At 38.1% G+C, this 62319-nt stretch overlaps 5 protein-coding genes across 15 annotated transcripts; 2 read left to right on the top strand and 3 right to left on the bottom strand.

Moving 5' to 3' along the window:
• Window positions 1-2024: 2024 nt before the first annotated feature.
• Window positions 2025-9363, bottom strand: riok2 (RIO kinase 2 (yeast)). Its single transcript, XM_058774810.1, has 10 exons — window positions 9154-9363; window positions 8719-8857; window positions 8522-8638; window positions 8201-8376; window positions 5731-5819; window positions 5314-5505; window positions 5129-5221; window positions 4604-5044; window positions 2509-2599; window positions 2025-2291 (listed from the first exon to the last, which is right to left on the bottom strand). The coding sequence occupies exons 1-10, from the start codon at window positions 9217-9219 to the stop codon at window positions 2130-2132; spliced, it is 1566 nt and encodes a 521-aa protein (XP_058630793.1). The 5' UTR covers window positions 9220-9363; the 3' UTR covers window positions 2025-2129.
• A 169-nt stretch (window positions 9364-9532) lies between these two features.
• atxn2 (ataxin 2) lies at window positions 9533-32864 on the bottom strand. 9 transcript variants are annotated; one of them, XM_058774804.1, is made up of 25 exons: window positions 32337-32864; window positions 30390-30423; window positions 30081-30140; window positions 29872-29943; window positions 29581-29731; window positions 25907-25921; window positions 23859-23983; window positions 23616-23707; window positions 23317-23505; window positions 22561-22727; window positions 21474-21689; window positions 20107-20289; window positions 19845-20024; window positions 19617-19724; window positions 18902-18972; window positions 18476-18825; window positions 18155-18221; window positions 16716-16856; window positions 15933-15950; window positions 15221-15293; window positions 14777-14970; window positions 13293-13395; window positions 12447-12835; window positions 11547-11721; window positions 9533-10254 (listed from the first exon to the last, which is right to left on the bottom strand). In XM_058774804.1, exons 1-25 carry the CDS (start codon window positions 32453-32455, stop codon window positions 10226-10228), a joined length of 3321 nt encoding a protein of 1106 aa, XP_058630787.1. In that variant the 5' UTR covers window positions 32456-32864; the 3' UTR covers window positions 9533-10225. The 9 variants fall into 9 exon arrangements, with proteins under 9 accessions (XP_058630787.1, XP_058630781.1, XP_058630783.1 ...); XM_058774798.1 differs by having other exon boundaries at window positions 13269-13395; window positions 32337-32863; XM_058774800.1 differs by having other exon boundaries at window positions 13269-13395; window positions 15227-15293; window positions 32337-32863.
• cfap251 (cilia and flagella associated protein 251) lies at window positions 31286-46066 on the top strand. Of its 2 annotated transcripts, none has more exons than XM_058774809.1 (21): window positions 31286-32273; window positions 34348-34593; window positions 34932-35072; window positions 35189-35298; window positions 35874-35982; window positions 36208-36288; window positions 36440-36517; window positions 36598-36642; window positions 36744-36946; window positions 37091-37279; window positions 37977-38227; window positions 40059-40210; window positions 40500-40673; window positions 40774-40958; window positions 42367-42481; window positions 43732-43895; window positions 44124-44214; window positions 44370-44513; window positions 44623-44851; window positions 44973-45053; window positions 45769-46066. In XM_058774809.1, exons 2-21 carry the CDS (start codon window positions 34360-34362, stop codon window positions 45885-45887), a joined length of 2895 nt encoding a protein of 964 aa, XP_058630792.1. In that variant the 5' UTR covers window positions 31286-32273; window positions 34348-34359; the 3' UTR covers window positions 45888-46066. The 2 variants fall into 2 exon arrangements, with proteins under 2 accessions (XP_058630792.1, XP_058630791.1); XM_058774808.1 differs by lacking the exon at window positions 31286-32273 and adding an exon at window positions 34117-34153.
• A 145-nt stretch (window positions 46067-46211) lies between these two features.
• Window positions 46212-50284, top strand: bcl7a (BAF chromatin remodeling complex subunit BCL7A). The gene is made up of 6 exons (XM_058774821.1): window positions 46212-46452; window positions 47375-47456; window positions 47884-47980; window positions 48407-48580; window positions 48682-48779; window positions 48885-50284. Exons 1-6 carry the CDS (start codon window positions 46361-46363, stop codon window positions 48948-48950), a joined length of 609 nt encoding a protein of 202 aa, XP_058630804.1. The 5' UTR covers window positions 46212-46360; the 3' UTR covers window positions 48951-50284.
• On the bottom strand, window positions 48980-54848 carry alkbh2 (alkB homolog 2, alpha-ketoglutarate dependent dioxygenase). Of its 2 annotated transcripts, none has more exons than XM_058774819.1 (10): window positions 54701-54848; window positions 54167-54389; window positions 53856-53994; window positions 53712-53741; window positions 53533-53565; window positions 53374-53415; window positions 52419-53271; window positions 51852-52103; window positions 51074-51272; window positions 48980-50959 (listed from the first exon to the last, which is right to left on the bottom strand). In XM_058774819.1, the coding sequence occupies exons 8-10, from the start codon at window positions 52090-52092 to the stop codon at window positions 50641-50643; spliced, it is 759 nt and encodes a 252-aa protein (XP_058630802.1). In that variant the 5' UTR covers window positions 52093-52103; window positions 52419-53271; window positions 53374-53415; window positions 53533-53565; window positions 53712-53741; window positions 53856-53994; window positions 54167-54389; window positions 54701-54848; the 3' UTR covers window positions 48980-50640. The 2 variants fall into 2 exon arrangements, with proteins under 2 accessions (XP_058630802.1, XP_058630803.1); XM_058774820.1 differs by having other exon boundaries at window positions 53019-53271.
• Window positions 54849-62319: the final 7471 nt, after the last annotated feature.

Below are 62319 nucleotides of genomic sequence, written 5' to 3'. Positions count from 1 at the left end.
TGGGAGATGGTGGTGCCCAGGAACCTGAATGACTCCACTGTCGTTTCAGTGCAGTTCATGATGGTGAGTGGGGGGAGAGCAGGGGGGTTTCTTCTGAAGTCCACTATCATCTCCACTGTTTGAGCTCCAGGTTGTTAAGACTGCACCAGACAGCCAGCTCCTTAACCTCCTGTCTGTAAACAGACTCGTCACCGTCCTGAATGAGGCCAATGAGTGTGGTGTCGTCTGCAAACTTCAGGAGCTTGACAGAGGGGTCTTTAGATGTGCAGTCGTTGGTGTACAGGGAGAAGAGCAGTGGGGAGAGGACGCAACCCTGGGGGGCACCAGTGCTGATCGTACAGGTGTTGGATGTGTATTTTCCCAGCCTCACTAGCTGCTGCCTGTCTGTCAGGAAGCTGGTGATCCACTGACAGACGGAGGTGGGTACAGAGAGCTGAGTTAGTTTGGACAGGAGGAGGTTTGGAATGATAGTGTTAAAAGCTGAGCTGAAGTCCACAAACAGGATCCTCACGTAAGTCCTTGGTCTGTCTAGATGTTGCAGAACATAATACAGTCCCAAGTTGACTGCAACGTCCACAGACCTGTTTGCTTTGTAGTCAAACTGAAGAGGATCCAGTAAGGCTCCAGTAATGTCCTTCAGGTGGGCCAGCACCAGTTTTTCAATAGACTTCATGACCACAGACGTTAGAGCCACAGGCCTGTAGTCATTTAGTCCTGTAATTTTGGATTTCTTTGGGATGGGGATGATGGTGGAGCGTTTGAAGCATGAAGGAACTTCGCACAGCTCCAGTGATCTGTTGAAGATCTGTGTGAAGATGGGGGCCAGCTGGTCAGCACAGGATTTCAGACAGACTGATGTAACAGAATCTGGTCCTGGTGCTTTTTTCCTTTTCTGCTTCCGGAAGACCTGGTGCACCTCGTCTTCGCTGATCTGAATTGCTGGAGGTGTTAATGGTTGTGTGGAGGTGTTCAGAGCGGGTGTGGGGTGTTTTTTCAGACCTGCAGTAGAACTCATTCAGATTGTCTGCCAGTTGTTGATTCTCCACAGTGCTGGGGGATGGTGTCTTGTAGTTGGAGTCACTGGAAGAGAATTGAATCCTTATTTTTTCAGTATAATTCCTCTTTGCCACTCTGATCTCCTTTTCCAGTGTATATTTGGCCTGTTTATACAAAACTTTGTCCCCCTTCCTGTAAGCATCTTCTTTGGCCTGATGGAGTTTTGCAGTGAACCTCGGTTTGTCATTGTTGTAGGTTAAATGAGTCCTGGTAGGAATGCGCACATCCTCACAGAAACTGATATAAGATGTTACAGTCTCTGTGAGCTCGTCCAGATCAGTGGCAGCAGCTTCAAAAACAGTCCAATCAGTGAGGTGGAAACAGGCTTGTAATAAAATGTTACATTAGTAATACCATGCTCGCTTGCAAGGGTCAAATAAATTGATGCGTGTATATATATTTGATTTTATTTATTATTAATCAAATATAACACCAAAAGTTCACTTGATTTAGTTCATTGATAAATAAAATCTATTTATTACATTATTTTTTGATAGCATACACATTTTTACACAAGTGCCTAAAACTTTTAACAGTACTGTAACTTTGCAGGTAGTTTTCTTGAAGCATTTTGGAGATGTTGTCACAGTTCTTCTGGATTGTCTGTCTTGGTTTGTTCTGTTTCTTCATGTCATTCCAGACAGACTGATGATGATGAGATCAGATCTCTGTGTGGAGCACTGGCTGTTGTCAGACTTCTTGTGCAAACAAAAATTTCACTGGATTATTACAATTAATGGCAAAGAAATGTATGGAAATGTAAAGTGATATTTCCTACTGGCACACTACAGCAAAAGATAGAAATAACTGGCTTGAAGCCATTTTGTTTTTGGTGAAAATACTGATGGCTTGAGACTTTTTTTCACAGCAGTGTACATGCAATGCATAACATGTAACTGACTACAATTCTTTATTATTTGAAATAAACCAGGTCAAACCATAAATAAAGCTAAAGACAACTCATCCCGCAGGATTAAGGATTTTTTTTATTATTAATTCAATAGATACAGAAACAACTCTGAAAAATGTTAGAAGTCCTGAAGTCACATCATCAAAAGATTTCAGGGCCATCGTCAGCCCCAGAAGTAAGCTGACTCCAAACTGCTCTTGATGTTGTTCTGATTTTCTCTCCTCTCTTTGGTCACCAAGTTGGCTTCACCCTTCTGTAGACGTCTTCTCTGAGCGGCCTTCTGCTGTTTTGTGAGCTGTCTCTTCACTTTCTGCCTGATGACCTCCTGCATTGGGGGATATCCATCACTTTATTTTAATGCAACAACATAAATCTTTTTTATTTAGTTTCGCCATTTTAATTTGATAGGACAGTGTAGAGAGGACAGGAAACCAAGTGGAAGAACGAGAGGGGGACAGGATCGCTGCCCACGAGGCTATCGGCGCCAACAGCAGGAGTAAACTTTTAAACCTAGAATTAATATATTGAAGGGTTGTACTCACTGGTGCTATAGTAGAACAACTGCCAACACTTCCAATGCTCATCTCACTGGTTGTTCTCCTCCTGTGCTCATTCTCGAGGCTCACTTGGTCTCTGTGGGATCACATGCATCGCATCATTAAATGTAAGAGAAAGGGTTTATATGAAGGAACATTTCATGCAAAAATTTAAATTCATCATTAAGATCACGGCGAACACAGGCTGTCATGCATCGAAAAAAGGACAGAATTTGAGTTCATAATTCCTGGACAATCTTTGTTTCCAGTGCAGCTCTCAAACCAAATATGCCATAATATAACTGGCTGTCAGCATGAAGAATACTTAAAATTAGGCTTTTCTGTTTATTCTGTCATCATTTACTCATCATATTGTTACAAACACTTAATTTTGTTCATTATCAGAACACGATATTTAAATATTTTTTACAAATTTATTTTAAATATTCTCATTCTCTCACAAACTAAATGTTCAAGCTTCAAAAAGTGCATAAAGACAGTGGAATTTTAATACACATGAATCAAGCAGTTTAATCTTTCGAAGAATACAGTCATTTTAAATGATGAACAGCTTTAGCCATTTATTCACATTTAAACATTGATGAACACAATGATCATAGCACATCAAATATGGTAAACAAAAGCTCAACTGTACTTGCTTGATGTGCAAGAACAAACCTCATTGGATCGAGTAAATGAGAACAATTTTCATTTTTAGGTGGACTATTCCTCTTAGGATTTATGAACTGTAGCTTTATAGCATTATGAAGGTTGGGTTTGTGCAAGCAAGTTACAATATTAGACATGAGTCACATCTAGAGATCGACCGATATATCTTATTTTTAAGCATTTTTCCATAATCGGATATCGGTTTTGTAATATCGGATTCACCTATAAACAGTGCCATCTGTGGGAGTTTTGAGAATTGCACGCATGATAGCCTTTGCAGCGCGTCTGAGGGGAGACTAGACAACAGCGTGCACAGGTACTTGATTTGCTGTAGTTAGTAAACTTTATTTAACATTACAGCCATGAATGCACAAATTACATGTTCTACATGAATGCCTGATATGTAGGCCTAGTTTATGCAGCTTGTCTCTAAGAAATAGAGACGAACTCACAGAATCACATAAGATCACATAACTTCAGTCTGTCCCAATAAACACATAACTTCGCCTGAATTAAATAATATGCAGCCATGAAAGAGTGCATGTTGGAAATAAAAGCGCAGAATTTAATTGTCTCTCTGTTGTATATGCTCATCATTAGTCTCGTGAATCCGCTTTCATATTGCTGTGCACTCAGCTGGTTGATACTCAGGAAATGCTCCAGCACGGCCACCGCATGTAACTTTTAAGAAGATTCACTTGTTTAAAAAACACCCTAAATTATATTAACATTTCCTATATAACCATTATTTTGCTAATAAAAATCGAAATAAATACAACTATGGAAATTAATTATTTAATATCTCTGCGATCGATCGTTTGAGTAGCCTAGTTCCGTGTAAATGCATAAACCGTGCTGTCAGCAGGCATTTCATAATCTAGATTCTAGAACGACAAAAACATTATTAATAATTCTGATATAACATGCCAGTTGAGAAATGCAATAAAATACAATGTTTCGTTATATTCCAATATTCCAGAGAATATTATTCAGTGAATTAACATTATCCAGTGAATTACTCTTCACTCTTTAGCCTATTAAACAGCTTATAAACCTACTAAAACTATAGTTTAAAATGAAGTTGATTTGACTCCTGTCCTTTATTTTCTCCATTTGAAAACATTAGACATTCTACATTTATTTAGCTTATTGTTAATATTAGTGTTGCTGCTGATGCTTTTTATTGTTGTAATATGAAGATAAAATTCTCAAAACATTTTTTTATTTTTTTAAGATGACTGAAAGGAGGAAAAACCAGAGTGAAGTATGGACTTACTTCACTCAGTCTTTAATTTACTTTATAACAGTAAATAAATATCGGTTCTGCGGTACAAAAACATGCAAATAATTGGTATCGATTATAAAAAAAAAAAATCTATATCGGTTGATCACTAATCACATCATACCAAATGACATACAAAGAATTCCTTACCTGAAAGGCCTAAACTCTTTGTTGGATGCAGACAGGTCAACCAAATCAGGACACACATCTTCTACCTCATTCTCCTCTTCCCTCTCCAAGTCTTTGGTAATGTCAGAAACAGTTTCTTTCTGAATGTCCTCTGAGGGGATCTCCTCTTCACATTGAGCTCCCTCATGTTCCTCTGTGTCGTTCTCTACTGTTGGAGTATCCTTACTAATATTTAGCCCTTCCAGCTCAAGCATGGCTTGTTTATACTCCTCTATGCTGATAACGTCCTCCAAGGCAGCCTGATGTGTATCGTCAGCAGACTCTGAGATGTCATCGTCATCATCTTCATCTCCACTGAGTCCTTCACCCTCTGGACCTTCAGGATGGAGCAAACGGTCATCCTGCTGCAGCTCCTTGGTGTAGCCACTAGCTGAGATCTCCACATCGAGCGAACAGGCTCTTCTGTATAGAGGAATATGTCACTAAGTTAAGTCTCTAGAGTATCTAAAGTCTGACTATAACAAAGCAAGCTATTAGAAAAATTACCTGATGTCTTTGAATGTTGGATAGAGTTCGCTTTCATAGTTATATCTTTTTAAGAAAAAATCTCGAACACACTTGACATCTCGATCAAAGTACCTTTTGCAGAACAATTAAAAACTTAATTTTAGTGCCAAGGCTTATTATTGAATAATTCTCATTATCAGTTTGACATCAGGTTGGATAGTCACCATTCTGCATTTAAATGTGAGGTGGAGACCATCTGAGGGAAGTCAATCATTGTGACACGGTCGTTGTCATCAAGCATGAGGTTAAACTCATTGAAGTCACCATGGATCAGCCCATGATTGGCAAGATTGACTATTAGCTCCATGATTTCACTGTACAATGCAGCAGGGTCTTGAATTTCTCGAACCTGACACCTATGTGAAAAATACAGCAATGTAAATAAAAAAATCATCTAAAACCTTAAGTGGTATTTCTATGCCCTTTCTATTAAAGAGCTGTACAAGACCGATTAATACAGCACACCACTGCACAGTTTGGCAGCTGTCAATGACCTTTCTATACAAGTAAATATTTAATGCAAGAAAATAAAGCAGTGTGTGAAAGTCTGTTCATCTGAAGCAAAGTGCAGGTAAACTCACAGTGGGTAACCATTAATGAGCTCCATAACCACTGCATGTCTGTTGTAGTCTACTGGCTTTGGAACAGGAAACCCTCGATCATATAATGCCTGTAGAAAAACAAGGACTCTTAAAATACATCCAGATAAACATTAACTTGTGTAAGAACTAGCTTGAATTTTACTTTATAATATCAATATACAATAATTTATGTTCAAAACGATTTCAGAGGAGAAGATTTGTATCTAGCACAATGTAGTAGATCTGTTGCAAGGGTCAACAGGGAAGTATATAGTTGTTGGGAATGACACATAAATAGACTCCATACCTCAGAATACTTAGAATCAAGATTTTGTGGTTATTAGTTATGGAGTAATTATACAATAAGGAACTTTAAACAGCAGTAGTTATTTATTTTTATTGCCATGTCAGCATCTAAGGCTATCTTCATGGCAAAAACTGAGTTGTGGAACTTGAAATAAATGAAAGCATCTGCTATATCAGTTATTTTTAAACAAAGGTCCGGGGCCCATAGCAAAATTCTAGGGGGCTCCAATAAGTCTATTTTTCATATATATATATATATATATATATATAGCTGTCAAATGATTAATTGCGATTAAACATTCAAAATAAAAGTTTGTGTTTACATAATGTGTGTGTGTGTACTGTGTATATTTATTATGTATATACAAACACACATGCATGTATATATTTAAGAGAAATATATGTTATGTTAATATATTAAATATATTTATGAATTTAAATTATATGAATATACATATGTAAATATTTTCAAAATATATAAACATGCATGTATATGCATAATAAATATACACAGTATGTACACATGTAAAACTTATTTTGGATGAGATTAATTGTTTGACAGCACTTATATACACACGTCAAAAAGTACATCAAACTGAAATTATATTTATGAGTTTATCTATTTGTATTACAGCAGACGTACCAGATGTACACATAAGCTTAGACAGAAAGGGGTCAAAAGGAGGCCTTGGCGTCCAAAAGATTAATACCCACTGTGCTACATGAATAAATGTAATGGATTGCAACAAATTTTTGCTTCTATTTTTAGAAGCATGGATTCAACAATAAATGTAATTATTAGGGCTGCCCCCTAATAGTCGACCAAAATTTTATTAGTCGCAGAAAAAAAAACGCAAAAAAAAAAAAAAAAAAATCCACAGGCGAAGTCACGCAGTCCGTGACTAACAGATCGTTAATGGCTAGTCTATGGTAAAACAGTACATTGGGCAGGACATCCAAACGCTCACCCATCATTCGACCTGAAATATGGCTTATCATCTGAAATATTTAAGTGTTAACAACTTTACATGGCCGCTCAATCTAATGTTAACCTAGAAAAATGTAAGCTATTCAAGTGTCTATGCGGAGAGTGAAGCTTAACAGTAGCATGGAGGAGCCAGTGCGGTCATTTGCTCTTAAAATACTCCGTCATTTTTGGTCATACAGATAAGAGTAAGAGTAATCCATCTTTCGAATCTGTAAAGACTCTACGTTTATTTGTGTGCACTCGCAACAACAAAACACAGCGCTTTTGTAAAATAATGAAAGCAAACATGATGCGCTTTCTGTCGTCTCGGTCTGTGAACTTGAGCGCGAAACTCTGTGTATATCCTTGCCTTACAGACATTAAAGATACATATATAGAGAGTGAAATGCTTACTTTCAAATGAACCAAATCAAACGGAAAACAAATTCTCCGATTATGTAATCCTTGAAACATGCACATCCACTACTGCAGAGATGACAAGTCAGTGTTGCCCGACTTCATCTCTTCAACCGAAAACAAGGAAAGCACTAGCGCATCAATACATTATTAAAATATTAATGCAGTCTCCTTACTGTTTTTCCCTGACACATTCATAATCATTCATTACTTACACCGGTGCGTTGCTGCAAGCTTTATGCGCGTGCTTGAACGCTTATTAAGCTATGTAGGCAATTAAAGGCTCATCATAATGATTTAAACGGTTTATTAATAAACGTGCAATTAGTCGACTGATGCCTCCTTTATAATGGGTTTTATTATTTTTTTGTCTCGTCACGCCGGAACCTGGCATCACAATACGGTAAGGAGTGTAACATTTCTGTCTCACGCTTGAGGTATTCGGCCAATCACTACGCACTAGATAGCTGGCCAATCAGAGCACGCCTCGCTTCTCAGAACGATGAGCTTTGTAAAAATCGGCGCAGAAAGGCGGGACATAGAGGAGCAACAATAATGTACAGTATGTGTAAAATAATGTGTTTTTTGAACCTTAAACCGCATAAACATTGCATTACACCAAATAATCTTCTTTTTAGCAATGTCACAAGTCCCCTTTAATACTTGAAAGAGATAAAACTCAAAATTTGCACTTTGACAATGGCTTGTCCCAAAAACAACATGAGTGTGTCTCTGTTCAGAGAATACAGAAAATATCCTCTTGGAATATTTGGATATTACCTTCATGTATGCAAACTCTTTCATGGCAGAGAGCCGGGACAGGTACAGCCATGACATCTTGTTCCTGTGTTTGTGGTAATCTCTCTTGTTCTTCAAGTTCCTGAAGGATGTCCGACCCAGTCTGTGAAGTTTCAGAGCAAACTGCTCCCCCTCAGCATTTGCAACAATGTAAATATCTGAAATATGAAAAAGGTTTATAGATCTTGAAAATTTTCCTTTAAGATAAGTGAAAATATTTGAGAGATTGAGAGGGAAAAGATTCATTAAAAATGTGTCAGACTTATTGAGAACAAATAAATTCTAATAAAAAATGACCCAGACCTGACTCTTTGCCGACTCCCATTTGGTTTCCAACTGACAAAATAACATCCCTGGAAGAAAGCGTCTTCAGTGCCAGGTAATCATAGCCACCGTAATTCAGCCGATACCCCTGAACAGCTACAGAAAGAAAACGCGGTCAAAGGCTGCACTCATTCTCAAAAACATTACGGAATGAAACTGAAGACTGACGCATTTACTTTTGCTGCGTTCATAGGCCAGTAGCTTGTGTTTGTCCAGCTCCCGCAAAACCTTGTTACATCCTCCATGTTTGAGACTGGCAATGGACGCAATCAGACTTACTGGGACGATCTCGTGGTTCTTCATGCCCATTTCCACCTGTGTATCCCGGAGAGACAATTATAAAAACAAAACACGACTACTGAATCATAACTGGAACTTTTAAATTGGACTGACATCTAATGGCGACATCTTCATAAACGGAACGTGAACTAACGTTACATTACGCCATGATACAATGACACACACTCAACAGTTTAATATGCATTCAGCTAAAGGTTGAATCTTTATTTTGATTCAGACACTTACGCCTGTAACTTGCCATATAGTTGTTAAAAATAAAGCTGGAAGAAAAGTTGATGTAAACAGATATGACCTCTTATAATGATACATACCGCTGTGAGAACTCTAAAATCGTCCCTGGACAGATACCTCAAGATTACGACGTTTAATTTGCCCATGGTGGCAAACCCGTTGCTTCCTAATTTTCAGAAGATTTCTAATTTTTTTGCAAATGTTTTTGTAATGCGTGATTTGTTCAACCGGCCATTCCACATGTTCAAACCGGAAGAGCGCAGTATTCTGGCGTTACATCCCTGGCCTGAAGTTGACGGGTTCAGTGCTTCTCCTGGCGGCGTGGAGTGGAAGTGTCTTCTGATGTTCTTACAACATAACCACAGAAATGAGCAAATCAACATTTAAAGGGTCTTCATTGTCGTCAAGTGAAGTAACAAAATGACAGTAAAAAAATAAATAACACAGTCAAGACGTGTAAAGTTTTTAAAACTTTTTTTAATGTTTTTAATTTTTTTTAAATTCATTTATATTATCTACAAAGTAAAAGTTATTTTAACTTAACAGTTTTATAACGGTCAAGTCTAATGGGGTTTTGCCATCAGATTAAATTAATAAATAATTTATCTGCTTTTTTTTTTTGCCGAACATCTTCATTAAATGGAAGTTTCTTGTGTTAAGTTTGGTTAGAACCATTTCACTTTGTTGGTGTTGATTTACCCCAAGGTCTTGAGCACAGCTATAGCAGCAGCATTTAACAGTAATGTTAATACTGTCAATATACGGAAGAATTATCTTTAACTTAGAAGGTGCAGACGAAATGTTCCAGTTATTTATGCACAGTTTTCTCACTCATCTGGGCTTTGTTATTGTTAAGACCCACTGCAAGAGTTCTAGTGTCACTGAAACGTGAAAAATGATTCCTCGTTAAAACTCTCGTCTTTCTTTTGTATTTTTAAAAGAGCCAGAGTTCACCACATCTTTGCTTGTACGTGTTTCTTAATCACTGGTGGTGGATAGCAGTAGAGCAGCATGATTGAGGTTCTCGTGGCCATTTAGGGGAGTTTAGAGACAGGTAAAGTTTTGTTGGCCAGTAAGTGGTAGGTGGGGCCAGATGGCTCTGCGAAGATCAGGAGCCACTCAAATCGACTGCTGTTCTCCGATCTTCATCCTCTACAGCTGCTGCTGATGGTGACCTTGCACTGAACAAAAACACAAAGATTTATATTATAACCCCATAGCAAAATGAAGAGAGAAACTTGGTGGGGAAAAAACAAAAACACATTTACAATGAACAACCCTAAGTCAGTAAGCAACAAACATTACAGGCAAAACAGAACTGGCCAATCACTATATTTTCATAAAAAATAAGACAATAAAAGTTGGTTGTGGAAGTACACAAGTCTCTAGGAATCACTTGTTAAAACACATTAAACTCAAGTGGGAAGAGTCGCCTTATTCCCAAACAGAAGAATGTGTGAGATACAGGCAACAACTCAAACCCAGAAGAACTGTGGCAACGTCTCCAAGATGCTTTAAGAAACCTACCTGAAAAACTACGCGCAAGTGCACCTAGGGCAAAAGCTGCTTTAAAAGCAAAGGACCACAACAAATGTTGATTTAATATAGTTAATTGAAAAAGAAAATCTATTTATGACATTATTTTTGACAGCATCCTCATTTTACAGCATTTTTACACAAGTGCCTAAAACTTTTAACAGTACTGTAACTTTGCAGGTAGGTTTCTTGAAGCATCTTGGAGACATTGCCACAGTTTTTCTGGATTGAGTCTGTCTCGGTTTGTTCGGTTTCTTCATGTCATTCCAGACAGACTGGATGATGATGAGGAGATCAGATCTCTGTGTGGAGCACTGGCTGTTGTCAAGACTTCTTGTGCAAACAAAAATCTCACTGGATTATTACAATTATGTTTGGAAATGTAAACTGATATTTCCTACTGACACACTACAGCAAAAGATATAAATAACTGACAAAGGGATAGTTCACCCAAAAATGAATATTCTGTCATCATTTACTCACCCTCAAGTAGTTCCAAACCTGTATGAATTTATTTGTTCTGCTGAACACAAAGGAAGATATTTTGAAGAAAGTTTATAACCAGGCTGTTTTGGGGCACCATTGACTTCCATAGTAGGAAAATAAATAAATAAATACTTTGGAACTATTTGAGGGTGAGTAAATGACAGAATTTTCATTTTTGGGTGAACTATCCCTTTAAAACCATTTTTAGCTGGTGAAAATACTAGTGTTCTAATAATTTTGGCCACCACAGTATATTTGCATATTATATTGACATATGTATCTTATCTTTATTTTTACTATCTGTGTATTGCTGTTGCCTTTGTTCATCGGAAGCTCTTCTGTCACAGAAATTCACACAAATTCCTTGTGTGTGTGTGTGTGTAAGCATACTTGGTAATAAATCTCTTTCTGATTTTGATATGTGTTGAGTTGATCTGAGACAGGCCCTTACCAGGGGTGAGAGTGTAGGAGTAGTGTGTGGCTGAGGACACGGGGATGGGGTTGAGAGTACCCTGGGGCAGCGCAGGCTGGGGGCCAGCAGGAGCCTGTGTGGCCATCAACATCATAGTGGGGGGGTGGGAAGGATTGCCATGATGTTGTGGCACCATCCCTGACTGCATGTGGGCCTTTAGAGACAAAGTGAATGAATATTTTTAAGTATTTCTTAGCATTTCTATAATCCTGGGGCCGGTTGCACCAGCTAGACGTAAAAAAGCTGGGTGTAAGCCCTACGCTGGGCTTTGCAACGTCCAGCTTTACGATAAATATTTACACCTGTTGCACCAACTAAAACTACGATCAGGCACAGCTAAGCCCGGCGTAGACGATGCGAGTCCACGCTGACACATTCTGGAATTAAAGACGTGAAATATTTCCAAGCATACTGTCCTTCCAAGCAAGATGTGGAATGGTAGGCTACATTTCTTTTAATAATCCCAGATCATATGTAATATTTTACTGTATAATTACAAGATGTACATTTTTTTTTTTTTTTTATTAGTTCAATTACTGTCGACAGAGTGTTATAGTCAACACCGAGCTCTGCGACTGATATCGCTTATCCTGCCTGAAAAGACCATAAACATTGCAGTTCACGTCTGCAGTAATAATTAACTAACAGACATGAATCCTAAAAGCTAATAATGTCCGAGCAAATCATGAGTTTTCACTTTACACCTACCTCTGACTAGGCGTAAGATTTAGTGTCAGATGTAGCACTACGCCGAGATGGTGCAACGGGTATAAATTCTACGCATGACTTAAAGCGCATTTTACGTCCAGCCTAGCCTTATGACCGGGTGTACGTCCAGCTGGTGCAACCGGCCCTGGTGTCTAACTTGCGAACACTAACCTGCTGCACATGAGCCATATGGTTAGGGTTATACCCATGCGGCACCTGCTGGGGGTGGATGTAGACAGTCTGCTGAGCGGAGGGGAAACTGGCTTGAGGAGACTGAGGGTTGGGACCGGGGGTCATGGAAGGTGGGGTGGGTGCCAGGGCTGAGTACATCTGCTGCTGTGGTGGGTTTCCCAGATGGATGGCCTGGGCTGCAGCGGCCGCCGCTTGGTGCTGAGGATGCTGAGGATGCTGAACAGGGCTGGGGGCCGTGTGGCTGCCTCCATGCTGACTACCCTGCTGCGGCTGTCCTGTCGGGGTGGCAGAGGGCTGAGGGTGCTGCGGATGAGGGTGAAGGGTAGAGCTTGGGTGGGGAAACTGCTGAGGAATAGGGGTAGGTGACACTGAAACACAGAAACAGACAAATACAAGCAGTTATAGTATATGGTATCACTGCATTTATGCAAAATAAATCCAATGAATATGACTGTTACCAAACAAAAGTAAACAAATGACATACTCAGAAAGGTCTATTTTTTAATGAGTTTTGTAACTGACATTTAAATTGTTAGATATAAAATAAAAAATAATTATAAATATAACTACAATTACAAATGTAATAAAAAGAAAACAGAAACATCAACTGAAAAATTAGGTGCTATTTTGCTGAGTCATTAATGTGTGACTCATTACAAAGACCATCATTAATTGCTGTAACATTGAGCTACTCAGAAGCTATAAAAAGTGATTGTAAAATTAGCATAGATGCACTGTATGATAGTAAAGAGGTTAAATGGGCTGGCAAGGTTTAGGCTTTGTGCTGGCGGGAGTTCTTACCATACATAGTATGCATCTGCTCACCATACTGAGTGGTGGAGGAAGAAACCAGACTGGGCTGAGCATGGCCAGGGGGGGTGATCATCCTCGCACTGCCCTGAATCACTGGACTGAACATATGCTGGGCCTGAAACACAGGAACCCACACTGCATGATTTTAGCAATCCTATAAGACAGGCATCCTCAAATCTGGCCCACTCCTGCAGAGTTTAGCTCTAACCCTAATCAAACACACCTGAGCATGCTAATCAGAGTCTTCAAGATCATTAGAAAATCGCATGTAGGTGAGTTTAATCAGGGTTGGAGCTAAACTCTGCAGCAGATTGGCCCTCCAGGGAAAGATTTGAGGAACCCCGCTATAAGATCATTGCATTTCACACTGTGCGACATGGTTCTAATGAACTTGGCTATGACGTGTGTAGACTGTACAATTATGACACCTATTGACTCATGAGCTACAACACACGTTACTATAGAAGAAAAAAAACTTTATCAGCATGTGCTAGTGGTAAACAAAAAGAGCATGATAAATCATTTTAGCAGCTGTAGTTTTTATGTGTGCTGAAAAAAAAGTGGAAGCAGCGAAAGAGGAAGGCATAAGAGCTTGAGGTAAGCCGTTTTATGTTTTAGTGCCATGTCACGGTGATTTCATGTCACATTTTTATTGGTTGGTCAGTAAACGTGGATCATAGCAATGTGCGATGGATCATGCTGTATTTTGAGCCCGATCTCACAGCAATTCATCATATTTTACGAGGTGGCTAATTCGTATTTCTGACACTGTCACGTTACATTGTACATAGCTAACTGCTATTTAAAAAAAAAATTCAAAACATTTGGAAAATTAATGGATTAATGGGATACATAATTATTCAATTATACAATTCTATTCATAGTATAATATGAATATAATTGTAATGATATAATTCTAAGGTTTTTATATTACTGTAAAAAATGCTTGTTTGTTGTATCTGTCGTTTGTTGATACTGGTATCTTTTCAGCATTTCGGTAGTTCTAAGAATGGGAATTTAATGTTCACAAATACTAGATAAAGATTGTCAGGCACCACATTTATAAATGTTCAAGTTTTGTCCAAAAGTCGTTTACTGTCTGAGTAGGTACTGCTTGACTACATGACTGAAAAAAGTACATTGTACTTTTTTTTTTTTTTTAATCCAGGCATACTTCATCTGCCATGTCGGCTTTGTCATGTGATCTATGGCATCAGCTCTGTCGCTTCACTGGCATTCACAACTACTCTCCTGTGTATAGTAAAATGTCCACTGAATGTACACTTCAGATTCTTAACACAAGTATTAAGTCATTCAGAAACTACTCGCCTACTGTTTTATACTATGTATTTAGACATACCAATATCGCATACTGTTTTTTTTTGTTTGTTTTTTGTGTGTCCACTTTAAAGTAGGGAGGTAAGTATATTTGGATGCAGGGGAATTTTTTAATTGGTAATTCTTCATTAGAAATGAGACCTCTAAAGTCACTGTACCTGTGACTGGTAGTGGGGCATCTGTTGTACCAGAGGTTGGCTAGCAAACTGCTGGGGGCTACAAGTGAAGTATTGGGTGGTGTAGGCTGGGCTCTGTGCCACAATGGGCGGCCCAGCAGCTGTAGCTGGATGCATCATTGTAGACGTGCCAGGTGGGTGATGCTGGTCTGGTCTTTGTTGTGGCATGTTTGGTACTGCAATCAGATACAGCAAAAGAAGAGAGAATAAAATGGGCATGATGTTGTTTGAGAGAAAAAAGAAGAAAAATTTGCACAGATCTTATTTCCTAACACCACAGCCCTGCAAATATTACACAAAATCAATACACAAAAACATAGCATAACTCCCCCACACCGAAAAAGCTCATGACAAGAAAAAAGACAAAACAGCCTTAAGCAGCTGTATAAAAAAACATCATGCACTCTGAGAGTGAAGCATTCTCACCTTTACCTGGTCTGTAGGACTTGGCCTGGTTCATGGTCATATGAGGAACCTGAACATGGTACATGGCTGGAGGCTAAAGGATGAGGAGCACAATTTGAGATGCAGAACTACATCTATGTTGAGTTTTTCACAGTCTTGAAGAACAGTTGCTGAATGCATCTTAAAACTATTGTGTATTATATTCTGTTGATTACCACTGTAATTGACTTGTAGCGCTTTCTCTTTTAGCCTACAGTGCTCATGGGAAAAAGCTATTTGTAAACATTTTCAATGTTTGTGGATTAATATGTTCAACCCCATGTTCTGTTTCTTAAAGACATGACTTTTAAGATGTGCCAACAAACTTCTGTCCTCTACTGCAAGAATACACACATTAATGCTTCTGACTGACATAAAGCCACAATGTTCTGGCTTTCTCCTTTTCTGGTCAAGTGTTCATGCAAACAAAGCTTCAATACTCGTAACCAAAAAAAAAAAGGAAAAATGTTAAGAGAAAAAAAAAAAAAAAAAAAAGACTAATTTTACAGAAAAAAAAAGTACTGATAAATTTTAGTTGACAAGGTTTATTGACAACAGCATTAAAATATAATAATAATAAAACTGATCAGCTGCAGTAAGAAATGGACAAACCAACAGCTGTTGGTCAGTTATGCAGATAAAAATCTCATACATGTTTTCAGTAGAAAAAAAAGAAGCTTAGAATTGCACAAACCTTCCAGATAATGCTTTTCTAATGGAGAGAGAGGAAAGAGGGAAAAGAAACAAAAAGAACGAGTCTTTAGTGTGATAATCATTTGCTTTTTTCAGTATAAGATGCATTTTCTAGAAAATGTGTGAGTGATTAAAGATGAAACAAAAGCTTTTTAAATGATGCTGTAGAGGAAAATAAAAGACTAATTGTCGCTTTTGAGTTTTGCAATTGTTGAAATGCATCTTTCCACTCTACACCACAATATATAACAGTAAAGCTTTTATTTTGCTCAGTGCAACAAAATAAATTAGCAAATACAATATCAAACATCAGTGAGGCGTAACTTCTCAGGCTGATGACGAACCATGAGCTCCTTCCAAAGGTTTATAGCATGCTACCAATCAAATAATTTTTACATGATCATGTTCTTGACCTTAAGGTCTGTTCACACCAAGTCTATAAAATAAACTAGTGCACACCTATGAATTTTTGACCTAAGAATTTTTTTTTTAACACCGAATTCAGAATTTGTGCCATTTTATTTAAACCAGACTTAGCCTGAACAGGCCTCTACTGGCCCTTCTCACTGAACGAAAGCAATCATGTGCTGTATATACATGCCGATGAAATGCAGCTGACAAATGAAAACGTAAGAGGGATGGCTGAAGTATGAATGCAATCAGGACATCAAGGATCTTGGCACATGAATAAAAATAAGAACAAATGTTTTGGGATAGATGTGGGCTTCCATGCACAGAACGAATGAGATTACACTAACAGAACGGTTCATCTAATGGAGCTCACCTGAACACCAGGACTGACAGGCGTCAGAGGGTACATCTGGAACATGGTCTGGCCATAGACGGCAGGGGGCTGCTGCACTACTATGGAAGGGCTGGGCTGACCCTGGGGCCGGGTTTGAGTGGGGGTTGTTGCTGGTTTAGGCTGAGGAAAGAGTTCATATAAAATAAACGTTAGATAAAAATATAAACGTACATTTCAAATACTATATTTGTTTGCCATCTTCCAGAAAATGTAATGGAAAAACAAAACAACTTGAGACAGAAACCTTAAAGGGACAGTTCACTAAAAAGATTTAAAGGAGACATATTATGCCCCTTTTTACAAAATGTAATACAAGTCTCAGGTGTCCCCAGAATGCATCTCTGAAGTTTCAGCTCAAAATACACCATAGATTTTTAATTATATCATTTTGAAAATGCCTTTAAGTGGAAGCAGACACACGCTGTATTAGAGCATGTCTCTTTAAATGCAAATGAGCTGCTGCTCCCCGCCCCCTTTTCCAGAATAGAGCTGCACCATTACAGATCATACCTGCTAAAAAACATGTTTTGGTCGGTGCCAATAGCCTTGTGGGCAGCACGCCGACATACAGCGCCATTGCGCTTTGGGTGTCCCGTGTTCGAATCCCGACTTGATGTACTAAACTAAGTTCTCATTCTCACACAAGTTTATGTTAAAAACACACAAGTTACAAAAACAGTCAGTTATGTCTGTGAAAGTAAACAGCTGGGAAATAAATCGCATGTTTATTTTAGATCTGTGTGGCAGCAGCAATATACAGTAAATAAATCGATAAATCCACTGCTCTGTTGTCTCCTCTGAGGCTGGGACTCTAAATTGTGTTCTGTGCAGCCAAAGGCAGAACAGTTAGCATGTTTTGCTCAAACTTTCGTCATGGCATTAGAACTGGTACACCGTTATCGCTTGCGAAATCAAAATGACGGCGCCATGGGTGGAAATTTACAGATTAAGGGGCAGTAATATTATAATGAGATCCCTTTGCAACGTCACTAGGGGAGTGAAATCAGACGCGTTCTTTTTTTCAGACACTTGCAGAAAAAGGCTTACCAAAACAAAGTTACTGGGTTAATCTTTTTCATGTTTTCTTGTTTGGTAGATACACCAGGGACCTGATTATAGCACTTAAAACCTGGAAGTGTCAGATTTTCATTATATGTCACCTTTAAATTCCGCCATAATTTCCTCACCCTCAAGTTGTTCTATACCTGAAGGAGTTTTTTTCTTCTGTTGAACATGATATTCTGAAGAATGTAACCAAATAGTTGCTGGTCCCCATTATTCAAAATATCTTCTATGCTCAACAGAAGAGAGAAATTCATACAGGTTTGGAAAAACTTGAGGGTGAGAAAATTACAATTTTCACTTTTGGGTAAACTATCCCTTTAAGGTACAACACATTTTCCTTAATTTTCACTTACAGGGGAGCAAAATACCCTTGGGTTGAACTCCTTGGCATTGGGATTGAGAGTAGATTTTCTAACACTCCTAAAACGTGCATAAACAATAAATCAATGTTGTTTTATTCACAATACGACAAGAATATTCCTCAGGGCAATGAACACATTCCTGACAATGCAATCTGGTTTTGAATCACATATCTGACAAGGATCATTTTACTGAGAAAGACTCTTTTAGGCAACTTTATCTTATTAAGAAAATGAATTTATCATTTTGACAAATTCTGTAAGTGATTCACACTGATAAAGCTAGGGCTTTTCCATTTTCTTCTGCTGACTCACTCTGCTACAGGATCGTTCTTCTCCTCCTTCTCATCCTTGTTTTTTGCAGCAGCACTGGCCAGAGGCGAAGTGGTTTGAACGCCCTGAGACGTCACATCAGGCCCTCGTTTCTGCTCAGGTACAGCAGCGGAAGGAGAAAGCGAAGGGGTACCAGATTTACTTCCTGTTGGGGCGACGCTCACAGCAGTGGAGGTTTCTTCACTAATGGCGGACTCCATGGGGACTTTGGGTCCTGTAGAATCTACTGTGCTCTTCTCAGCTGCTTGATCCTTTGGCTTTTCTACGAGGTCCCGTGGAGTCTTGGTCACCATGGGCTCAAAAACTGAATCTGTATTTGAGCTAGACTGCAACTACAAATGATGCAGGGCTTCAATAAGTGAAAATACAGTTGTAAAACATGCATAATTGGAGAGAAATAACACTTACCCTAAAATCTACACTGAATTTCTTTAAATTATCTATTTGTTTCCTCTGGTCTGGAGCCATGCTGGGAGGTCCTAGGAAGATCAAAAAAGCACATTTATTAAAAACAAATTACAGAATTTCATTTGATTTTTCAGTTTTGATGCAGTAGTGTCGCAATATACCATAGTGGAGATAAACGTGGTATTTAAAAAATGAGACACTGCAGTGTTAGACACTGCAGTAAGTTACCATCAACAGCAAGTTCTTTTTTGTATGCTTATGTACAGTTGTGGTTACAAACTCTCTCTTCACCTCCCTAAACTTTTATTTTGAGTGGAAAAACAAGAAAAAAAGTTTATTTCAAACTTCTATAGATAAAAGAAAAATTATTGGGAATTCAAAGAATGAAAATCAGATTTTGGATCAGCCCTACTTTGATGCATATGCTGTACCTACAATTGTACGGCAGTTTGTGTATGATTTATAAGATGAACCGAAAAAGTAATTTCCAGCTCTATCTATATTTACAGTGTCAGCAATTCTGCACAAGAAAATGAATTCTTAGAAGCCAAATCCCTAATTCATACTGACAACTGGCAATTTCTGCTTTCTTGCTTTTTGTCAACACAGCAAAAATCGCATGCCACAAAAACAGCTTAAGCAAAAGCTCTAAATTTCAGATTAAAAACGGCTCGTTATACATGATAAACAGCATGACATCTTCACAGGTACACACCCTTTCCGATGGATCGAGCGATGCTTGCAGAAGCTTCAATAGGTTTCACGTTCTCCTTGTTGGCATTGGGAGAATTCTGTCTCGTCTCTAGTACTCTTGATTCTTTGGCTATTTAAAAACAAATTAACAAAAACAGGTCTGTTGCGGGATCTGATACAGAGGAAATTCATAGCACATATTATTAAACAGGCCTTAAAACGGCATATATTGTGTAAGGGACGTCCTTACCCTCTTCAATTGGAGATGCTTCCAGGTTGGTGGCCGGATTGGCTGCTGTGGGTGACGTCGCTGTTGTGGAAGCTGTCGCAGAATCTACTGGCACTGTACCAGCCTGAGGGGAAGACAAGCAGGAGGGACTTGGAGCACCTCCACCAATGCTATTTTGTCGAGGTGATCGAGGTCTGTGTGCTAAAGAGGAAGTGGGAAAAATGTGTCAGCAAGTCATTCTGAATGAAACTGAAATCTAGGTACTGATTTGTAATCTACTTACCACCGCTGACAACAGATGACCAGGTTCCCCCAGAAGGACTGTTGCGAGTAGGAGGGGGAGCGGAAACCTCCACCGATGCACCTTGGGACATATAATCAGGCGGAGGAGGCCCACCACCCCGACAAGAGGTCACTCTATGAGGTCTAGGAGTACGCTGTGACTTAGGAGACATTCTTGGAGGACCTGCATTCACAAACACAGGGATGAGTGTGCTTTAAAGGAAGAAACACACACACCCTTTAGGGCATTTCTCACCAATGTGTAGTGTGTAGCTCACTCCAAGCAGTTGCTGTGTATGTGACATTCAAAATACCAAATATGAAGCAAACACTGAGGTAAAAAAAGACTAGAAAAAACAAACAAACACACTCATAACTATGTATAACAGCAGTTTGTGGTTTAAATGCGTCTTGGACACACTATGACACATACCAGAAAACGTAACCAAATTTGAGCAAGTCGTTCATTTCAGCAACTGTCATGTACAGAGTACCAAACATCACATGCAGACGAAAAGAATGCTGTGACCATAAAGTAAGAATTTATTCTCACATTTTATTAACTGTCGGCTTTCTACTAATTCATTCCTTTGTTTAGTTTAAATTGTGGTCAAATTGCAATAATTTGTTGCCTTGTTTTAAACTAAAGCAGGGGGGAAAAAAACAGCAAATTGTTGCCATGATTGAACTAACACAAGGAAACAAATTAATACAGTTTAGTCACGATTTAACTACAACAAAGAAACTAATTAGCAAAATGTGGCCATGCTTTAACTAAATCAACACGAGAGAATGAATTAGTACAACGTGGCCACGTTAACTAAAATGAAGCAAAAATTAGTACACTGTAGCCACAAATTAATAAGTTGTGGAAACAAATTCTTAGTTTGTTGTTGCCACATTTTTTCCTCCGCATGTCATGTGCCTTTCTCCGTATTCATGAAATATTGATGGATAAGAATGTTAATTCTAATCAATCTACCTGAAATTCATTTGAACTGAAGAGGCTGTGACAGTTTCTCATTTGATGTGTGAGAACACAATGAATGTCAAGCCAATATCAGACATGGAAAGAAACACTTGGGCATTGCCAGTGGTGTCCCCATGGCCAAAACACAACGCCAACACTTACACACACACCGCAGAAAATGAGTGAGTGAAACGTGCCCCAAATTCACTTCAATCATGCATAAAAACAGGGATAGCAATAGAAAATGTAACAAGAAGAGGAGTGAGTCATTTTATTAAACACCAGGAAAGTCCCACAGCTGTTAGTGGCAGCCTTAATTCAGGCATTTGGATTGCAAAACTTGAACCTGAGCAGTGGTGCCACAACAAAATGGCTGCTCGGTCTGGAATTTCTGATACCTTCTGAGGACAGGCGTTTGGGCATGGTGGACAGGGGCCCTGTAGAGCCATAAGCAGAGGGGTGAGACTGGGGCCGAGAGGGCCTGGATGGGGTTCTGGAAGGAGGCCGGGTGGGCGTGGCCGCCCGGGGCGGGAGAGAGTTGGTGGGGCCTGACTGGTAACGGGATGGAGGGCGAGAGGAGGGAGATGGGCAGCGCGAGGGCCAAGGGTGTGCACCTGATAGAAATGAAATGAGTCGAAATGAGAGGAAAGAAAAACTACATTTGAGCAAGAGAGTGAAGGAGGGGAAACAAATGAGCAAGTGAATTGAATAGGAAAACAGAAAAGTTTGAAGGCCTTATAGAATGAGCAGTTTAGACACGAACACTAACACTAGCGAGGAGAAAAGGTCCGGAGAGATGAAATGGAAGAGTATTGGGAAGAAATGAGTTGAGAAGGAATGAGAAGACACCAAAGAACAAAGACGAAATGCAACAAATCACATGTTGAGATTTCTTTGGTTAATTCTAAGGCAGTGAAACATAAAACACCGGGAAACAGGACTTCAAAGAAAGAACATTTGGAAAGATCAATCAGATTCTCTTGGAACAGCAGCAGTCTTGGCCTGCAGTACTCCCTTGCCCAAATCCTTTTATCATGAAAGGACTGAAAGCCAGAGAGATGATTTGGTAGATCGATTGTTAGTGAAGGAGAGAACAATAGATTAATAGATAACACAAGCCAAAGGAATAGAATCTTTTTTTTTTTTTTTAAACTAAACCAATTCCTAGTATTTTAAGTGAAAATTTTGAGTTCTGTTTCAGGAACTGATAAGAAATGATTCCAATAAAAGTGACACCAGGGAAAACTTTGAGACATCTATCAAAAAATATCAGCACATTGCTTGTCTAGCTGTGCTGGTAACCACCGCCGATAATATTTCAAGGCTTCAGAACTGCATAACCAAACATACAGTTTGTTTGCATACATTAGTAAATTTGATTGTGTAATAAAGGTACCACAACACTAGTCACTAGTTGTTTTGTATACCCAACATGACCCAAAATAAGTCAAGGTACAAACAAAGAGTTCAAAAATCATCTTATACCTCCATTGACCACACGCTGATCCATTGCGTTGTAGTCATGAGGTCCAGATCTGGGTGCGGGTGGCCCAGGGCTGCACTGCACCAGTCTAGGTGAGTTTTGACGACCAGCTCCCCATGACATCCCTGGTTCTCTGTTCCTCTGACTAGGGGGAATGTATTTGTTCTCCCTGTTGAAGTAAACAGAAGTAAGAGGACAACTCGGCATTGAAATTAAACTAATTGAGCAATACATTCTAGCACCAACTAATAACAACTAAAACTGTTGTGAAGGTGCGGTCATATTAGCAAAGGTCATTTTTCCATTGTCAAAAGTGGATGAAGCACAGCTCACACAGACATCACTTTCACACTAAGCAGCCTTCTGTTGGTCAACATGGGGAACAACAATAAATTTGCAAACATTTGTTGCCATTGCCTGCATTGATCCAGACAAAGGAAGGAAATATAACTGTTGCGCAAAATTTGGGCAGATGAAATAACATGCAACAAGTTGCCATTTAAAACCAGCAATAGTTTTTGTATTCTTCAGGCATATGTAAATATATTTCAATCTGAGCATAGCCTTTGAAGTTAATCAAAGTGATTACATGAATCAAAGTATACATGGCAGACATATTTGCAATGCCTCCAAGCAGCTATTTTAGGCATGCAGGCCAACTCCTATCTACTTGCATGGGGACATACAGACAACTCAAAAACTGCTTACCAAACTCACATATAAGTAACATTGTAAATCAGCAATAAAATCGCCTTCACCTGTTGAGGCTGTGAAGCTCCCTCTCTCCACGAACCACAGCAGTGTATTTCTCTTCCTCAGAGCGGTCGTCATTTTCCAGAGCCACGCGGGCCTTGTAGGTGGCACTGGCTTCGATTTCCTCCGCCAGCTGTGATGCACGAGCCTCCCGCTTGAGGAACTCCTCAGAGTTGTCTCGCTCCAAAGGAACCCTGGAAACAAGTTAAGAAAAAAGACAAATTAGGAGACAACACATACCTAGTATTTATACAAATGTACATACTCATCAGAGGTGATTTATAGCACAAATGACAGGACTTACGTGTACGAGGACAAGCTGCTGTCATAGGTGGACTTCACACCGTATGTCTCCTCATTGTATTTAAACATCTCATCAGGATCCCAACCATTTGACTGAAGGAGAGACAGTTTCAAAAATGTGATTACCGTTTCACCTCATACCTCTTGGAACAGCTTTAAATATCTCAACACTGTTACTGCTTATGATACTTCTAAAATAATCCAACATTATATGTCAAGCCTGATTTGTTGATTGTTGTCTCACCAGATCAGTGTCAAGAGATTCCATGCTGCCTGAGATGTGCTGCTCCCCTCCATCCCAAGGTTCCAGATCCTTCTCTTTGTGCTCTCCATTCAGACGGGCACTTACCGCACTGTCTGTGAAGTTGTCTTCACCGCACACCAACACACAAGACAAACAACAGGATTCATATCACTTGCATCATGGTGATGCAAAAGTACACAAATGCTTATGGAAGGAACATAAAACAGAAATTAAAACAAATTTAAGATATGGGGAACATAATGATATGGAAAACGGGTGATGATTTCTAAACGAACACAAATGGTGGTGCAGGGGTAAGGATCTCACATTTAGACAAGACAACGATCTTGATTCTGAGCTCACTGCATTACAAACACATTTCAAAGGCCATGTTTTCAGAAAAAAGGCAGAGCTGTATTTTTTTTTCTGACATCCTGTTCATTTTCTCGTTGAGGAATTAAGCTGTTGTACAATAACCAGAAAACAAATAAGTGATTCCTCTCTCAAAGCAAGATAGGAAGCATTGCTCCCTTTAGAGTAAAGTCATTGCTAATAGTTAATTAAATCTTGATGCTTAAACCAAAGGTGCGGTCACATTTTCTGAATTTTCACAGGCAAAACCCATTAATTTCAATAGGAATCCACACAATTCAGAATTTTGCATGGAGGGCAAAAGACTTTCCCGTGGGTTCCCCATGGATTTGCCACACTGACCTGCTTGGAAGCTGCTTGGGTTGAAAGTAACTTCTGTGTTCACTGTGCTTCATACATTGCTACATTACTAACAATAGGCCTTTTTGCCTGCAAAATTTCAGTGAATTTTACTAATGCTAATGCACCTTAACACTACAAAATAAACTTGATTATTGAACAGAAACACTAATTGGAAAGTGAGATTCCTGAGAACATGACCTTCAACGGAGTATATCAGAGGTTAAGGGTCACAAAAAACTCAAGAGGAAACACAGTATTATAAGAATTAGGAAAGAATCAATACATGTGGGTTTGTTAAACTGGCATGACGCCATGCATTTCAATCAGTAGTTTCGACAAATTGATAAATAAAAAGAACTCATTTCATTTCACTGATTTCAAATGCTGTTGTATGAAAAACAATGCCAATTAGAGTTTATGGCAGCATGATTTGCATTACTGATATTAAACTGTTCTTGCACTGAATTTAACAGTTCATGTTGTTTTCATTAAATTAGATTTTATAAAAGAAAAGGAGAAAGAAAAAAAACCCCAGGCAAACAAATCAAAATGAAATCACAACCTGAAGAATTATGATCTCCCACCAGGATTTATTTAGATTAAGCAATATTGAGACACTCATGAAATGAAACGGGCCTCATATAATATTATCAAGATAATTATGTAATGACAACCAAAATATTACAATAGCTACTTGCAGCCAGCTTTGAGTGGGTTTGGCACTTGTGTGTTAATTGTTTGGCTTTTGGTATGATGATGGCAAATGCCATTTCATCTTTATACAACTAGCTGATCATTCTTGTATCTGTGCCATTTCTGTAAACACCCAGCATTCTCAGGTGCAAAAAGTTGCAATCTAGTTGCTAAAGTCTTAACATTGCACAATTCCTGAGGTGAAGTACTGTACAACACAAACCTTCTCTAAAAGCTACCTCTAATTGAACTCTGAAATGTGTTTTTTTTTTTTTTTTTGTAGGTACTTAAAAAGAGGCGATTAGGAGAATCGTTTAGAAACACTTAATCTACCTTAAAAAAAAAAGAGCTTTCTTAAAGAAATAGCATTAATGTAGTCATATCAAACATTCATATAGCTGGCTAATCTATGTAGAACAAAAAGAACACTTTAGAAGCCGATACAGTGTGCTTCTTTTGTAAGGATAATGCAAAAACAACATCCTCTGACTTCAGGGCTGCATACAATAACAAAAGCATCTCTGTGTCAAAATGCCTGCAAGTCATGCACTATTCACCTACTCAAAGAATGCCGCAAGCAACTGAAGAGATTTTGCATAAAAAAAAATACGCTGGTAAAAGAAGAGGATGATTTGCATTACCTGCATCTGATGAGACTATTTAAGAGGAAAGAAACAGAATAAAAAAATGGGTCAGTTTGATAAAATCATTGACCAGATTCAACTAATGCATTTTTTGCACCTACAGTGATAGAGACAGGCAGACAGGGTTGCATTGTAGATTGTATGGAAGGAGCAGTGGAGATAATAATAATAATAATATTATATATATATATACACACATACATACATACTTCAAATTTAATGCAAGTTGCAAATGTCATTTAAAAAAAAAGCAGCTTTTAACAAATACATTTTTCAACAAAAGGATAAAAAGCTACCACACAGGAGTATGTCTGGAATAATAATTTAATTCAAAAGTGTGTTTTGCATTTCTAATGTATGTAGTAGCATTATAAATATTTTATAACGAGTGATTTGCAATGTCTTTGATCCATTCAAATGTCATCCCCTCTCCTAACATCACACTTTGAACTTTTATCAAATAAACATCTTACTCAGCAGTAATGAAAACATAATTGCAGGACAACAGCAGGCACTGTCCATAATGATGTTTTCATGGTCTGCACTGACACTGCAAAGCTCACAGATCTGATTGCATAACACTGACCACATTTACATGCACATCACAGATTAAGTTTATGGTTTTGGTTAAGCTTTTATTCCATGTATCAAAAAACTTGTACAGGGCTCTAAACATTTTTAAGTCAAAGTTAGGGCTTTTTTTTTTTTTTTTTTAAAGATCTAAATAAATAAAAAGGAATACCATACGCTAAGGGCGTACTATAGAAAGAAAAAAGTATTTTCAGAGATTTTGCTGACAACGATAATTAGACAATATTTTGCTGAGTGTTTTTTGCATGCATTTACACTGGATGCATTTTTAATCATAGTACTGGAGGTACACATAGGTGGTGACAAGTTACTGTCTTAATGAGTGAGTTGAGTGAGTCATTCACTCACTCAGCATTTGTTTGGCTAATTTATTTAACATGATTAAGGAAGTGACTGTTTTTATGAATGGGTAATCAAATTAAACTGATTCGATCAAATTTATTTACAATAACATGCCTAAAACTAACAATTTTAACTTGGTGTTTATTGAACTGTTATATAAAATCAGTATCACATTTGCAATCCTGCTGATATTTGGGAAAAGCACTCTTGCTTATGTAATACTACACACACATCATATGATAAAAATTTAAGACAAAAACTTACGGGGCTAAAAATGGCCATGTATAACTTAAATTTGTATGTCACTCTGCCCAAAAAAACAAACCAACAAAAACATGGCTTGAGAGTAAAAATGTATACTCTCAAGCCATGTTTTTGTTGGTTTGTTTTTTTTGGCAGAGTGACATACAAAGCAATAATTCTGATATAATTGTAGACCATACATATTGCACACCCCTACACATATAAAGAACAAGTTCACACAATCTCAACATATCATATTTCACAGAAATTTTTAATCAAACACACCATACTGCTCACTCACCTCTGATGAAGCATGCAAAATGTCACATGTAAACAAACGTAACAACCTTACGTTGCACTAAACTGTCATTTTTTTAGTAAAATTTTACAATTCTCCTCAAAGTGTAATGCTTAGCAGAAAAAAACACATACTTAAGCCATTTTAATGGCACTAAAATCAGGAGTGTTTAAAGACATGGGGAAACCCTGTATGAGGCAGCAAGATGTTATGATGAATTCAACTATTTGTGTACTGACTTGTGTACGTATCATTCATTTCACACATATTGTAAACATATTGAACAAAATCTGATCTGCAGCTGACACCACAAAAAAAATAAAAATAAATTTAAAAAAAAAACACTGTGATCGATTGACAGTGTAAATACAGACATGGTTGTTTCATATTTACTGTAAATGGTTGCATTGGATATAAGAACCATTTGGCTCATGCTTACAAACAAACAGCAAAATACCACACCTTCTCATTAGTGACAGTCTTTAACTCTACTCTAACAACTAACTTAACCTGAAGTGAGTTCAAAAAAAAAAAGAGACAATGTGTCTGAATAATTATAAAGCCCATCATGGATTAAAAAATAATAGGCGTTAAACTAAAACAAATATGCAGAACTGAACAATACCACTGAACTGGTACTGAACTGTTGTCAACCATGAGAAAATTCTTTGAAAAACTTTAGCAATCATAGAACATAACTAGTGGGTTGTACATTACAGGGTTATTTAATCCAAATTACCGTATAATAGTCAGGAGCTCATAGAGAAAGAATTGCACAAGCACATTTGTTCTATTCTTTGTACTTATCCACTGGCTAATACAATACACGGTGCAAGTAAAATGTTTGCTTTTTAATTGCCAACCTTAGTGTAATCATATCGGTCTTCTATAAAATGCATATTTATACTGCAGTCCTCTAAATACACATCACCCCATCTGCAGTAAAATATAACGGATGGCTCTAGTTTCAGCAATAAAAACCTCTTGATATTACATCTTGAAAAATCTGTTCTGATGGTTGATGCCAACTCAAAGCATCATTTTAAGTCGCACTTTGCAATGTGTAGAATTATGTACAAGACCTTACAGAAATTTGTTGTGATGTCAGTAAATGGATCAGTTTTCCTGCTATTTGTGTTCATAGATTAATTGCTTTGGCAGTTCATACCTACACAGCATCTATACTAGGGCTGCACGATATTGGAAAAAACTCACATTGCGATATTTTGTATTTCTGCGATATATATTGCGATATGAAAAAAATAACAAAAAAACCTCCAGATGACTTGAAAAGCTCTATTTGGAAAAAAAATATTGTAGATGAGTAAATCAGCATAGAAAAATGAACAAATTACAAACATAGATAAATATAATAGAACAAAGATATAAAATAAATAAACAGTGCTTTATATTTTTTCCAGTAAGTCTAACAGTATTCAGGTATACTGGTTGAATAATCAAATGTAAAATAACACTGTATAAATTAAATCTAATAAATCTGTTAAAGCTACAAAAGTGATTTTTCTCTGTGTTTTGCTGTTTGATTAACATTCATGACACTGAAAGCCTTAGGAACATTAAACTGCTGTGAGCATACTATCCATTTTCTTTATCAATTTTTTACCTTCACCTAAGCCATAAGCAACTGTGTTTACAAGGATACTTGTAGACATGCATTTTGACAGTTTCGCGCGTATGTGTCATTTCAGGCACAAATAGACACGAAACTGAATGGAATTCAGTGTTCACATATATCTGAGTGGCTCTCACCGTGTCTACAAAGGGCGCTGACAAAATACAATAGAACCCATTATAATCAGTGATGCCGTCTACACTGGATGCGGCGCGACACGGCAAATCCTTGCGAGTGAATCCCTCATTCTTTTTATGACGTACTGACACAAAGTTCAAAGGATTTGCAACGGTCGCTTTTTCGCGTCCAGTGAAGACAGTGCGTCGCGGGGTGGCGTGATGCGATAGCTGTCGCGAAAACGATCAGTATAAATATAACGGTCAGTATACTAAAAATCGCACATCCTGCGATGTGACTATCGCGGATGTGCATATCGCGATATCGATGCTGAAACGATATATCGTGCAGCCCTAATCTATACTACATCTTATCAGAGCTTATACTTTAGCTGTACACAAACCACTAAAGCAGCAAGGACAAACATTTCTTTGACAAAGATCTCACCTTTCTTGGCATAGTTGAGGTCCACATCTTTGAAATGAACTACCACTACATCTGAGGACTTGAAGATGATGCTCTCAACAATATCCTCACGGCGAGGGCCCACATTAGGTTCTACACTCTTCCTGTGCGCAGCATCCAGGACAATATCACACTGCAGATGCACAGAACAAAACCATATAGGGAAAAAATGGCATATGTGCATAGATGTAGAATAAAAGTGAATATATATTTTTTTTGCTGCCCAGTGATTTAAATGTTTGAGATTAGAGCCACAGAAATTCCTCTCCTCACCTCTGGGCCATAGGTCTTAAAAACTCCTTCATAGATCAGCCCATTTTTAACCTTAAGTTCACATTTGGTACCCTGTTGAGTGGTGAAGCACAAAACCAAATTGTGTTGGTTTTATTTTGGTAAAGACAATGATTAAATAAAAACAAAAAATATAATAGCTGCAATATGAACAAACAAACATTATTTCAGTCTTGTGCATATGGACCTACCACAACTGAGGTCAAAACATGAACCATCCTCATGTTTGCATAAACTCCACTGAAGGCCACCTTAAAAATAATTGAAAAAAGAAAAAACATTATTTTGGGCTGTGGTAAAGCATTATTTAAAAATATATATATTTAAACGGTATTCAGTTTAATTGGTTGAGCGGTTTTCAATGTGCTGATATATAGTTCAACAGGGGACTTTTTCTCATTTTCTCACTCAGCTTGAAATGGAGAAATTTTCAAATGCGAGTCAATTTAGAAAATCAATATTATGAATAAATAAGAGAAACTGAAAGAAAAGATACTCACTGCAGTGGAGGGTCCTTTGGCATTGTTGCGTCCTCTGGGAAGAGAGGAAACAGAACGATTGATAAGCCTGATAAGAGAATTTATAATCAAATGGATACATGGAAATGTTTGAAAATGCTGTATACACAGTTTGCAGAGCCAAAAACCCTTTTTACCAGGAACAATAATTTGTGATACCGATGGAACTGTCGATCGCACATGCACTGGCATACTACCAGAGATGCAATGACAAGGGACTGACAGATAATCATATGCTTCATGCATTTCATTGTGCAAAGAAGCGCTTGTGAAGTTCCCAAACAACAGGCTTAGGAAAAATCAGCATTTTGCTGAAAGGACGTAATTCATAGCCAATGACAACATTATACCTCAAACATGCAAGAATGAGAGCTCCTAAATTATAAAGTGTTCATCTACACATGTTGGATGAAATACCAATGAGGTCTCTGATGTGTAACAAGAATGAGTTCAATGCACATGATCTGGGTACAAACTATCAAGTGCATCAAGTCCATTAAAATAAATTGGAGAATAAAAGCTGTGAATGACGGCCCCTTTTCAGCAGCCAAAGTACAAATCAAATGCTGCATTACAGGCGGTGTAAGGCTTCACTGCACCACTCACGATTCCCACAGTTTCTACAAGTCATAATACTCTTGTTGTTCCGTGTAAACAAGAATGACATTTTTTCACTATGCAGTGTGACTATGTGATGCCAATAAAGGCCTCTCTGCTTCTCAAGCTGTAGGAATAGACATTTCCATGTACGTTTATAGCTCACTAAAAATCCTATTAATATTATTAGTGTATCACAACGTGCTCTGAAGGAACACACTTACACAAATGTCATCTAGCAAGGACGGACTTAATACACGCAACCTCTTGGAAACGTCAAGGTTGACACGGTGGTCTGACTTTGTGAGCGCGCACCGCCTCTCATCGGAAACGCACGCGACTGACAAATAGTTCCAGCCGTGAAACGTTCGTTTCCCAAATGGACAGTAACGGGAAAGACGCAATTCTGACCTGTGTCCTCGATTTAACCAAAAGCAAAAACCAAAAACGGAAGCTGGGTTAATACCATTCTCAATAGTGACACAGAGAGAACTAACATGTGACTTCTCATTTGGGATGATGAATTCCCATAGTGCCGATTCACAGGCCCTCAGAACGGTTTAAAAATCAGCTGACAGCCCTTAAACGTTGGACAGATGTAGAAAGATAACAGTAAAAAAAATGACGTATCTGTAGCCACCTTTGTATTTTGTTGGGACTGACACAAGTCAAAGGCAAACGATGCAGAAATAATGTTATTATAATAATGTAAATGATCTTTTAAGGAGCTCCTGGTTGTATTTTCAGCTATTCCTAAATTACATTTATCAACAAACTAGACTGTCATGCGGATAAGAGCTACAGATATTAACGGTTGTAAGCAAATAAACGTTGGCTAGTTAGCTAGCTAACAACACTACGATTAATTATATCACTGCTGCTACTCTTCATTTTATGGCTCGCAAATCATTTCTTTTAAAGTTGCTCAAAGGTAAAACCCGTTCAATCCCATACTACAATCAGAAACGATAAAAATGCATATGTCTTGTGGGGCAAAGCTGTTATAGTCATATTTCACCGGCAAAAAGACACATTCATCCTGAACGTGTTCACCACAGCAGACAACCCGCCCCTCTCAAATATTCACGAACATATTGTCCGCAATCAGCTGTTATTTTATAACCGCGATGGCTTTGTGCCCATTAACGTGTGAATCTCTATCCTGTGAACTTGGCCTATATCGGCCTACTTGCGCTCAATCCCGACCACTGCAACTTCACAAGCTGCGTTTTTAAACTACGACACAAGTGCAGGCATGCCGCATCCCCGGTAGGTTCACGCTCGCCCGTCCTCCAAATTAAAACCCCGTTATGTTGCAGATTCGGTTCTCACCTTCCTATGTTCTGGCGTCCGACGCCTCCTCCTGCTCCCCCGGTACCGGAGGCCGCAGCGGCTCCGCTGTTGCTTCCGCCGGGTTTGCGATTACCACCGGCCTGCGGCTTCATGGACATGGTGATCCCATAAACGACAGCTTGAACAGAGCTTTCTGACTGTTTGGGAAAACGTTTTACACCGCGGACGAGTGCAGATTATGCTATTTGACGCGTTAGCTGACAGTTGATCTAGTGACAGCCAACGTGTAAAGCGACTCCTCCAGTTATTCAAGTCTCCACTAACGCTGCCTGCTACTTCAGCTAAGGTTAGCTCTGCTGATTTAATTCCAACAGAGACAATTTAGCCCGTTTTAAAACCAGAGCGCGGACTATCCATATGTTTTAAATGTCAACAAAAAAAAACAACCCGGTAATTTCGCTTTTTTGTTATTTTAAGTGCGATATTTTCAGTGATATACACAGTTCACGCGGGGCTTCAGCACTGACCGATAGACCTAAACAGTCTGAAAAGCCACAAAAAGTGGCGGAAGGATATATACACATTCCAGGAATGTGTGTACTCCTTTTGACGGTTTTATTTGTTCTAAAGAGAAATGATCAACAGTACTTACTGTAAATAAGTCTGGAACGCGATACGTTAATTAGTTGATAATGAAAATGAATAAATGTCGGTTTTGGTGAACGCTGCTCTAATGTGGAGCGCACTATTTTCAGCAAATGCACGGATCACTTTGAACGTTTGTGCTTTGACACTAGTAGGCCAGGTGACTGGTGTAATGTATACTGTTAAATTCCTCAAGCACTATGCGCAGTTATTCTGATCATTTTATTTGTTTGATTGTTTGTTTTAATCTGCATCTTGTTTGTCTTTAGAAGTCTAAGCAGTGGTTAAAATACATTGTTATCCTCATGGAACCCAATCCCTGGTTCTCCAGATTTCTTTTATTTTTTGTTTCTTTTCTCTAAGCTTGTAGTAAAATAAAGTCTTGAGAAATATATGTATTCACTCATTTTAAACGAGTGGTTATACGTTCCTCATTGGTTGGCAGCAGTTGGGTAAACTGAGTTGAGTTCACTTTCGTACATTTTGTGAAGAACCACACAAATAAAAAAAAAAAATTATGATACATTTGATAGAGAAGAAGCACATTCTTAACTGGATATTGCAAGGTATATGGAAACCAGGGCTACTTTCTCAACTTTTTAAAATATTAATATAAAATAATACATCTCAATGAAGGTTTCAAATGAAAACAAAAGTGCAATTAAGTACTTACTAGCAGTGAAACTCTAGCAATGGTTTTATATGTTGTTGTTGTTTGTATGTGGCTCAAAACTGCCAAAAATTGTAATAATTTGAATACCTGTTTGGTAAGCATGAAAATTAAATAAAACCACGTTGGCATACATAGAAGTAAATTTCAGTTAGTGTGCAGGTAGGATTTTTTAATTGAAAAGTTGAGCTGTACTATGAGCCGTGTTGTTACCATTTATTTATTTGTTTGTTTATTAATCATTTATTTACTCATAAACTGTCTCTTTTTTCTAACTGTCTAAAAATGTAAAAAATACACACCACCGTTCAAAAGTTTAATTTCTTTTTAAAAGAAATTAAGAGGATACTTATTTCAGAAAGGATGCATTAAACTGCAAAATGCTATTTTTAACTTTCTTTATTCCTGTATTTTCATAAAAAATATTACATTACAGTACTTCACTTCTTTTTATGAAGGATTTTCCTGAGCAAAGCTGTGCTTTGCCCTCACACGTGACCGTATCTTAGCAACGGTAAGCGTGGGTAATTAGACTGGATAGGTAATGGAAAACTAGACTTTCGCATTGGCAAAATTACTAGCAGTATTGCACTTGTGTTCGCTTATTATATAACTCAAAGTTTTTTAAAACAAACCTTTGGTATAGATAATGTTTTGAATGTTTAATGTTTGAATCTGAAACATCGTGAATCTGGTAGTGACCCGGACAAATTCTCCATCTTTTCCTCTCGCAAGTCACACAGAACAATGTCAACGACAAACGGGACATCAACAGATGCAGAAACTGAAGACACAGGTGAGCAGAAAAACACAGAAGATAATCAGATAGAGAAAGAAGTACACAATGAAGATGAAGATGAAGAAGAAGAAGGAAGAAGTGAACTATACAGTCTGCGAGAGGATATTGCAGATTCACAAGTTTACACAGCAACATCACTGTCTGCTATTCCCAAGGAGACCAGAACCAAAACTCACCCACTGGTAATGATTCGATAAAAAATTCTTTACAAAAAAATAAAAAAATGTTTTTAACGTTAATTAGTTCGACCAAATAACTACAATGCAACTACAATGTTACGTCACTGTGTCTTCTAAAACTAAAAATATCTTATTTCACAATGACAACAAGTCATATATTATGCATGGCTATTTTATGTAATGACAAGTTGCTTTAGGAGTTAACAATATTGAACAAGAAACAATAATGATCTTGTAAATTTAAAATTATTTTATTGTCAAAAAGCAAAGATTTGTTAATGCTATACCCACTATAGTCTACCTCACACCTGTATCTAAATCTTTGTATTTTGTACTTGGAGGTCCTTGATTGGGCTTATGGGATGAACCAAACTCTACCGGTTCTCAGTCTGCAGGATGAAGACAGACTTGTCATCTTGTACATTTGTGCCCATGTTGCTGTCATGAATGATCACACATCCAATGCTCAGCATCTGTTACAAGTAAGAGGCTCATACTGCTACAGACTAAGAAAGTAAATAATAATGAAGTTAAATATGATCTAAAGCGTAAAATCTTATTGTAAAAATGTTGCTTGTGTGCTGTTTGGTGTCTACAGGGCCACTGCAGTCCAATCACTTGTTTGTGTGCTAGTGAAGACAGACGCTGGCTTGTGACAGCTGACATGGGCCAGGAGAGTCTCGTTATCATATGGGATGCTTATACAGGGTAACACTGACCCAAATATTATTCCATTAATACCTTTTTTGGGTAAATCTTCTTGATGGTCCTGTTAAAGTCCTCGTTTTGCGATGTACATCCAAGTTAAATGGATTATCGAAAATAAATAAATGTTGGGCTGGACTTGCTTCTATTCATAAATTGTTGATTGGATGGAGGCAAATCAGCTGAATGCAAGCTTGCAGTCAACTGTAGGAAAGGGGTAGGAAACCGCAGAGAGAAAAAAATCAAGTTATGGCATTTTGACGAAGAATTATGAGGTGTTGGTGCCAATAGCCTTGTGGGCAACGCGCCAACATATAGCGCTGTTGCGCTATGGCCGTCCCGAGTTCAAATCCCAGCTCTTGGACCTTTCCCAATCCCGCCCCTTCTCTCTCTCTCCCAATTTGCTTCCTGTCATTACACTGTCCTGTCTAAATAAAGGCAAAATGCCAAAAATAAATATAAAAAAAAAAGGATTATGAGATCAAAATTATAGATCATTCACAATAAGATCTATAACACGAATTTACAAAATAGATAGGGTGAATTTTCTTTTCATTCCGATGCATAACATGTTGCAGGATTCCTGTGCGGACATTGTTTGACTGTCATCCAGAGGGTGGAGTTTCTGCCTTGGCCCTATCAAAGGATTCAAAATACCTGGCTACTGTTGGAGCTGGAGCAGTACAGGTCTGAAACCTAACGTTTTATGTTGTCTATCCTATTTTTACATACACTCACTGTAGATATCTTATGTCGTTTTAGATGCACCTATGAGGAGCCATGAATTCCCAGCATCTATTATGTATTTAAGTTCAATAAAGATGATTGCAGTAAAAAGATCAAATGAAACCACAGAATAGTATCACTGGCTACAAATTCACTGATCAATATACTTTTTTTACTGTGCATCAGCGAGTGTGTATTTGGAACTGGACAGATGAAAGTGAAAGCCCAGAATGCCAAGTTGACCTCAGCCCAAAATATGGTTGCCAGGTATGTTGCAAAACTGTGCACTGATGTGGTTATTACAGAGGTAACACAGAGGGCTGAAAAGCAACAATGTCTTAATTCCACATTTATTGTTTCTTTATGAATACTGGTTGTCGCATCAATTATCAAATTAACTTTTTCCATGTTTTCCCAGAATCAACTACTTTTCAATCCCTTTAACAACACACAGTTGGTCAGCAACAGCAGCACTCAGGTTCTCTTCTACAACTGGGTAGGAATTAATTAATTATTTATATTACTGATTTACTGTTTTAGTTGTCTTTGTATATAATGATACATTCTGCTGCTCAGGAAAGGGGACATCTGGAATACTCAGCTCCTGAAATTACTGACAAGGTTGGCAGAAGAATCTTTCATCAGATTAAATTTTTGTGCTGTTGTGATGTTATTCTTCTCTCCCATTGGCATTGACCTCTTGCAAATCTGTCACCATTCAGACCTTCAATATGGCGCTAGGTTCCCTGAGCCAGTCCATCTTCCACTATGATGGTGTGCAGGCTTTTACAGCCACCTCAGCTGGGAATATAGTTCTCTGGGACAAGCAGACTCAGACTGTCTCTCGTCAACCAGTAGTGAGGAAAGCCGTAAAACTTGTGGCTCTCCAGAAGGAAGCAATCACTGTACTGACTTTGAATGACAGGTATATAGGACACATAGATAAAATATATGGCAAATGCAATAGCCTATTACATTTCCACTTGCTGTATGTTACACTGTATGCATTCGATGTTTTTTGTCTGTCTGACATTATTTTATGCAAATATATTATGTGTATACTCTCAAGTTTTATAGTAACAGGCGATGTGAATGGCCACATCAAATTCTATGATGGAAATCTCAAGCTCATCAACGTGTACAACGAGTTTAGCTTGGATACTATCAGATCCATCTCCTTTTCCAAAGAAAAGCCCTCCATTAGCGACTTGGGATATCCAAAAGACTGCAGACTGGATGCTAAGCCATTTGTTATAAGGTGGGGGACTCAGAAAGTTTTCAGTTTTATTATGATAAATGTTCCATGCAAAATAATGCTTTAAAAATTGTATAATATATATATATATATATATATATATATATATATATATATATATAATTATTCTATATTAATTTTTACAACTTTTAGAAAGAAACTTTCCTTCACTAAATCAGCATTTATTACAAAGATGTTTTGTAGAAAGTTCTTATTATTGTTTTTACACATACCTCAGCAATATGTGTGAGATACATTTCAAGTCCTCAGTTAAAAGCTAAAACTGCTAACAAGAGTGCTAACAAGACTGAATGCATCAATCCATGTTACAAAATACATTTATATCTTAAATTTATGCTTAAAGAGGGAAAAATTTAAATTCTGTTCAGCTTATCATTTATTCACCTTAATGTCATTCCAAACCTGTATGACTTTTTTTTCTGCTGAACATAAAAAGAGATATTTTGAAAAATGTTGGTAACCATTGACTTCCATTTATATGGACAAAAATACTGAAGCATTCTCAAAATATCGTCTTTTGTGTTCCACAGACGAAGATCATTTGTAAAGGTTTGGAACAACATGAGGGTCAGTACATGATGTCAGGATTTAAATTTTTTTTGGGTGTACCGTCTCTTTAAAGTATGGTCAGTTGTAAACTCTGTAATGCAATAAAATGTTTCTTTTCCTCCATTTACAGAAATTTTGTTGTCTCCACAACTCATGCAACTGCAGTACATATAAACGCTCAGAGAAATGTTCCACAGACCCTTCTGAAGGAACATGCAGAACCTCTAGAAGCAGTTGCCTGCCATCCTAAACAGCCACTAGTGGCTATGGGCAGCCACAGTGGCACCATTAAAGTTTGGGATTATAAGCATAAAGAGGCAGTCTGCAGCAGGGTCTTCCAAACCCACAAACAAATCCAGTGTATTACCTACGATCCACAAGGTGAACTACAAAACAAGATCTCACTCATATTATAATACAGTTCATATATGTAAAAACATTTTACATTTCATGTTGTTTAATGGCACATTATCTAATTTAATAGTTTCAGGCTGCTTGCACTGAATTTATACCACATATTAAAAACATTGTTTACATTAGCAAATGTTTGTATGGATGATGTGATGATACAGGTGCTGGTCATATAATTAGAATATCATCAAAAAGTTGATTTATTTCACTAATTCCATTCAAAAAGTGAAACTTGTATATTATATTCATTCATTACACACAGACTGATATATTTCAAATGTTTATTTCTTTTAATTTTGATGATTATAACTGACAACTAAGGAAAATCCCAAATTCAGTATCTCAGAAAATTAGAATATTGTGAAAAGGTTCAATATTGAAGACACCTGGTGCCACACTCTAATCAGCTAATTAACTCAAAACACCTGCAAAGGCCTTTAAATGGTCTCTCAGTCTAGTTCTGTAGGCTACACAATCATGGGGAAGACTGCTGACTTGACAGTTGTCCAAAAGATGACCATTGACACGTTGCACAAGGAGGGCAAGACACAAAAGGTCATTGCGAAAGAGGCTGGCTGTTCACAGAGCTCTGTGTCCAAGCACATTAATAGAGAGGCGAAGGGAAGTTAAAGATGTGGTAGAAAAAAGTGTACAAGCAATAGGGATAACCGCACCCTGGAGAGGATTGTGAAACAAAACCCATTCAAACATGTGGGGGAGATTCACAAAGAGTGGACTGCAGCTGGAGTCAGTGCTTCAAGAACCACTACGCACAGACGTATGCAAGACATGGGTTTCAGCTGTCGCATTCCTTGTGTCAAGCCACTCTTGAACAACAGACAGCGTCAGAAGCGTCTCGCCTGGGCTAAAGACAAAAAGGACTGGACTGCTGCTGAGTGGTCCAAAGTTATGTTCTCTGATGAAAGTAAATTTAGCATTTTCTTTGGAAGTCAGGGTCCCAGAGTCTGGAGGAAGAGAGGAGAGGCACACAATCCACGTTGCTTGAGGTTCAGTGTAAAGTTTCCACAGTCAGTGATGGTTTGGGGTGCCATGTCATCTGCTGGTGTTGGTCCACTGTGTTTTCTGAGGTCCAAGGTCAACGCAGCCGTATACCAGGAAGTTTTAGAGCACTTCATGCTTCCTGCTGCTGACCAACTTTATGGAGATGCAGATTTCATTTTCCAGCAGGACTTGGCACCTGCACACAGTGCCAAAGCAACCAGTATCTGGTTTAAGGACCATGGTATCCCTGTTCTTAATTGGCCAGCAAACTCGCCTGACCTTAACCCCATAGAAAATCTATGGGGATTGTGAAGAGGAAGATGCGATATGCCAGACCCAACAATGCAGAAGAACTGAAGGCCACTATCAGAGCAACCTGGGCTCTCATAACACCTGAGCAGTGCCACAGACTGATCGACTTCATGCCACGCCGCATTGCTGCAGTAATTCAGGCAAAAGGAGCCCCAACTAAGTATTGAGTGCTGTACATGCTCATACTTTTCATGTTCATACTTTTCAGTTGGCCAAGATTTCTAAAAATCCTTTCTTTGTATTGGTCTTAAGTAATATTCTAATTTTCTGAGATACTGAATTTGGGATTTTCCTTAGTTGTCAGTTATAATCATCAAAATTAAAAGAAATAAACATTTGAAATCTATCAGTCTGTGTGTAATGAATGAATATAATATACAAGTTTCACTTTTTGAATGGAATTAGTGAAATAAATCAACTTTTTGATGATATTCTAATTATATGACCAGCACCTGTACTATCGGAGTATGAATTTGTCATGTTGTAGGTTTTTACCTGGCGGTGGGCTTTGCCAGTGGGGCTTTGCAGATTGTTGATGCCTGTACACTTCAGAGTGATGGTAAAGAGTGTTTGCAGTACAGTCAGGACAGCATTACCCATCTCACTTTCTCCCAGGACTCACGCTACCTGGCTGCCGCAGTTAGTAGGAGTTGCATTTTTGTTTTAGTTCAGCTTGTACTGCCCATTTCAGCACAGGCTGTTTTGTGAACCTGTCACATTGAGAAATGAAAATTTAAAATGTTTTTAAAATGACTGTTTTTGGCACAAAAATGTAGCTGACATTTTAAGTGGACCTCAAGGACAAAAAATACTTTTCACTTTACTATTTACTATTAAAACTTTGACTGTAACAGCAATGTTCCAGATTTTGTGAGGGCATTTTTGTTATGTAGATCTATATTTCCTACATGTATTTTTCTTATTTCAGGACACTGGAAAAGCTGTGACGTTGCTCCGTCGATGTAAAGAGGGGACCCAGGAGGTTTGGAAGTACCAGGGCAGGCACCACTCACATTATAAACCCATTCAGGACCTGCTGTTTGGAGTGGATTTAGACAGCAGTCAGCCTCGCCTCCTCTCTCTTGGCATGGATCGCAGGCTGGTGAGTCCCTGGGTTCCTGTATGATCTTGCACCCTTGGTGTGCATTTAACTTGTTGAACTGTGTTAAACGTATCACATCTATCCTGTCTGTACTGAACAGGTGGAGTATGATCTGCAGAATAGTGGTGAAGATGGGTTGTTGATTTTGAGTTCTGAACGTATCGAGCAGAGTGCTGTGCCCACCTGCATGGTGTGGTATCCTCCTCTGACACCTGAACACTTCCTCCTTACAGCTTCCAACCTGTATAAGATGAAGCTCTTCAATGCTACCTCCAAAATGTGCAGGTTTGCAGTTTTCCTATAGGCAGAACAAATAGAAATATCACTGAAATAACAAACGGCAATCTGGTTGATTTGTTTGCAGAATTTCAACGAACCAAAAGTCAAACATTCTGTCTAAATGTGAAAAAATTATTACACTTACCCCAAACCATTTTTTTAATATGGCATTCTTCTGATCCAAGAAGGAAATAAGTTAGTAATTCTGTTATGATAAACATCTCTGTTATGACTATGGACAAAAGGAACAGAAGATGCATCCTAAGTACATTTGTCATCATAAGTGAGGGGAAATGATTTCATTTTAAGTGAGGTAATATCAATGTAAAGGTCAGTGGATTTACAGGTTTCCAGAAGCTCAAAATAATTAAAGAGTTTGTCAACCAAAAGGACCAAATAGGAAAAAATAATCTGGTTTTATTGCTTACATTTTTGAAGGACAACACACTGAATAATGTTCATCAATTATGCATAGTTAGGGTAAACCCAATATAAACAAGGTAATAAGAAATAGAATGGCCCTCTTTAACATTCTAAACCTTAACTATTAGATAGTATTATTATTTATTGAATTGGGTTAGGATAACAGATCTGTAAATTAGTTTATCCTCTAGTTGGGATTATAAAAATTTAAGCAGGAATGCTATATTTGTGATGCTCTAATGCTATATTTTCAAATATATCAGCAAAGCCACAGACCGAGTGTCAAAAATAATCACAGCACTAAAAGTATCTTTCATACAACAGTTCAATAAACAAAATTTAACATTGAGTAAATAAAATTTTAGACATCAAATCGTTAGTTACTGTCTGTTTTTGCTGTTTCTATGCAAATATATTCAAACAAAGCCACAGTGTTTTGTTCCTAAATGAACGTGAGTTTTCAATTAATTGTTCAGTGAAAGATTCAATTTTGTTCCTGAATGAACAGTATGTTTGAACAAACCGATTAGAGCAGGGATACTCAAATCCGGCTCGCGAGATTCACTTTCCTGCAGAGTTTAGCGCCAACCCTGATCAAATTCACCTACCTGTGATTTTCTAATGATCCTGAAGACATTGATTAGCATGCTCAGGTGTGTTTGATTAGGGTTAGAGCTAAACTCTGCAGGAAAGTGGATCTCGCAAGCCAGATTTGAGGATCCCTGGATTAGAGCGAATGATTCAATGACTCACTCGCCACCAACTGGCATACTGAGTGAGAAATTAAGGAAAGTTATTTATTTTTTAGCTGTTATCTTATGCTGTTATAAACAGCAGTGAATTTAATGAAATATTTTTACAGTCTACTACTAGGATTTAATTTTTTTTAATCTCTTGAAAAATACATCTGATTCAAAATGAATTAATTCATTTAAAAAATCTTTTTTTTTCTGATTTTGCATATCTGTTCGTGATGGTGTGCTTTGCACAGAAAAACAGTCTTCGGGCCCTCTTATGGTTCTCCAGTGAAAAAGATGGCCATCCTACCTGCATCTAAGGATGGCGACCCTAATTCTCGTTACATGGCATATATAACACAAGATAAGGTATAAAGTGTTTTTAAGGCCTTATAAACAAACCATGCATTTGATAATAATTACTCTTCTGTACTGATACTTTGTATCAGCATGAGTCATCATGCCAGTTTTATTGCCTTTACTATTTAGATTTAGGGTGGGTTGCACCAACAAGGATTATGCTTAAATCTAGATTAAATCAAGGTTTATCTAATAATTCTGTTGCACCAAACTTTAAACTTTGTTTAAAAATAAGCAGGTTTACATTTAAACCATCAGTTTGATCCTGGATTTATTGTATATTTAAAATAGATTAACTTTAATCCTGTTGCTCCATAACTTTAAACTCCGATTTAAATCTCAATTAAGGATTAACTTTAAATTTACAGGTGAGGAGGTTTAAATACAATAAAGTGCACTTACAGGTACAGTATGTGGCTGATTGAACAAAGACAGAAACAGTGGGTGTGTCCTCAGGTCTCAGAGAGGTGTTTATTATAAATAAAAATAAAAATTAAAAGCGCACTGATCCCGCAGATTGTGAGGGTCGTGGGAGCCTGTAGTAAACTCGCGTCTGCTATGGAGTCCGGGATGTGAATCCGTCACTTATCTCTGTGCATCTCGGTGTACGACAAAAGAAAAGAAGACAGGATCGCGGCCGCGCCTCTCGTTTCTCACAGCCGCTCCACACGCGTGCTGGACGGCGATCAAACGGAAGGGGCGCCGCTGTCACGAGCGGAGGTAGTCATTCCATGAATCATGCCAGTTATTTTCTCTTATCTCGGTTGTTTTGTCATAAGCTATACTCCATTAATTGATACAATAAATATATATTTCCAAGATGATCAAATCCGTATGCACTGCCTCAAAGTTTTATTGCTTGTTTGATCAGCCGTTTGATCAACAGTCATTCTATGTAGCGTTTTATAAAGACGGCGGACCTTTTACAAGTTTATTTCCTTTATCGACAAAAGCAACTTATGTCAGAGACAGAGGATAAGGAATATAAACATTGTTGCTAATTAATTACATGACGAATCCATCATGGCGGAGAAAATGAATCGTAGATGGAGGTTTTAATCGCAGGTTAGAATTCTAATCCCCGATTTGTTAATCTAAGTTTAAAATTAAGTGGTGCAACACAACTCGATTTAAAATAAAACCCAGATCAACAAATCCTCGATTAGCTCTAAACTTTGCTTAATTTAATCCTTGTTGGTGCAACCCACCCTTAATGTTTTAAATCTCCTTTTCATTCCTGTTTTTTCTCTTTTATGTAGGTTGGCATTCAGATTCTGCCTCTGGATGGAAACCCTCACAAGTCCTTTGCAATGATCTGTCACTCAACAGGCGTGTCAACTCTGGCTTGCTCATATGATGGTAGATATGCTTTTACTGCTGGAGGACAAGACTGCACCGTCTTTTCATGGGAGCTCAATTTGGCGTAAGTTTGGAGAACTTGCGTCACATGCAAAAGTTTTTTGCAGCTGACTACTCAACTAAGTCATAATATATCATGTACTCGCTTAATTAATATGAGGTCATGAAATATAAATGAATAATAATAGTACAGTTTAATAGTAGTACAATAATTAATTTAAAATGTTCTTTTTTAGGATTGTAACTGTGTTTGCCACCTCACAATTCTGTTGTTACATTTGCATATATGCAGATCATTGGAGGCATCAGCTGCTCTAGGTGGGAAAGACATGCTGCCCTTCTACAATCTTCTGGAGGGAGGGAGAGATGGACAGCTCTTCAGGGTTTGAGATCTCTGTTCTAATGCTTTCTTTTTTCTCATTGTCCTTTGTGTTTTCAGCATTTACCTAATTTCATCCTAATAATTAGTTTCATAATGCTCTCTTAACATGTTACCAGGCCTACCAATAGACAGCAAATCTTATGATTTGTCCTTTAGGAAATGGAAGAATATTTTTACTACTGTCAACTACAAAATCAGGACCTTGACACCATGGAAACACGGCTTGTGTCCACACACATACCTCTAGCTGATGTGCCCTTCTTAATGAGAGCGCTTGGCTTCTATCCAACAGAGCAAGAGGTACAAGTGTTGTTGCAATCACAGTTGACTCTACCATACAGAACTGTCATCGATGGGTTGACTACCACTCAATCTTTTGTCAACACGTGGTTGTTTTGTTTTCTTGAAGCTGGAAGACATGCAAAATGAGGTGAAGTTCAGTCGCTATGCTGAGACCAGAAATTATGTGACGGACATCGATTTGGAGGAGTTCATTAAGCTGTATGTCAACCACAGACCTGCCTCTGGCATTGCCAGACAGGAGCTGTGCAATGCCTTCCAGGGTCTTGGAAAGCCAGACGAAGAGGGTAGATATACAATTGACAGAGACGAACTGTTGGAGTTACTGCAGGCTAGAGGTGATACATTTTTATGAGCTTTACCAGTACTTTACATTTGGTAACTTGCAATATGAGATGCCAGAGAAATTATAATTAACAGAGAAAGACTAGAATAGTAATTACTTGTAATTCATTTCAGGTGAACATATGACCGAGGATGACTTGGCTGAATGCTTTACAAATCTTGTAGGTAGTAGTGGAGAGGGAGCCAGTTGCACAGGTATGCAGAACTCCTGCAAACCACCATACTGATGGACGAATTTGATGGCTTACTGCCTGAATGTTAAGTCTGACGTCACACGTCAGCGTTTCCAGGTCCCAAAAGCAAACAGTGCTAATATACACTCAAAGTGTACTGTAGAACAACTGAAAAATCATGATCCTAACCTTTATCTCCATATTTAAATCTCAGTTGGCCAGACAGTGATTCATTTTGAATATTGGTGTCCAGGATGCCACGAGACATAACGCTGTATTGTACACCGTTTTTTAAATCTAATATTAAAGATGTGCTATGAATGAATAGCGCTCATAAACAGCTGTTGAGATAGTATTCTCACTTGGAAAGGAGTAGAGACTTGGACCTGGGGGCTGTTTCATAAAACAAGTTTACCAAACGAGCCAGGCTTATTTCAGTTACTCTTGACTTATTTTGAACCAAGTCAACAGACAACTAAAATAAACCTGTCTTATTTGGTAAACTTTTTTTATGAAACAGGCCCCTGGAAACAGCACTTGATTGCAGGTTGGTTTTGGGTTTCGAGTGCTCACATAAATGTGCATGATAATGTAGATTGTCTTTGTAGATGTCATACTGTGTCATCTGCACTGTATGATGATCATCACCTTCTTAAGGTAAAGGAATGTTTGGCCAAAAAGATTCAAAGTGAATTTCAAAATGTACCAATCTTGACTACTGTGTCTGTCCCATACAGAATCTCTGTTTGAGAGTGTGCTGCCTCCTGAAATCAGCATGGAGACATTTGCCACAGATATCTTGGGGTTTTCTGCAGCCACCCAGGAGCTTCCTCAAGAACATGGGCAAGATCTGTAACATCTGAAGCTTTCCGAGACAAATCATTTGAAACAAACATTTCTTTGATTGCATAACAGTATTTTGTGGTTGCTAAGCTTCTGCTTCGGTGTATTTTCATATTTGCGTGTTTTTTCTTTTCTGGAATGCAGATGGGAGATAAAATCATACGGAAATAAACGTTGTTGTTCGACAACATACTGTCGATTGTCGGTCTCCATTTTTTCCAGATACATGTGTAAAACGTGTGTGGATGTCGTAGCCATCGTTTCGACTTGATCGTAACGCTCAACAATCTGTTAAAATATCGTTTTCTTTGCTCTGTTCGCTAAACAAAGGAGCGAAACGCGTAGCCGCATTGACCGTGTTTCTCATGCTTCCAGGGCATTTGGCTTCAGCGCAGGCGCACAAACCCCGCCTCTCTCCTGTGCTGTGTGCATTCGCATTGTGTCTAAACAGGCAGCGAGCAAAAAGATATTTTACCAACAGCAGTAATGTCGGGCAGGTCGGTTCGAGCGGAGACGCGGAGCAGGGCGAAAGATGACATCAAGCGGGTTATGGCTGCAATTGAAAAAGTGCGGAAATGGTAAGAGAGAGCGTCTAGCCGTTAACGAACAGCACAGACAGCTTGTGGGGGAGGAGAGACAACGAGAAACAATGAAATGAAAGGAAAGAGCGTTTATTCCACTCCAATTTCAGTCAGATGTGCGGTTTCTGCGTTTCTTCGCGCGGCTGCTCTTTTTGTCGGCTTTTTAAAAATTAGTTAGGAAAAATGTAGATGGCATTTTTTCTTCCATTAAATTTTTATGTGGGTTGAACCTAGAAGCCATTTCGTTGCAGTCACATGAAGGCTTTGCTGTTTGAGCCTGTAATGCCGGCTGAATAGTAACCGAACGGGCTGACATGAGAAACTCGAGTCATGCATCCGTACCGAATAAAAAGTGCCGCTGAACGGACGTTTGACTCGTTCATCTCATCTGAGAGCGAGTGACTGACTCGCGCTCCTGAGCGACGGCGCGTGAGAAGAGTTTTATCCACGCGCGGGGCTTTAAACTCAGCGCGGAGCTCAAGCTTCCCTTCCACTTTCACACTCCTAAACATTTTGTTTAAAGTTAAGTGCAACTTAAATTAAAATGCATTTTACAAAAAAAAAAAAAAAAGGTCATTAGATTAACAATATCCACAACAACAGTATCTTATAAACTTTGAAATACTAAAATGATTTTAACATTGTATCAGTATAAAGTTAGTTATGGTTACTTGTTCTACACAACTATTCAGTCTCCACTAAAGACTTGACCTCGCTTTAAAATGTGTAGCTGTATTTATAGAAGAAAATCATAGATGTCATGTTAATATCAGCGACAGTGCATATTCTGGAAATATTTTTGTACACAATAAATAGAGATGCCTGTAAATTTAAATGTTTAAATAATCAATCCTCTGTTAAACTCATTTGTTTTTGGTCTCCTTTGTCTTTGATATCTAACAATGACATGCATCTCCAGGGAGAAGAAATGGGTGACTGTTGGAGACACGTCACTGCGAATCTACAAGTGGGTACCAGTGACAGAGCCCAAGTCAGATGATGTAAGTCATCTTTAATCACCATAATGCAGTTATTCCAATTATGGTTGATATCAGTTACCCAATAATTATTTTCATGTTATGGCCAATATAACAGATAAATCTTTTTCAATCTCTTCTTCCCAAAAATGATTAAAACATTACTAAAACAGGGATTATTGGCATTAATATATTGATACAATATTGTGATAATGTTGTTGTTTTTTTACTTCATTTTAAATTAGTAAAGGTAAAGGTAAATTCATACTGTCATTGAGGTTACTAGTGCCATTTATTTATTTTCTGGTGGCCCAGATCATTACATATTTTAGTTGTAGCATTACATATACAAAGCCGGTATTTTCTACACTGTATCTTTTAGAAGTTAATTGGTTCATCAGTCTCCACATGGTTTTGTTGGGAAAAAAAGTGATCTGCTTTTGTCATACAGAAGAGCAAGAACAAGAAGAAAGGCAAAGATGACAAATATGGCTCCGAGGTCACTACCCCTGAGAACAGCTCTTCTCCTGGAATGATGGATATGCATGGTAATGCTGTAGACCTGACAGTTATCAGGCTCCAATCACACAATAATCCTCAGTCTATTTTAGGCTATGTTACTTGGCAATTATTGTAAATTTATGGTGGTTTTTAAACCAAATTGTGATCTTTGTGATTCCTAAACAGTTGATCTATTAGGGATTCCTGAAATACTTAAGTATTCCAGAAATTACCTGTAAATTCACATCAATTATGCGTTTTGAAATATTATTATTATTAATGGCTTTCAATGGTCCATTATCCTTCTTAACCAATAGAGGGGCTTGATGAAACAGTTGTACTACACATGAATTGAAGATGATTGTTATTCTATCTTATAACCATCTATTAACAGTTATATACTGCTTGAAAGTGTAAGCATCTCAAATAATTTGTAACACCCTGTTAATCATGTTTTTCTTTTCCACATACAGATGATAACAGTAACCAGAGCTCCATTGCAGACTCCTCCCCACTGAAGCAAGAGACCAGCAACAACACTAGTCCTGCACCCGAACCCATGGCGGCTTCTCAGAATGACAGCAATGACTTAAAAAGCGACCAATATCCTTCCAAACAGCCTTCATCTGTTCAGGATCATAAGAGTGGTTAGTGACTCCAACGAGGCCTCAAGGAGCTCATTACCCTCTTTTCTCTATCTGTGCTGTTGGATTTTAGGGCGTCTCTAATAGCACTTCTTTACTTTCAGAACAAAGCCACTGCTCATCAGAATCTATAACAGCCAAAAGGGACAGCAAGTCACAGGAGGATTCAGAGCACTTTTTAGACTCTTCCAAATTGGCCCAGGTACATGCATGCATCACTTGCATCAAAGTAAAAAATGTTTGTTTATATATCTCTATATCAGCTTGGTTTTCTGCTTCATAACTGATTCAATGGTTTCTTTTGTAGGATTTGGAAGATGGTGCTCCCCCAAGCAAAAAAGGGAAAATCGATTCTTCCTCTGAAGAAAGTTAACTATCTTCTGCCAGCTGTCAGGCAATTGCGATCCCCATCTCTTATCCTGAAACACATCACAACATAGGAGGTTTTCTTCAGTTCTACACTCTTCCCTACTACCATCTATTCACTTTAATCCAGAAAACCTGTCTCTTGTGGTCATTTTTAGTGTGGAGGGCATGTCGGGATCATCATTGTATGAGTAAGGGTAATGAATCAAGCTGTGAGATATTGTACTGATCCTAAAACAGTTCATGCTACCCTACAATCACTACGTGCTATTTCTTTTACTAAGATCAGTATCGTCAAATGAAACGGCACTGGAACTGCCATAGTTTTTCCAAATTGGCATTGATACCAACTGCCATTTGCGATTTTAAAAAAATTGTATCACTCACCTTTTCTTGTTCACTCAGGAAGGTCAACACACTGTTTTTTAAATCACGCTGAAATAACTGATTTCTGCTGCTGTAGTTTAGTGAGATTTCACCATAAGTAGCTAAATATAAAAAAATGCAAATGGTACTAGTCACAAGTTATCCAACTTCTCCTGTGAAGACCATAGCTTGTAGCATAGGCCCTGCTTGGTTGAGTACATTTGTGTTACTGAGAAAAGGAATGCTTTTTTTTTTTTTTTGTCTTGTCTGTCTACACAATTCTCCAAGTGCCCACACTTGAGTGTCTCGCTTTAATTTTTTTTTTTTCCCAAAGTCAAGTAACCCACAACTGTTGATTTCACTAATGTTCAAGTTAAACTGTGGTGTTCAAACCAAGCTTTGAAATGCTGGTTGCCATTTCAACAGCACTACAACCTTCCAACATACACAAGGGATACAATAATAGCATAATTTTGATACATGAAATTCACAAATTACTGTTTCTTTCAGCAGCAACTGTACTGACCGCATGTGTCGTCGTCCAAGGAAAAACGTGACATTGATTAGATTGTAACACAGGCAGGTTATGGGTAGACAGCTGTGCGAATACCTCATACTCAGTCCAGCAGTGCTGGAATGTAAACACTAAGTATGACTTTCTCGAAATTACTCTGTTACGTATGCTTGAAAAATAAAATGTATATATTTATACGATTACGTTTTTGCTACCCTTATGTTTTTGCCACAGTATTTCGCCAAACTATTGCCTTCTGTAGTTCAATCTTTGAAACCTTTCGCAAAATGTATTCGTTGGGACCATATTGTTTTTTTTGTTTGTTTTTTTCCCAGTATATAATAGAAATGTCTTGTACAGAAGTATGGTTGTGTCTAACCTATTTATTCCACATGTAGTTTATTGGTTTTCTAAAAAACAACAAAAAAAAAAAACAAATAAAAGAAAATATTTCCTTTGAATGCTCTTGAAAGTGCATTTTGTTGCCAAACATCAAACCTGATGAGCTTGAAGCTTGATTTTCTGAGATCACAGTACAAATTTTACTGGACATGAGTTTAAAGACTAGTTTAACGACAAATGAATCATAAAATGTGAAGACTAAATCATAACATGAAGATGTGAAAAGGAAGTGAAACTGATAATGTAGTGTGCAAGAATCTGAATGTGTTAAAAACCAACAAGGATTCATTGCAGAAGTGATAATGTGAGAAATGCTCACTGGCTTTTTACACAGCTTTCACACATGTTGTGAAATAAACACTAACATGACCCACAGGAATACCTGGTGAGATGCTAAAAGAACAATCACTCCATTTTAATGGCAGTTTTTTTGTCGGTTTTTCAGTATGCGTCTGAAAGTGAGGTTGATGCGTGGCATTTTGACCTTTTTTCTGACTGGAAGACTGTGATACCAGTATGTGTTTGTGGGATAGTTCATGAGCAGTAGACTCCCGTGAGCCAGCTCCAGCTTCACAGGCTTAATCTGAAGTTTGCTAGAACCAGTACGTGCATCCTTATGACGGAAAATGAAGTCACGGGCAGCCCCTAGAGATACAGAGGCAATAGGGCAGGCAGGATCGAGTTCCCGTTCATCATCCCGATGCTCTCCAATGTGATCGTGACCATCATTATATCTGACGGTGAAAACACAAACCAAAAACACACTTTCCTCACTTTGAAAGACCATTATTTCTTTCAAAACAAATAGGACAGTGATGTCTACATGTAATAGCAGACAATTAAATTACCTGTTTATCAAAACAAAGTTGAATGTATGGCCTGTTGCCCTGGTAACAGCATCTCGAATGCGTTCCAAAGTGGGAGTCCATGGTTTAGCCAAGAGATGGACTCCAGAGAAAGAGTACATCAGTCCTTTGTCGCCATATGTTGCTTGCTTCCTTGGAACACTGTATGACTTTCCATACACTTGTAGTTTAGCTTTGTCACCTTTGACACAGAGAAAATGGAATGGAAACACAAAACACTTCAATCACCATCCAAAAAATAACAGGATAAAGTGCTTAATATGGCTCATAGCATATTATACAAGTATAATAATGAAGTTAGATTGTTTAACAAGATAATACATGAATGTTTCCTGTACCTGTGAAGTCAATAAACATATTCTAAAGTTTGGTGTCGGTAAAAAAAAAAAAAATCATATTTTTGCTCAGCAAGGACATGTTAATTAAGTGAACACAGACTGCTAGTCTTACAAACTACAAAGTATTTCTATTTCAAATAAATGCTTTATCAAAGAATCCTAAAAAAAAATGCATCATTTGCACAAAAATATTAGCAGCACAATTGTTTTCATCTTTGATAATAATAAATGTTTCTTGATAACCAAATTGACTACAATTCTTTTAAATTGTAATATTTCACAATATTACTGTTTTATTGTATTTTGATCAAATAAAAGCAACCTTTGTGACCATAAGAGATTTCTTTCAGAAAGATTAGAAAATCTTACTGATCCCAATCTTCCGAACAGCAGTGTACATGACACAAAGGTGCCTTCAATACCTGTAAAATACTCCACCTCCTCTTCTAGCCGGTTGAAAAGGTGATCAGCCTCCTCTTTGTCAAACAGCAAACTGTAGTCACAGTCCAATCCCTCTGCCTCAATCTTCTGCCAGGGGATGGGCTGAGAAAACTCCTCTTCCACCTCACATTCCTCTTTGTATTTCTTGAACGGTTCCTCTGTTTCCCATTCATCTGCCTCAACAGCAGATCTTTTTCTGTGCCGAGTTACAAACTTATCCATTTATTAGACACCTTTAGGACAAAACAAAAAAACTCACTTTTCAGACTGTCTGCTTTCTATTTTCTAAACCACTTTTAAATATCAACATCATTGAGCCACAATTAACAGTTTATATTAACTAATTGTTTTAATACAGGTACGGTGCCCACATCTATATATCATGCACATTTTGACAGCAAAACCATGTGTAGTGCACTATGGTCACCAATGTTTTGGTGGGTGTTAGTAACACGTGAAAAGCGGCAGCACAGCCCGGATCTTCGTTTATGCACGTGCATTATTTTACTGAAACTTTGGTCTTGAAAACATTCAGTATGGTCTCTTACCTCGGTTGCAGTCACACTGTGATAAATCGCCCACACTACATAGCTTAACATTTAAATTCTGTCCCAGTTTTGTTTTATTTCCAGCATTCGCGGGTGGCACACCTCCGGAAATGTACGTCCACGTCACTACCGATGTCACGTGATATATAGTACTTTACTTTTCTATGGTTACATTGTATAAACGAGTCTGTGAGTAATTAGGAAAACCATGTAAACAAACATCATGCTGCCTGGCAAAACGGACGCTTTACGTTTAAGATTACATTTTAACGTATTCGGTTCAATTAAAAGTGAGAACAACAATAGCTACAGTAAATTAAGGAGGTAGGCAGCTAAATTATTCGTTAATTATTAAACGTAACAGTTATCAAATTGTGATAACTATTCAGAACTGTGGACACCCATCACTACTAAACAGAGTTTGCAAAGAGGACCATTTCAAAAGTGCTAAATTTTATTCAGACACTGAAGACACTGTCATTTTTGACAAAAATGTTAGGCAAATATACTGGAGGACTACAAAGACCTACAGGTTTTGTCATTCTAAATGGTCACAGATCATTCCATTATAACAGATTATTTTCAGTTCATGTGTGTTACCTGAATAAGGCTGAAATGGTTATTTGGCCTTTATCATTAATCCACTTAAGTTAGTACTGTGCAAAAAAAGACAATGAATGAAAAACTGAGAATGATGAATTAAAGAACTTCAGTCATGTCTTCTTAGCAGACTACTCCACATTTTCATAATCATTGTCGGTGCAGTTTGCATACGTCTCATCTTCTTGTGCACTGTTCATATAAACTGCAACCTTATTTTCAGGCTTATTAATGTAAACGGACGAAAACTGTCCTGCAAAAATAAATAAATAAATAGTGATATAATAATAATAATAAAAGTAATTCAGGTTTTATTTATTACTTATTTATTTATATTTTTAAATTACATACTCACTTTTTCCTTTGGAGATATTTTTTCTGAACTCATGATCATTCTCTGTAGCAGAAAGGGAATAACTACAATGTATTAATGTTTTGTACATTGGTCTGTACATCAAATATTAGTATTATAACCTACTATTTGTGTAAAACAAGAAATACTCTTTAAACCTACCATAGATGATTTGATCTTTGTTGGCACCTTGAACTGTCATCACAATGAAAGTAAAGAAATGTTTGAAACAGGATCTTTTCAAACTTGAAACAGACTTGATTCATGAGACCGTGTGTTCTTGAAAATGGTCTCATGCATCATAGCTGTGTGATTACTGTTAATATAAATAAAGCACTTACCCTGCTGGCTGTTTGCATAATATGGTTGATCTAATGTTTTTGAAAAAAAAATTTAAACATTTAAAAAAAGAGCTTAAGTTACTTTATTGAGCATGCAAATCATGCATATTTATAATTTATTCATAATTGATTTGATATACTTACTATTTCGTTTAAGTACAATGCAACACACCGTGACCACAAGAAGAAAAATAATAATAGTTGCTCCTCCTGCTACGAAGGGCCAGAAAGACATCACTGTGTTCTATGAGCTTTCTGATTCACCTTGTACAAATTCTTCTGCCTTTCAGCACGAACAATTATAACGTGTAAAAAGAAAAACACAGTATGTCTAATTTTAACCGGAGATATGGTATAATTTTATAATTAAATTGTATTTAAGTATTTAAAAAGTTTAAGTGTCAGGACACAATACAAAACTAAGGTATATGTCTTTGAAAAATGTTTTTACTTACGTGTGAATTCCAGTGTCCTGATGGAGTTCAACAGTTCACAGTGGTTAGGCCCATATACCACTGTTAGTAGTTTAGTTATATAATTTGGAGAAGGTCTTCTTGTGTTATCCTAAACCTTTACTTCACCTTTTAGACTGTTCTCTAAAATTAGACACAGCTGCACTGGTGTGACATCTCTGCTGTGCCGTCTCAAAGAATCAAGAGAGCATCTCTTTGCTCAAACCTGAGAAACCACAACAGTAAACACATTATATTCACAAGTTTCCGTCTGCACTTCACAGGTTGATCAAATGTTGTTGTTTGCTGAGCTTCCTGCTGTTTTACAATTTATATAAGCAAACTTTAAATAATTACATGCTGCTTAGATTGGAAATATATTGTATTTTTTATAGAATTTTATATTTAATTAGTAAATCCTCAGAATGAACGGAAACCACAACACGCTGTTACATTCTGCTTGCTTGCAACATGAAAGTTAGAGTTAACTCAAAATGACTGATTAAAACCATATATATAACCAAAAATAAACCTTACCATTTAGAGATGAAACATGCAGATGAAAAATACCCACGGTTCAACACAGACAGAAAGAATGTTTACATTTTTTTTTTTCAGACAAACAGGAGCGTATGCTGCAAGCCTTGAAACAATTCACTCTGCTTTGTGTATGGTACAGAGGCTGTTGGACAAGTGTCTTCTGCCGTCATTTCCTGCTAGCTCTACCTACTTGGCCAGTGTCAGAAGACAGTTACTGTGCTCAGGAGTGTGTTTGTATGAACTTTACAACCTTTACTATCACACAAAACCACTGAATTTGTATTAAGGTGGCTTTTTGAATTAAACTTCAACATTTTCAGTTTTTTATTAGGCTGAAAGAAATAAGATATAGTTCATATAATTTACTTCTTACTCAGCTATTTTGCTTTAACCATTTACTATCTTTAGGAATAAATCTTTTTAAGTCAAGTCAAGTCACCTTTATTTATATAGCGTTTCATTCAATACAGATTGTGTCAATGCAGCTTTACAGTGTTAAACAGGAAAATAATGTTTGAATAATGAAAACAAAATTCAATTCTGCTGTGAAGCAGCTCTAAAAAGAGGACAATAAACGCTCAGTTTTTCAAAGTCAGTTCATCGTTGTTCTGTGATGTCATCGTCCAGCTTGGTTCAGTTGTCATCCAATAGTTTCTGTGCAATCAATAAAACTGACATGGCGAAAAAACTGAGGCGGAATTCATTCAGTGAATCTACTAATTTAACAATAGCCTATTTGATTTGATTTTTAATATGACAAGTCATTAATGAGCATGTTAAATTATATTAAGTTAATATAAGTTAAAGAACCACAGTTCTGATGGAGATGATTAAAGAGCAGGCTACTTGAGCTATAGAGGTACATAAGAGACATATTTGTGTCCGTCTTTAACTGTGATTGGTCGAATTAAAAAAAAAGTTTCACTGCCCTCTAGTGGCCTCACAGATGAAGATATTAAAGTGATCCCAAATGGAGACATTTCTTCCATGAGCAGTAACATCCCTCCACCAGAAATAATCATCTGAACTGTGTATGTTCTGAATATGTTTGGCTTTGATTTTTAGGGGTTCGAGCACATTGAAACCCTATTGTAATTGTAAGGATTTTATTTTTATTATCATTTTTTCTCCGGTAAAACTGATCGTGCAGCCCAAACTGTAAGGCGTAGAGAGCTGAAACTTGGTCAGATCGTAGTAGTATTGCTCGCTACTCAGATACAAAGCCTCGCCCCAATCGGCCTAACGGTGGCGCTACAGCGCAAAAAAACTAATATTTTACACATTTTTGGTCGTAGACTCAAGATTTTAACATCGTTGCCTTGGGACAGCCCGAACAAAAGTGCACTGAGCCAGATTTTCTCTAAAACGCACGTTTTTTCCGCAAAATTGAGTTATATCTGAGACCTACTTTTGCGAACTAGTCCTAGGTTTTTCACCTGATCGGAACCAAACCACTGCAGAAATATTCACTGCGGTCAGGCCAGCCCAAGTACTCCAGAGTGCAATCTGGACGATTGGGGCGGGGCGACCCCAATTTCATTTGTTAACATGGCCAATCTTATCAGTAGACCAAGCGGCAACCTCCCGCTCCCTCTAGTGAAACCAACACGGAAGTGACTAAAACTGCAATTCATCAACTGGCCGCTGGAGGCTGGCTCCAAAAGGGAGTCAATCACATTGACTCCCCATGTTAAAATGCCCAACTTTACAGCAGAAAAAAACATGTTTACAGCCTGGTACAAAAAATTATTTTGGTCTATATAGCTAATTTTGCCCTTCGTGACAACTGTGAGGGGGGTGAATTTTTTTATAACTCATCCGTTTAAATTATATTAAGCCTTAAAGTTCTGCATAATTAAGGGCGTGGCCACTTGAGTGACAGGTGGACTGCCGCGAGCTCTGCTCCAGAGTGTGAAACTCTCTAGTGCGAAACTTAGAAAACTGGCTTTAATGATTTGTATTTGTACAGAAAAAAATAATTATAGGTAGGACACTGGGAATCTGGCAATTAGATGTTTTTTAATCGTTATTGCTTACAGTGCTTTGTTATATGGAGCAGTTTGTTAGATCGCGGTCTCGCTCATTTGTTTGTCTAATGAAGTGCCAACAGATATAGAAGTACACAATAAACGCGGTAGACTTGAATGGACAGTAAAACAAAGGCAGAATACCGTGTAACCCCAGGCTGGCACAGTATTGACGAACGAATGCAAACATATGCAGAGCACTGTAACTTATCTGAGCTTTCCAAAACAAAGTCAAAGCGCGGTAACTGATGTTATACTGTGTTCTGCCTTGGTTTCTCCGGGGCTTTTCTCCATGATACTTAAACACATGATAAAGGAGGTCATTAATGTCCCAAAATGATCAATAACTCATTTTCGACTAAAAACGAAGTTATGGTGTTCTGTCTTTGCACGGCAGCACTGCTGTCACTATAGAGGGGCGTGGTTTCAGCTCAGCTTCACCCACGTCCCGCCTTTTTGCCCATTTTCGATTATCCGGGAGTGACGCGCGGTGACGCGCTTCCAAGATGGCGGCGGTCGGCTCCGCCCACTTTAGGCTTCAAAAACGCTTTACAGAAACCTACGGGTGACGTCACGGACACTACGTCCATTTTTTTTACAGTCTATGGTGTAGACCCGAGCATGCACATTCCTTTGTGTACGATTTTGTATTTAATTTGGTCATATTACAGAAATATTATGCGCTAACTCTAGAATCATAGGCCTATCTTAATTATTATCTGTTTAGTAACCATTGTAATTTTAGTCAGATGAAGTCATTGTTTACAAATAAACTCTTGACGACGGCACCTCCGGGTTCTTCAGGCTGCATTCATATTTCCTTGAGGATTGGCAGGCCGCGGATCAGCACTAAATTGGGATTTTATACGAAAATTATGATAATTTACTGTAGGCTATTTTAGAGATGGACAAACACGAATATAAGCGGCTGATTTTACGTTTTAACACGCAACCGTTTTTTGTTGTTTAATGAGATGAGTTATGTTGCTCAATGCGTCACAAACTTGTAGGCAATAAAGTGCTAATAAAATGTTTTCATGGCAAGCTCAATGTTTCTTTGTTTATATCTTAATAAAATATATTGATTCTCTTGCGGTTTTTAAAGGTTCCTATCTTATAGTAAATAAGTGTCCGTGACATCAGATATTAAAAATCCAATTATTTATGTATCCACAGGTACCCTCATTGTGTGTGTGTAACGGGTGCTATATTATTAATTTCACTCAAAATTGATCTCCTTGTAATTATCAATTATTTCATATTTATTTAACTTTGTTCTTGAAATTATTCTTTTAATTTTAATTTCTTATATTTGAGATTTGATGTTTTCATAGTTACGTTTGTTTTCAGTGGCTGGTGTATTGAGAATATGGTACATGGTTCCTTTAAGTGTTGTGTTCTGGTTCCGGCTGCTCTCCCTCACGCCCGTTTCACACCGCAAGCGTGAGCTTCGCGGCAGCATCACGTCAGCGTAACTACAGCGTCACTGCATCTGCAGACTCACCAGAGTATTCACACTGGAAGCGTTTGTTCAGCGTCACAGCAGCGGCTCCAAAGCGACATATTTCTTTACAAAGACAACTATAAATTTGTTTTTAGAAGTTGGTCAATTATAAACTTGAAAGTTTTGAAGTCTTGGGGATTAGCGTGTAAATGGTCAACAACAAAAACATCTCCTATCATGTTGTTTCAGTCATACTCAAATATAGAAAGTGCTGTTTATACTGTTTTTTAAAAAAATTATTATTATTTTTTAATAATATATACTTTTACCCATATCTCCATTTCTTATAGAAGCTGTCAATAATGAATGAATAATGAATTTATTATGTAGGCCTACTGTATATACTCCATTGTAACTTAAGATCCTGAGCAAGATGAATTGTTCGTTGTGAGTTTGATAAAATGCTTTAAGTTATAATTTGCTTATGGCAATTAAAAATTAAAAACAAGTTAAAATGGGTAAATATTCTACACATTTTTAATTGTTCATTTTCTTTCCTGACATACTCCAATTCGTCTTAAAACACACTAGACATGCTTATTCTGTGCATTTTTAGCACGTTTTGTGTGAAATATTTATTTTGTCCATCAAAAGTGTGCTGTCACTTTAATTGAGCGTGAGCGGCACAGCAAAAATAGACTCGGCGCCGAAACCATCGCTGCAGCGCTGCTCACGCGACGCTCCTGCTCGACGCTCACGCGCTGCTCCTGCTCCCGGTGTGAATGCACTCATTTGTTAACATGGGCGCCGAAAAAAATACGCGCTGCTCACGCGCCGCTCACGCTTGCGGTGTGAAACGGGCGTCAGTTCGCGGCAAGCGCGATTGAGGAGAGGTGAGTTGCACTGAAGCTCCATCTAAAAAGTATCATATGAGTTTTGCTCATTGTAATAATACATGTAGTTTTGTTCTAAAATGCACTTTACTCTTATTTAAACGTATGAAGTTTGTTAATAATATGAAGCATGTATTTTTTGGAAAGAATTCATGAGTTCATAAGCATGAGTGTGCAAGCTTTGTGGTTAAAATAATCCCTTTCACTGATAGGTTGACGATACAAATGTGAAAGAAGGCCACAGATTCAAGCTTGTCATGATTTGTGTTTTTTATTCATGCAGAATAAAATGTGGCCTGAGTAATTCTCATTGCCTGATTCAATTCATCCACTCAACGCAGAGCTAAATAAAGACCGGTCACATTGGTGCCGTGACTTCTAATTGATGAGTCATCATGGATCCTCCTTGATCAATGCCAGTTTGGTCGCCGGGGTTTGCTGCATTGTGGAACATCCAAATTGTGTCTGTACCTGTGCCAAAAGGAAAAAGGTTGGACATTAGACTGTACATAACTAAGAAAAAGATTGAAGGTTCATTTTACAGAAGAGAGAAAAAAAAGACTGAAAAGGTTGAATTTGTGATACAGCAGATAAAGGTATTACTTTTTAAAGAAAGTGTATTCATGTGAACTGTTACTGTTTTTTTTGTTATTATCTGGTCTGCTTACTTTTGTTGATTAGTACTACTTAAGGTGTCACAAAATATTGAGAAGACGGATAACACCGCTAATGATGGGTTTGAACTGGGTTTTGCTAGGGGGCGTATCTTTGGTGAACTTGAACATACTCCACTCAGAAGGACAGTTAATATTGGTTCCCCTGATTTTTGCTCTACCCGTAATCCCGGTAGAGAGCACAATACTGAAAGGTATGAGGGTGCTGCTTCACACAGTAGAGAGCACAGTAACACTGACCTGAGTAGTTTGATCACACAGCTTGCTCAACAAATAGGTCAGTCGATATCTGACCAGCTAAAAAAAGGTAGTGAAAAGAATGAGTATCCCAATAATCAACCACAGAGCATGGGAACGAGCCAGGTTCTCATTGAGTCACCTTCTCTCAATTTAACTGGTATGAAGCTGGTGATGAAGCCTGATGTTAAGGCACCTCCTTGTTTCAGAGGGGATGGAACTGACAAATTGACAGTACATGAGTGGGAGGAACTCATGGATGTTTATCTGAAGAAGAAAGGTGTTCCCTTAGCTGAACAAGCTGATGAAATCATGTCAAACTTAATGGGCAGAGCCAAAGAACTCTTCGTAGCAATCCATCACTGCAGCCAAAAAGAGACCCAAAAGTTGTCACCGACATACTCAAACAGCATTTCAGCGACTTGACATATTATTTTATGCCACTAGCTGATTTTTATGGTACCTTACCTGCGCCGGGAGAGACTGCTATGGAATATTGGATTCGGCTCAATAAAGCTGTCGATATAGCAGATGAGTGTTTGAGGAGACAGGGACGAAGTATTGAAGATCCCAACCGTGAAGTGACAATGATATTTGTTAAATTTTGCCCTGATCACTCTCTTTCTGCCATCTTAAAGTTTAAGACTGCGGACAAATGGACAGCGGCTGAAATACAAGAACGTCTTGATGAATATCAAGCTGAAAAAAGAGCACAAATGAAGGCACAGTCTAACCATTCTGCCTTTGCGAAGACTGTAGCCGCTAATGCCCAAGCATCAATTTTAGATGCTGGAATGTCTGGGAATGAGCCGAAAGTGTCAGTAGGTCAAAGTGGGTCACCACTTACACCATCAGTTCAGACAAGTGACAGTTGCACTCAGTCTCTTATCAATTTGCTCGATTGTGTGCTGAAACAAAACATGCAAGCCCCCTCTGTACCTGCAGATTCTTATAGGCATGAGAATTGGGGAAGGAAGTTTTGCAAAGTGTGCAGAGCCACGAACCTTTCTACAGTAGCACATTGCAGAAGAGAAGGTTTGAGCTTGTCTTGTTTTGAACATGGACATAGGAAGAGAGAGTGCCCGAACTGGAGTAGTCAGCACAGTCCGGAGGTAAACTACTCATCACAAGGAGCTGGTCCGTTAAACCATTAGACCCACATTTGGTAAGGGGATGTGTGGGTGACGATTAAATCCTCGTAAGTGATCTGGAACAGCAGTATGAGAATGCATGCCATACTGCATCTGATGGTACTTATGTGATATATGCACAGAATATGCAGAAAATAAAGGCATTTGATGATTTATTCTATACTTCTGTGGTTGTAAATGACCAGTTCCACTTGAGAGGAATGCTTGACACTGGCTCTATGTCTTGTACACTAAGTGAGGCAGCTGAACAAAAGTTGTTGGCTGAAAATGCTGTCTTGGACAAAAAAGCACTTCCTGAGAACATCATTCTTGTGGGCATTGGGGGTAGGACTGCACAGCCGAAATGTTTGTATGAAGTTAGTATGAAGGTTTATGGCATCAGCTGTCGGGTTCCAGTTCTCGTTGTCCCGGGTCAACATGATGATTTAATTCTTGGAACTAACCTGATAAAGCACATTGTGAGTCAAATGAAGAACACTGATGAGTATTGGGATTTCATATCACAAAGTGCCACACAGTTATCACCAGAGAGTGAACACTTTTTGGATGTGATGTCGAATCTCACACGCTGGCGACATGATGAGATCCCTTGCAAGATCGGAACAGTGAAGCTCCAGCATGCTGTTACTCTTGCTGCTAGACAAAAACATATAGTGTGGGGAAGACTGCCTAGCAACACTCCATTATCCCTAGGGAGCACCATTTTGGTTGAACCAACAACCTCAAAGACTATGCCAAGAAACATCATTGTAGCTCGGGTGATAACATCTATGTGGGGTGATAGGTGGGTTCCTATGAAGATTACAAATTTGTCAGACCAACCTGTCACACTAAGAAAAAATCGGAAATTGGCAGATGTTTCACCTTGCCTGGCTGTTGAGGATTTTCTGGTCTTGCAGGGCACTGGAAAGATACAAGAGGTTAGTTCAGAGATACAAGCTAATCCAGACTGTTCTTCAAATTTGAAACTGCAAGACGTTGGGTTAGGCGAAATTGACATTGATCTCTGCAAAGTCACGGATGCATCCAAAGACAAACTTGTACAGTTGTTGGTGACTTACAATGATGTGTTTTCTAAACATTCTCTGGATTGTGGTGAAGCTAAGGAATTTGAACACTGTATCCGACTTACAGATGAGAGGCCTTTCTGACTTCCTTATCGTAGGATCCCTCCTGCTCATTACCAGAAG

The sequence above is a fragment of the Onychostoma macrolepis genome, chromosome 05, assembly GCF_012432095.1.
Source record: "Onychostoma macrolepis isolate SWU-2019 chromosome 05, ASM1243209v1, whole genome shotgun sequence".
Taxonomy (NCBI): domain Eukaryota; kingdom Metazoa; phylum Chordata; class Actinopteri; order Cypriniformes; family Cyprinidae; genus Onychostoma; species Onychostoma macrolepis.
This window is presented reverse-complemented; position numbering and strand designations above follow the sequence as displayed.

Excerpts from the sequence above, each read along its gene's own strand:
- riok2 (XM_058774810.1), bottom strand. The coding sequence starts at position 9,219 with ATGGGCAAATTAAACGTCGTAATCTTGAGGTATCTGTCCAGGGACGAT. Across the intron at positions 8,858-9,153 it reads ATTTTAGAGTTCTCACAGCG|GTGGAAATGGGCATGAAGAA; the intron begins GTATGTATCATT and ends CGGGATACACAG. Across the intron at positions 5,506-5,730 it reads CTCATTAATGGTTACCCACT|GTGTCAGGTTCGAGAAATTC; the intron begins GTGAGTTTACCT and ends TTTTTCACATAG.
- atxn2 (XM_058774798.1), bottom strand. The coding sequence starts at position 32,455 with ATGTCCATGAAGCCGCAGGCCGGTGGTAATCGCAAACCCGGCGGAAGC. Across the intron at positions 30,424-32,336 it reads GGACGCCAGAACATAGGAAG|AGGACGCAACAATGCCAAAG; the intron begins GTGAGAACCGAA and ends CTCTCTTCCCAG. Across the intron at positions 29,732-29,871 it reads TTAAGACCTATGGCCCAGAG|TGTGATATTGTCCTGGATGC; the intron begins GTGAGGAGAGGA and ends GTGCATCTGCAG.
- cfap251 (XM_058774809.1), top strand. The coding sequence starts at position 34,360 with ATGTCAACGACAAACGGGACATCAACAGATGCAGAAACTGAAGACACA. Across the intron at positions 35,299-35,873 it reads ATATGGGATGCTTATACAGG|GATTCCTGTGCGGACATTGT; the intron begins GTAACACTGACC and ends AACATGTTGCAG. Across the intron at positions 40,959-42,366 it reads GCTACCTCCAAAATGTGCAG|AAAAACAGTCTTCGGGCCCT; the intron begins GTTTGCAGTTTT and ends TGCTTTGCACAG.
- bcl7a (XM_058774821.1), top strand. The coding sequence starts at position 46,361 with ATGTCGGGCAGGTCGGTTCGAGCGGAGACGCGGAGCAGGGCGAAAGAT. Across the intron at positions 47,457-47,883 it reads CAGAGCCCAAGTCAGATGAT|AAGAGCAAGAACAAGAAGAA; the intron begins GTAAGTCATCTT and ends TTTGTCATACAG. Across the intron at positions 47,981-48,406 it reads TGGAATGATGGATATGCATG|ATGATAACAGTAACCAGAGC; the intron begins GTAATGCTGTAG and ends TTCCACATACAG.
- alkbh2 (XM_058774819.1), bottom strand. The coding sequence starts at position 52,092 with ATGGATAAGTTTGTAACTCGGCACAGAAAAAGATCTGCTGTTGAGGCA. Across the intron at positions 51,273-51,851 it reads GGAGGTGGAGTATTTTACAG|GTGACAAAGCTAAACTACAA; the intron begins GTATTGAAGGCA and ends TCTGTGTCAAAG. Across the intron at positions 50,960-51,073 it reads AACTTTGTTTTGATAAACAG|ATATAATGATGGTCACGATC; the intron begins GTAATTTAATTG and ends TTTCACCGTCAG.